We start from the raw sequence: 72,089 nt of genomic DNA on the forward strand, positions 1-72,089 counted from the left end.
TTATATTGCCCTACACATGTGCCCACAGTTTCGTTTAGGTGCCATATGTTATCAAATGTAGGGGGGAAGGAGGGTACCCCAAAAAAAAAAATTTGATCTTTTTCAGCCTATCACTCTGTAAAAAGGAAAAGGCGCCAGCGTTTTTTGGGACAAAATTTCAAGTAAGTCCTATCTACTCTATTGCACTTCGCCTGGTCTGAGGTGCGAAGGCAAATCTGGCGATAGAGTTAACGGTCAGTAAAATCAAAAACTTAGTGAATTTGCGTAGTAACGCTCTTTCGCCAGAGCGAAAATTCACCTGACGTTAGAGTGCGAAGTTGCGCCAGAGTCTATCTCCTTCACTAGAAAAATTACGCCAGCGACCGTTAGTAAATCAGAGAAGTGCCGAAATGATCTCAAGAATTTTCATCAGCATTAGCCACTTCACCCTTTAGTAAATTTGCCCTCTAGTGCGTAGAAACTATAAAAAGCAGAAAATAATGAACAAGAATGCTCGACCTATGAACCATCTACCCTTCTTTATACTCCTGTTTCTTTATTTTCTCCATTGGAATCTGTTAAGCATATTTTTATGCGATTGCTGCCTTGGCCTATAGAGACAACACACACTCTTCAACTAAAAACAACCTAATTTTGGCCTGCCCTTGCACATGTCCTTGTACACTGTAGAGAATTGATTTTAACGAGGCTTATGCATAAAGCATAGAGGCACTGATATTAATACAGGACTTATTGATTTAAAGGGAAACAAACTGTTTAAGTATTAGATTAGGAAGGAATCAGAGTCCTGAAATAAAATAAGTTGTTCTTTTCCTGCCTGTGATGTAAATAACAGTTGTTAAGCAACCTGCTTAGAACATTCTACCCGAATAATCTCATTAGTAAAAGTACCAAGGACAGTACAGAGAAGTGACAAACACATTTCCTTGGGATCATAGAGTTTTAAATTAATCTATTAGTTAACTCTTCATAGAGTTAACTAATAGATTATGCTTCTGAGGAAGTGGCGTTGAGGCCACGAAACGCGTTAAGCATGGACTGTGTTTGATGCACTGTTGGTGTATGTTCATGTATGTCATTTAATCTTCAATAAATAGAAACATTTTAACTTCCGACCTGGTCTGGTCTAGACCTGGTCTAGTGCTCCGTGGATCAAAGACCTTTTCAGATACTAATTGCTATGCTTAATCCGGAGGCGTGTCGGTGTTGTTAGCACGGCCTGTTTTTTGGTTGGTGCCTGACCCTGGAGTCTGGATGAGTGCTCTCCTAATTGTGCTTCCATTCCATAATGCTTACAGTATGTGGCATTGCCTCCTTAAAAACTTGGGCCGCATCCATTCCACCGCCCTTATTGGGATCTCTATATCCCCACCTACCCTCAGCAACCCGATGCTCCTCACTGGCATTCCTTTGCTATGCCGGACAGGAATATCCACTGTGGCCACGGTCCCATTACCCTCTCTTACAACTATTCTCCTCACTGTCACTATGACCCTAACTGGTAGAGTATCTACTGGAAGGCTACTTAGCTCCTGGTTGGGGCTCGAAACTGCCCTTGCTACCCCTTTTCACCTACCTTCTACACCTAGTGCACACTATTACATTACTCTCCTGACTTTGGCTGAACCTACCACCTAACTTCAGGGCTGGGCTTTTCTCCTCCAGCAGGTGTTCTTCATTGGACCACGCCCACCTACAAACTCCTCCTCCTGACTCTTCTGTTCCCTTTTTTATAGTTTTCCCATGCAAGCTCCTTCAGTTACAGTTACACCATAATAAACAGTTACCATAACTGCCCGCTAGTGGTCAAACTCCTAAAGTACAATTTTCCAAAAAATTACAAGTTGGAATATGCAAATCCCCACATACACACTTAACAGACATCCTCATATACCACACTTTCCACATTACACAATCTTCAGCCACCTTACATCATGCCCACTTTCATCCAGCACTTTATTTGGTTCTATGGGGATTGGGCAGCTTCCTAATGTTTTAAGCATTTCACAGGACAAAATCCATATCTACACCTCCAGATTCTGCTTCTGTAACCAGTGCCAAAGACGCAGCCACAAGAAAGTGCAGGTTTTATGCATTGCATTTAATTACAGAATACAGAGAACATGGTGTAAAAACATCAGTTTGATAGAATACTCATCACAGACCTCAAATGTGTGCAAATAAATTTTTTTTAAAGTGGGGTCAGTTGTTATGAACAGAATTTGCATGAGATGCATGAGATGCATGAGTATTCAGCGTTGGAGAGCCTTGGCCTAGTCTTCCGTTGCTACATATATATTTATATATATATATATTTATATATATATATATATATATATTTTTTTTTTTTTTGTAGTCGTCATTTTACTGATCTCAAAGAATTTTAACAGCTGCTTAAAATGCTACTATGTTGCAAATTGGTTTCTTTTAAGCATGCACAGCCAATAATCTCCAGCTCTTCCTCCACATCAACTCCCAGCATGCCTTGAAAATTATAAGGCTATTAAAAGAGATTCTGGGAGTTGCAATTCACACCAGAAAAGTTCATTATCATTTTGGGTGTGAGAAGCTGAACATGCAGACTGGCATATTCCATTGCTCTGAAAAACGATATTCAAAGCACTGTAGGTAAATCTCAAAATAGAGTCTCTCGCAATATTCTAAAATAACCCTATTGGTATGTATTGCTATTTGTAGGACTATACACATATATATTATGCCTTTAGAATTAAGAATATATTTTATTCCCGTGCAGTTTAGAATGTAGAAACCTGCTGATTCAGTAAATGTACATAATGTATTCAGCAATCCTTTATTTTCTCAGAATTCAATAACAGAAGTGATCAGAAGACTGGCAAAGCGAGGGTCAATCTTTCCCCATCGGTTTAGCTGTGACTTTTTCAGGAAAGCAAAAAAAAAACAAAAACTTTTTTTTTTACATACTTTTTTTGTTCAAATATACATTCTGGCTCTAAACAAAGTCCCTCTTTTTTTTGGTGTTTAGTGTAGTTACAAAAAACTGTACATTACAAACAGTATAGAAACAAACCAGAATAAAATGAGGAGTTGCGGCACACCCTGGCTAATTCTCTATAGAAAGCAAAACTAAATGATCACCCTCTATCTGCTGCTGAACTGGAAGGGGATACTATTATCCCTAAATTTCCCTTTATTAAAAAAGAAAAAAAATCCCTTTTTATGCACTTTTAGTTCCACAAGTTCTGTGATCCCTGACACGAAGGATTAAAGGTAGACTACACAATGCGATTACCTCCGTTCCTGTCGTGACCGAGGAACCGCACGCGTCACGTAGGATGCGCCGAATCTAAGCAATAGCAATGTCGCACATAGAAGCTGATTTTATCCAACACGACACAACTGTCAGATGCAAACTCTGCATGTTGCGTCTTCATTCTGACAGTCGCGTCGTGTTGGATGAAATCAGCTTACATTCGATTCGGCGCATTCGATGTGATGCCTGCACTTCCTCGCTTTGCGTCAGAATGGTGGTAATCACATTGTGTAGTTCAACCCTTAAACCATGGTTTTTTCACCATAGTTTTTAATTCCCCCCCCAATATTGCTGATGGTAATCAGGTGAAGATCGCAGCGTCATTCACATGGGCAGCAATCGGTGACAATGATACTACAAGGGCTCAGTTATAAACACAAAATTTGCACCTGAGCAGGAACCCACAGCAACCAATCAGTGATCAGCTTTTTTTTAGCCAGCTGCAGGTACTGTAGAAAGATGCAAGCAAGCATCTGATTGGTCGCCATGGGTTAATGCCCAGGTGCAAATTTGACCAGTGTTTATAAATGACCATGAACCCCAAGATCTGCAGTATTGTAAAAAATGATTTGAGATGAGGGGGGGGCTTCATTTACAAAGCAGGTGCAAAATGTCATTTTTTTAAAAAAAACCAGCATGATAGCAGGTTCTGCCCGCCGTTTGGTAAATGATTTTCTCTGTATTCGTGTTGGAATGGCATCACTTCCGGTAGAGTCCTGCACGGAACCAATTTATTAAACCCGCAAACCGGACCCGCAACCCTCGTACTTACCCATTTGGACCCGCTACCCGACCCGCAAGTACCTTATCTGCCACCCGATCTGCGACCTGCTAACCATCAAGAAACAGGAAGTGCTGTCATTGTAAACCGGAAGTGACATCATTGGAAGTTGGCGTGATCAGAAAAAAAGGACTAAAACTCGATATTGAGAAGACTCGTGACCGACCCACGATCCACAAACCCAGAGAGCGTCCGTCCCGCGTCTATACCCGCTCCCGAAACTTCTACCTGCAACCTGCAGGGTAACGCAGGTTTTTGCGAGTAACCCGAGGATACCCGACCCGCTCCAGGACTCTAACTACCAGCCATTTATTGACTCTGATTTGCAACCCGATAAGCGTTATTCTGGAATTACTGCCACTAGGAATGAGCAAAATAAAAAAAAAAAAAAATTTAAAAATTGTCACACAAAAAAATGTCTAGTGACTTCAATTTTTTGGTGTTTTTTAGATTTTTGGCGAAGCGAAATGGGTCATATTTGCCCATCACTACCTCCCACTTTCAGGCTGCCAGTAGATTCCCTGGTGTCCATGTGTTTATTTGTATGCAGGCAAGTGTCTTTTTGTCAATAGCTTTGATTTTCGTTCAATTTTGCATCTTGTTTTAAATGAGCCCTAAGATCTAAGAATGTGGTCATATTAAAAGTAACTAGAATCTGAGCCATAAAGCAGGACAGAACTGTTGTTTGGTATCAGTAAGGAGGCTATGCTTTGGTTACACTGATTTATTTTACTAGCATGACACATTTTATCCAGGCACAAATATAAATGGTATTTCTGATGATAGTGTCCCTTTAACTCCCAGTTAGTTATGGGTAATAGTTGTTGGGTGGTATAGTTCAGCAGCAGCAGAGTAGCTGGTTGACTATCATTGCTCAATGTGCAGTTAGATTTAAAAAAAAAGAAACTAAGTTAGAGCCTATTATGTTCATAGTGCACAGTATATCAGTTTGTTGGGTGTAGGGAGGGTCCCGAGCTGTTAGTTTTCATCCGCACAAAGTACCAGCGCCAGTTCCGTCCGGTAAAGCTTTCCTCCGTCTGACAAGGCCATGATACTCTTCTTGTATGTTGAAAGGCTTTTAATGTCCAAGTCCTATTTTGGGTACAGATAATACTGGGTAATCCACTTTCCCATCACACAATCTGCACTACACAATGCACTGAACATTTTATTTTTACAACGATATCACTATATGCTGTATATATATATATATATATATATATATATATATATATATATATATATAATGCCTATGACATAAACTGAGGGCCCCTTAATGTGCTCCAGAAAGCATCTCCACCAGTCATTAATGGAATAATCAGGGCAGGATTTTCAGCATTACTCAGGCTAAGGTGATTTAATGCCTTTCAGCCATAATGGCGTCCCCGTCCTTTTATCCTTCTTTACAAATTAGGAAGATTTCATTTTTCAGATCTAATTTAAAACCAAATTATCCTTTCCAAAAATAAAGTCGGTGATTACCTTTTTATTCTTCTCGCAGAGATCTTTCAGCAAGTCGTCCAGTTCATTTTCATCCATATGGCCGTTGCCGTCCTGTGTGATAATGAGAAAGTGTCCCCACATCAAAGCCTTTCATTTCGATGCGCTGTCAGGCTGCTGCTTTACATTCCCACACAAGGACTCAGCCTTGGTTAAAGCATATTATGTCTGCAATATCTTTATTCACCTAAATTAGCTTTGCTGTAGGGCAGTGGGGCAACATTGTGCCTTTAAAGGAACAGTTCAGTATAAAAATAAAAACTGGGTAAATAGATAGGCTGTGCAAAATAAACAATGTTCTAATATAATTAGTTATCCAAAAATGTAATGTATAAAGGTTGGAGTGACTGAATGTCTAACATAATAGCCAGAACACTACTTCCTGCTTTTAAGCTCTAACTCTGTGACTTTAACGGGGGCCACATGGGACATAACTGTTCAGTGAGTTTGCAATTGATCCTCAGCATTCAGCTCAGATTCAAAAGCAACAGTTATGACCCATGTGGCCCTCCCTCAAGTCTCTGATTGGTTACTGTCTGGTAACCAATTAGTGGAAACCAAGAGAACTGAAAAGCAGGAAATAGTGTTCTGGCTATTACACACCCAGTCACTTTAGCCTTTATAAATGATATTTTTCGCTAACGGACTATATAAGATACATTATTTATTTTGCACAGCCTATCTATTTACCCGGGTTTTATTTTTATACTGAGCAATTCCATTAAGGGGATATTAGTCCCAATATATTTTATTTAGTATTTTCGTATGTATATTTAGCAAATAAAACAGGAAAGGTAGGCTCCATGCACAAATAAGGACAATTATACTGGAAAAATGATGGTACCCTATTAAACCACAGTATGGATTCTAGGCAGGGTCGGACGGAGACATCCGGGGCCCATTGGGGCTAACCTTAAGAGCCTGGTTCCCACCACTTCCCACAATGAGTGCCCCTTATATTTGACCTCCCTCCTTTCCTCCCATGATCAGGGACAGGGGATGGTCCAGGCAGGAATAGGGGACAATCTGGGCAGAAAATGGGGACGGTTTGGGCGGGAAGAGGGGATGGTCCAGGTGCACTAGTGAGTTATGGTGAGACCTGGACACTTCTGTTTTTCTTAGGACTGTTTGGGTCATAACTGCCTGTTTGGGTTTCACCCTTGTGAAACCCGAACAATAATCTTGTCAATAACCACCTCCGATGTCAAAACCTCTGGTCACTCTAGGCACAAAAACGCCCCAAATGTCACTGCTTCACCACTGATGTCATCATCCAACCCCCCTTGTTCCTTTTTTTTTTTGCAGAAATCAAAGGTGGCAACACTACCCACCAGCCTAATATGACACTGATTCTAGTCACCTGCTTTTCAATTCAATTAGCAGGGCAGGATTGGAAATTGCACAAATGGAATAGTAACAAGGCCATATGTTCTATATGAACATCTAAGAGCCAGAGCTTAGGGCAGCGGCAGCCTATATAGAAAGCCCTAAGCCCACCTCCAGATACTTTGCTGTGAAATCCAGCCACTAGTTTTAGTTTCAATGAGGCATAAACCAGTTAGTTGCACAAGTGATAAAATAAAAATGCTCTGTGAACAGCAGATTCTGCATTTATACGTGACACGTACCTTATCATATAACTCAAACACTTTATTGAATTCTTTTGCACACATTTTGACACCCTGAGGGATAAAACACATTGGATTAATACAAAGTCTTATTAAAGCAAATGTGTATAAATGTGTTTACTGTGCTGGACACCACTGCTTACCTGGAATTTTAGAAGGAAATTCTCTTGCACCGGAAGTAACCTTTGGAGGAAGAAAAGGTTTCAGGTTGGTGTTGTGTTACATGGATTTCAATGCAAGTTGCAAAATACAAATGTCTAAGGCTTATGTTTCTATAAAATACAGTATCAGACACATTAACATTCCCCTCACCACGAGGCTATAATAAATAATAATGAATAATAATAATAATATCATAATATCAATAATATATTATTATTAGTAATTGGAGCTGGGGGATTCATTTACACACACTTCTCGTCTGCTTTATTCTGATTCATTTTATATCAGATTGGGCATTTTCCATCTCCCCTCCCCCTGTAATTGCACACGGTACATTCATATTTAGTACGTGCACCAGTGATTTCTATAACCGCCAAAGCACCCATGTTCCCCAACATCAGCAGTTGGCAGATTACAACCTAGGCGGTACCATTACATGTATGGAACCTGTGATACAGAATGCTCGGGGCCTGGGGCTTTTTCGGATAAGGGACCATAATTTGGATCTTCATACTTAAAGGGATACTGTCATGGGAAAAAAAAAATGTTTTCAAAATGAATCAGTTAATAGTGCTGCTCCAGCAGAATTCTGCACGGAAATCCATTTCTCAGATTTTTTTATATTCAATTTTTAAATCTGACATGGGGCTAGACATATTGTCAATTTCCCAGCATCCCCAAGTCATGTGACTTGTGCTCTGATAAACTTCAATCACTCTTTACTGCTGTACTGCAAGTTGGAGTGATATCACTCCCCTCCCTTTTTCCCCCCAGGAGCCAAACAAAAGAACAATGGGAAGGTAACCAGATAACAGCTCCCTAACACAAGATAACAGCTGCCTGGTAGATCTAAGAACAACACTCAATAGTAAAAACCCATGTCCCACTGAGACACATTCAGTTACATTGAGAAGGAAAAACAGCAGCCTGCCAGAAAGCATTTCTCTCCTAAAGTGCAGGCACAAGTCACATGACCAGGGGCAGCTGGGAAATTGACAAAATGTCTAGCCCCATGTCAGATTTCAAAATTGAATATAAAAAAATCTGTTTATTCTTTTGAGAAATGGATTTCAGTGCAGAATTCTGCTGGAGCAGCACTATTAACTGATTCATTTTGAATAAAAATATTTTTCCCATGACAGTATCCCTTTAAAGTCTAGTAGGAAATCATGTAAAGATTAAATAAACCCAAAAGACTGCTGCTACTTCCAAAAGGATTAATCAGTATGTTTTAAGAACAAGGTACTGTTTTATTATTAAAGAGAAAAAGGAAATATTTTTAAAAAATTTGGATTATTTTGATATCATGGAGTCTATGGGAGATGTCCTTTCCATAATTTGGAGCTTTCCAGATAATGGGTTTCCAAATACCAGATCTCATACCTGTAACATACATAAGCTAGGGTGCTACCCTCTCTGCTTTGCTCAAGTACACTTCTCCTCTACTAGTGGCCTTATCAATATAATGCTGCTCTGCTTCAGCTGGCCCAGGTTTGCCATGTCTGGAAGGTAATGGGTCTGACAATTGCATCATGTTATGCCCCTCCCAAAACTACTGGCAAAATATGCAAAATATATTCATTAGTCATGGCCCCACTGGGCCCTATACACTCCTGGTCCCCTGAATCTGCAGTGTCCTTGATAAGCAACTGCCTGCTCCTAAAAGTGTCAGGGGCCCACTGGAAAACCTTAGACCACAGGCCCACTCTCCAAGTAATAGTTCCTTTTCTCTTTACTAACTTTCTTTATTCTCTTTTATTCTCCTTAAATACTATTTTTAATCATTCCCTCCATCCCCCTCCTTCTCTTTGGGTAATGGGGAATGACCATGGTATAGCCATTGTATAGGCACACAAGGTAAATGCTTGGGTCAGCCCAGTGCCACCAGGGCCCACCAGTAGTTTTCCTGGTATCCTAGTGGACCTGTCTGACTGCACAACAAGTTCTCCCCACAGGACTTTTCACCAGCGTTGCCACCCACAGCGACATCGCCAATTCACTAACAGGTGCAGTCGTAGCATTCATTTGCACTCCAGGCGACTTTTCGCTCTGGCGAACGATCGTTACTCCGCAAATTCACTAAAGTGCTAAAAAGAAGCTAGATCTTCCTCAATCTTCTGTCACTTACATCATATCATGTGAGCCGAAAATGCATTAAAGTTAAAAAAAAATGCTGGCGACTTTTCCTTTTTTTTTTAAGCGGAATTGCCTGCAAAAGTCCTAAAAAAAACTTTTTTTAGGGAACCTGTTTTCTCCAGACATTTCATAACATATGGAACATTAATTTTACAGTGACTCATGTGTAGGGCATTATATTATGTTTCTTGTCTTAATTAAGGTTCCCTGGACATTTTTAACAACTTCGCCTGTTAGTGAATATGCGTAGTGGTAGCGAATTTGCGCCTGGTGAAGTGGTGCGATAAGTGTGAAGCGGTCGCTGGCAACAATTCGCCCTTTAGTGAATCTGCCCCCTGGTCTGGGCAAACCAAGGACAGTGATGAGATGAGGCCTGGAGTCACTGCCAGTTATATTGGTGCCAATAAATTGTGAACTTCACCACAAGCCTTACCACTCTCTCATTCTCAATCCTAAATGCATCCAACCTTTATTTAGACATTTAGCTCAGATGGCTCAGATATGAGCACTGTAATGTCCATACCAGTCCTGCTCCATCTGTAGTATAGTGATGTTAATTCACTTGCAAAAATGTTTACCTGCATTCTCAATAAAACTATGCCTTCAAGAAGGGCTGAATATATAGCCTATATACAGTAAGTGTCTTAGGGACATGAAATATGTAATTAAAGATTTTTTCTACTTTTTAAACCGTTTTTTTGGTCTGATCTATACAGTATGTGGCTTCCTGGAGTGCCTTACACATTTCTTACATTGTATATAGCAGGAGTGACTGCCACAGACTCGCACTAGTGGGATAACTGCTCGAGATTAGCTTTACTCTTCACTAGGCTTCTCTTGTGCTCCGAACACGGCACGGCCAATTATCAGTGCTGAACCGTAGGATGAATGCGACGCCGCATTTTTAATTATTTCGACAATAATAGAAAATGTCAAGAAGAACATTTCTGCACAAACAAATGTGATTCTCTGTTTACTAGATTAATACAAAGTCCCGGAGTTTATTAAATCACTTCTGTGCCGTTTGATTTGATTTATGAGAAAGAAAAAATGCTCCATCAGAACCGCACAAAGGCTTCATTAGGAATATTTATCTGAATGTAAGGGGGGAAAAAAAGTAAAATAAATTCCATCAATTACAAGGGCCTGCTTTTCATGGGTTTTCATGAATACTGTATTAACCGCTCAGAACAAATTTACTTACAAATCAGCAAGTCATCATAAACAAGACAACTGAAAACAAAAACAGTTTGACTTTCTTTAGTTTAAATAAGAATTTGTGAAAGGATTCAAGTCAAATCAAAATATCCTCCTCAGGGGGGACAAAATGCATGAGTGCAATCTGCTGGGATCAAAGGATGAAGCTGCTTAACTGCTTAATAAACTCATGGACCTGTGCTGGATTTACTTTGTTCTCTCAACTCTAACTCAAATGTGTATGCAGTTAAGTACTGTATCTATATATATATATATATATATATATATATATATATATATATATATATATATATATATACTGCTCCAGGGCTCAAAATGGTATGCACCAGGCAAGGATCCCCGAAATGCCCCTGCTGGCATTATCATTTAATAATCAGCCCTGTAGCATCAGCTTATATTACAGACAACCTCATTTTCTGCTTGATAAATGACCCCTAAGCTTAGCTTCTCAACAGCTGCTCAGAGCCCACTGAGCATGTGAGTGTCACAGACACTTTCCAAGATGGTGACCCCTGTAACAAGTTTGAAGTCCTGGATCATTGCTGCTATTGACAAGCTGAAACTTTAGGCTGGTGCAATAAGTTCTGTATATAAAATATGGCATTTCTAGCCGTATTCATTTTTAGGGTTTAGTTCTCCTTTAACTAACACAATTAACCATTGAATTCACCTATGTCATTATGACAACATGTGCGAGTACAAAATACAATGACATTCTTGACAATTCCATGCAACAGTGATAAAAGTTTGTAGAAGGTTCTCTCTTGTTTCAGCAGGTTAACAACCCTGCGTACAAACTAAGATCCATACACTGAGGTGGGAGTGGAATAATTTGACCTCAACCCAACAGAACACCTGTGCGATAAACATAAAGGAACACTTCAGTATAAAAATAAAAAACAAGGTAAATAGACAGGCTGTGCAAAATAAAAAATGTTTCTAATATAGTTAGTTAGGCAAAAATGTAATATATAAAGGCTGGAGTGACTGGATGTGTAACATAATAGCCAGAACACTACTTCCTGCTTTGCAGCTCACTTAGTTTCCACCGATTGGTTACCAGGCAGTAACCAATCAGTGACTTGAGGGGGGGCACATAACTGTTGCTTTGGAATCTGAGCTGAATGCTGAGGATCATTGCAAACTCACTGAACAGTTATGTCCCACGTGGCCTAAAGTCACTGACTAACTCAGAGTTAGAGAGCTGAAAAGCAGGAAGTAGTGTTCTGGCTATTATGTTACACATCCAGTCACTCCAGTCTTTATACATTACATTTTTGGCTAACTTACTATATTAGAAACATTGTTTACTTTGCACAGCCTATCTATTTACCCAGTTTTTATTTTTATAATGAACAATTCCTTTAAGCAATGATACAGGCCAGGCCTGATTGTCCAATGTCAGTTCCCAAATTCCTCTACAAATGAATGGAAGCAAAGTCCACCAGCAATGCTTCAACATTTAGCATTAAGAAATCCTTTCCATTAGAGTAGAGGCTGTGATAGCAGCCAAACTAGGACCAACTACTTATTAACACCCTTGGTTTTGGGAGTAAGATGCTGGCCAGGCAGCTGTCCATATACTTTTGGCCTTATAGTTAGTGATGGGCGAATAAATTCGCCACGTGCGAATTTGCAGCGAATTTCAGAGTTTTGGTGCCTGCGAATAAATTAGCATAAGCGGCGTGAAAATTGTGGCGCGTCAAAAAAAAAATTGCCACGCATCAGATTAGCCACGTGCCAAAAAATTTCTGCACGTCAAAATTATTCAGGCGCCCATTGACTTTTATGCATTTGGACAAAATAGGTGCGTGTCAAATAGTTGTCGCGTCCGTCAAAATTGATGCACGTCAAAATAATTTTGTGTTTCGCTAATTTTTCACCATTTTGCGAAACGGGACAAATTCGCCTATCACTATCTATAGTGTATATAACTTAATATAAAAGTATATATTTTAATGTGCCCTCAGAAAACACCTTTTCCATAACTCTAACCACTCATACAGGGGCACTGAGCCAATGAGGCGAGTTGAGAAATACATTATTAATAAATTATTATATTACATTAAATAATACATTATTGTATTATGACACTCAGGTCCAGTGGGGAACATTTGCTGTACCTACAATATGTTAGTGGTTCAGTGATTACCTTTAACCTTACAGGCTGCTGGGGAATAATGGGACTGGGAGCTGTTGTTTGAAAGTAGTTGAAGGCACAGTTTTTAGCCTCTGTTTGAAGCCTATTAGAACCAGCAGACATGAAACAGATATAGGCAAGGAACATTGTGCAGAATATTTAGAACTGTGATTGATGAGACTTACATGGACATTTCTGTAAGGCCCAGTTTTCCGTCGTTATTGGTATCAAACATCAGGAGCTGCAAAAACAAAAGTCATTTCCACAATGAATATGCTGGAAAGCATTTCTTACTGACCATGTTAAATGGGTGGTTCCCCTTTAAATAAACTTTTGGTACGTTATAGCAACAAATTCTGAGCAACTTTTCAATTAGTCTTCATTATTTCTTTTTTTTGTAGTTTTTAAAAATGATTTGGCTTTTTCTTCTGACTCTTTCCAGCTTTCGAATGGGAGTCACTGACCCCATTTTTAAAAAAAATGCTTTTTAAGGCTACAAATGTATTGTTATTGCTACTTTATATTACTCATCTTTCTGTTCAGGTCATATTCCAGTCTCTTATTCAAATCAATGCATGGTTGCTAGGGGAATTTGGACCCTAGCTGGCAAATTGCTGAAAGTGCAAACTGGAGAGCTGCTGAATTAAAAGCTAAATAATAAAAAAAACATAAATAATAAAACATGAAAACCAATTGCAAACTGTCTCAGAATATCACTCTCTATATCATACTGAAAGTTAAGTAAAAGGTGCATAACCCCATATAATAATAAGTTATTGCTGCAGCAGGCATGCTTAGTCATCTGTATGATTGGCAACCTAGGGCACTGCCCACTAAGAATTCCCCAAATTCTATTGCTGGGAGTTTTTAGCTAAGGTAACAAAGAACATCTTATTTATCTATGAAATTATATGATGTTGTTAAAAAGGTTGGGGAACAGATTCCAGTCCAGCCATAAATGTAAATGAAACAGGGCTGCATAAAATACCCACAGCTTAGCAATCCTCTCATTTTGTTCTGTGATAATGGAGATGGAGGAAAGGTGGGGAGTATTATATTTATTACTTGCACCTTTTGGGTATATGGAGTAAGTTTGCAATTGCTTTTGTCCATTACTTGTTTTTAATTACCTATACCGAATAAATACGTGAGAAATATTTACCAAGATTTGATTCACATCCCCAAGTGTAACTTCTGTATATCCAGGTCATGGTATATCTGTAGAAATAAGTCAATTCAACTGGACTTGCAGAATTCTGAATTGAGAAAAAGCCAGTTGGATGACTGGTGAAACGTCTTCAAGAAAAACACAGCAAGTTCAGTTGATTTGACTTATTTCTATAGATATACCATGACCTGGATGAATGAGAATCTTCACAAACATCCAGTATGATACAGATTCTTTTGTTTACTGGGCAGCATTATAATAGCCATATGCTGGCCGATCCTGTGCAGTATCTGACTGACAGCATATGATGTGCCAAACACTGAATAACCACTTATCTATTGTCATTTGGGCCAACAGCCCTTAGGACTGGCTCAGCAGGGAGTGAATAGGAGCTGCGGTTGCCCTGGCCAATTTGGAGCACCAGCTGACGGCATTTTCAAACCTGCCTGAAACAAGGCAAGTAACAAAAGAAAATCCTGGGTGTACATAGCAAAGCTCCAGTAATATTGTTCTGTTCCAGGTCATTTACTTATCGAAAACCCCTAATTCATCTGTAAGGTTGACATACCACAGATCTCCTATAAGGAGCTGTTATAGATCAGGTCTTCATCCTTATTATGGGACAGACTAGAGCTTCCCGGAGCATGGGGCCCGATTCTGAATCTCTTATGCTGAGCCGATTCCTGGATCTCCTTCTATGTTTCCATCCTTCCCTCTTCCCTAGCATGTTGTAATGGCATAGACTGAGCCGACATTATTCAGACATCTAGCTTAGACGGCTCATCATCAGGTCCCACCTTGCTACTCCATTTAATCAGATGATTATCAAACCCTTTTCCCAATTAAATAAACGAATGGATCTATACCCATAGCACTGAACTTTCCTACATGAAGACCTAGGGGCAAATTCCCTAACTGGCGAATATTCACCAGCGACGGCTTCGCAGCCACCGTAACACTTCGCCGGGCGTAAATTCGCTAGGACAATTCCAATTCACTAAAATGCAAAGTTGCGTCCAGGGCGCTGAACACTGGCGAATTTTCTCTAGTGTTACTTCGGCAATCAAAGCGAAGATTCGATAGCGTTGGCTAATTTGCCTATGGCAGGAAATGATAAAGTTGAATGGACGTATATGTTGCAGCAAATACATTACATTACACAAGCCCAGGAAACCTTAATAAAGAAAATAGAGTTGTTATAATGCCCTACACATAAGCCCAGTGTATAGTTTATGTATCATATGTTAGAAAATGGAAGGGGAGGAACCCGGTTACACAAAAAATTTTTTACAGACCTTTGAAAAAAGGAAAAGACACCAGCGTTTTATGGGACTTAAAAAAAATTTGGACTAAAAATAGAGGAAGTCCTATGCACTCCATTGCACTTCGCCTGGTCTGAGCTGGCGAAGGCAAATCAGGCGAATGAGGTAACGTTCAGTAAAATCCGCATCTTAGTGAATTTGCAGAATTACATTTGTTTGCCAGAGCAAAAATTCGGCTGGCGTTAGAGTGCAAAGCAACGTTAGCGTCCATCTCCTTCACTAGCGAAGTGAGGCCTGTGCTCGTTAGGAAATCTGCGAAATTCCTAAGTGATATCACGCTGGCGAATTATCGCTAGCGCTGGTCACTTCGCCCTTTAGGGAATCTGCCCCCTAGTTGGTGATATATTCACAACTGTCAGTTTTCATAGATTATGAAGAGCAAACCACCTTCCTACTATTCTGCATGACAGCATGTGCCCCTATTTTATACTACAAGCAGGATATACTAAGTCTGGATTCCATGTAGACCTCTCTTTTATTTGCTTTCATAAACAATGATATCTGTCTGCTACGAGTGCCGAGCAGCAGAGTCATCTGGCCTTTCTATAAAATAAAACACCTTCCCAATAAATCTGCTAATGATTTTCTGAACACGCACACTATCAAAATCTAATTAGCCAATAATGAATCCTGACATGAAGTTAATGTTGCACAGTGTGAGAATCCACGGAATAATTACATTTGCTGCCAAAGACTATTATTTACAATAAATAATAACAAAAGTGTCGTATTTATAAAATTTGCATGTGCAATAGGTGCCTCTGAAGTACTGACTTCTCTAAAGGGCAAGTAAAGAACTCACTTCACTTAGCCTGTTAGTCGTATAGTATAGGGCTGCTATGCTACTTGAGTTAGACTAGTCCTTTCTTGTGAGCCCCGGATAGCAGCAGCAGGCTTGGAGGAGGGGCGGCCATGACGCTGCGCAACTGGAAGGGAAGGTTTGGTCACAGCTGAGCAACAGCTATCTAATTGGTGGTGGCTCCGGAGTGGGCGGAGCCAAGTGACGCCATTTCGGATGAGTCTGAAGAGAGTGCAGCCATTTTAAAGAAGACAGCGGAGGGAGCAGTTGAGTTGTCGGCATGGCAGATCTTGAGGCGTTGATCGAGAAACTGAGGGCTGAGGCACAGAAGAGGGGCGGTGAGTGGCTGCGGAGGCTCATACCTGAGGGGGAACCCGAAGCAGCACAGGCAGTTCCCAGGAGGTCGAGGAGAGCCCAGGCCCCAACCAGGAGAAGTCCGTCGCCGGTGGGAAGGAAGAGGGGTGCAGCAGCCACGAGTCCGAGCGCTGGTAATTCTAGTGGGCACAGTTCCATGGAGGTGGACCGGAGCAGCGGCGGTGAAGGCAGACGGCGTCGCTCAGCATCCCCGCAGCCCAGCACTTCGGCGGCATCGACACAGAGCAGGGCGGGAAGGAGCCGGCGCGAGTTCGCATTGAGGAGCGGAGTTCAGTCAGATGGCGGCAGCACAGCAAGCCAGTCGGGCGCGGCACTTCGGCAGCAGGGGGATGAAGCAGGCGGCCTAAGCAGAGGGCAGCGACAGGCCCAGGCAAGTGCAAGGGATTTTATGGCAGGGCCCAGCGCCATGGGGGGAATTACAGCGGGCCCAAACAGGGGGGGCAGCGCTCCAGGGGCAATGGGGAATATGCGCCCAAGGGAAAGCGACATATGGCAGGGCACGGCTGACCAAGCGTTTGGGCCAGGTACCCCTGTAGGGGGTAACACTGGGGGGGAGGGCAAGAGGGGATCCTCCTGAGAGGGGTATGGTCGGCAACAGGCTGGTGACGGGCCCACAGCAGGGGCAAGTCATGACGAGCGGGTCGGCAGTGGGCGGGGAAATGGCTGCTGATCAAAGCGGCATGGCGCTCCCTCCACTTTTATCGTTGCAGGTCCCCGAGAGCAGTGGATGCCAATCAGGAGCCGGTCCAGTCCAGGACAGCGGGATGTCCAGAAGTCAAGGGCCAGGTACTGACCACATAGTTCAATGTAATATTCCTTTAAACATGCAAATAGGGCAACCAGCTACGGGTGGGGTGAATCAGCAGAGGGATCAGTCAACAGAATCATTTATGGAGGCATTGAGGCTATTATTCTCACAGTGGCAAAAAGGTCAAGGGAGTCAGTTCTCATGTAGGACAGAGGCTAATACACCGGGGGATGCGGGGGTAGCTTCCACAGCTGTTCCACTGGCTGCTGCAAATAGAGAGGTAGGTAATGCCCCAGGGGTGGGGAATGGGGGTTCAACGGCGGGTTCCGTATCGGCAACACAGGGGGAATCCAATAGTGGGGATAATACGAAAGACAAAAAACTGCCTTTGTCTGATTCGGCAAAGAGCAACACTTATGTTTGTTTCGAAGGCCCCTTAGGAGCTCACTTAAAACCTGAGGTAAGGGAGAAGATATGGAAGCGGGAGTATGTAGACATATTTACATTGCTGCCGCTGGAGCGTTTTGGGATAGATAGATACGAGAAAGGGAAGGAGCATAGAAAGGAGGAGGATGAGGAGAGGCGCAGGTTTCGCTTGATTCCCAGAACTTTTGGTAATTGGTTACAGGCTTTTTCCATACTGGCGAGTGTGGTGGGGGAAAGACATTCGGAGCTATGCTCCGCATTATTCTGTTATTTGGACGGAATATGGGAAGCACACAGGGTTTATGGGGGACTTGCATGGCTGCGTTACGACGAGCAATTTCGTCAGCGTATGGCTGTTCGGACGGATCTGAATTGGGACCACAGGGATATTGGGCTTTGGATGCGGCTGATGAATACTAAGGGCTATCAGGGGTATGGGGGGTCTAGCACTACCACAAACCAGCCCTTTCAGGGAGGTGCCGGCGGACCCAGTGTGGGTTCAGCCGGGGGACACAAAAAGGGAGTGTGCTGGCTGTTTAACGACAGCCAGTGTAAGTGGGGTTCATCATGTCGATTTCGGCATGAATGTTCGTGGTGCGCCGGGACCCACCCGGGCAGTAGGTGTTTCAAAAAACCAAAAGGGGCTGCACCTAGAACAAGGGAAGGTTTTGGAAAAGGGAGTGACGCCAGTGATTCTCGAAGTGATGGTCCCATGGCTAAATAGATATCCCAAGAAGGATAAGGCTCAATTGTTGAGGGAAGGATTTCAATTCGGATCCCAGGGAGAGAGGGGAGGACAAGGGGGGTTTTGCATAGGAACTTGCGATCAGCGGTTGCTGACCCAAAATTGGTTAAAGAAAAATTACACAAGGAAGTGGGGTTGGGTAGGATGGCTGGCCCGTTTTCTGAGCCACCCCTACCAGGTTTGAGAGTTTCTCCACTGGGACTGGTGCCTAAGAAAGAGCCGGGAAAGTTCAGGTTGATCCACCATTTATCCCACCCCAAAGGGGATTCCGTGAATGACGAGATTGATAGGGAGCTGGTCAGGGTATGTTACACATCATTTGATGAGGCAGTAAGATTGGTTTGGGAAGCGGGAAGAGGTGCCTTGATGGCGAAGGCTGATGTTGAGTCTGCCTTTAGACTGTTGCCGGTGCATCAAGAGTCACTTCATTTATTGGGATGTTTCTTTGGTGGGGGATATTACGTGGATAGGAGCTTACCGATGGGTTGTTCCATATCATGCTCTTATTTTGAGGCCTTCAGTACTTTTCTGGAATGGGTGGTGCGGCAGAAGGCGGGAGTGAATATAATCATACATTATTTGGATGATTTCTTTTGCGTGGGCCCCAGCAATTCTGCTCTTTGCGGAATACTTTTGCAGACGTTGTGCATCGGGTTCACGGCCAGTCTTGGGGCTTTTGAGGCATTTGGTTTTACGCTGTCTGCAATTAAATATCGTGTTCAGAGCTAAACATGTCCCTGGTTGTGTCAATAACATTGCTGATGCACTCTCTCGTTTTCAGTGGGACAAGTTTCGCAAGCTGGTGCCAGGAGCGGACATCCAAGGGACACTTTGCCCGGATCTGGTCTGGAAACTCGTGTAAGAGGTATGCTGGACTGGGTGGAACGGTCAGTGGTCCCGTCTACATGGGCGAGATATAAAAAATATTGGGAGGAATGGTTCAGTCTGGATGTAGAATTTGGGATAGCGGGGGACGATTCTGAGAGAATTGGGCGGCTAGTGTGGGTATTAGCTAATGCCTTTGAGGGAAGGACCTCGGGGGCGGGGGTTGACAAAAAAATGGCAGCACTAGCATTTTTGTTTAAGTTAATGGGTTGGAGGGACGTCACTAAAGAGTTCATAGTGTGCCAAGCCATAAAGGGTTACAAAAGGGGGAAAGGCACGGTGGACCAGAGACGCCCTATAACTCTCCATATTTTAGAGGGATTGTTGGGGGTTTTGCCTCAAGTGGTCAGGTCTTCCTTCGAGTCGGTTTTGTTTCGGGTGGCTTTTTCGTGGGCATTTTTTGGGGCGTTCAGAATAGGGGAGCTGGTTAGTTCAAATACAGCGGCAGACGGAGGGGGTGAGACTTGGGGACGTGTGGACACACACCCATGGGTTAACAATTCTAGTTCGGGATTCGAAAACAGACAAGTCCGGGGGGAAGGGTTTGAAAGTGCAGCTGTTTGAAGCACAGGGTTGTAATACCTGCCCGATACGGTGTTACAGGGAATATATAGCAGTGAGACCACAAAAAATGGGGTCATTTTTGATACACAATGACGGGTCGTGTTTATCCCGTTTTCAATTTGTGGCGGTGTTTAAGAAGGCTATGACAGTCTTGGGCTTGGCGGTAAAAGATTATGGGAGCCATTCATTTAGAATTGGAGCGGCAACCGAGGCGGCCCGATGGGGGCTAGGAGAGGAGATGATACGTAGAATAGGGAGATGGGAATCGAACAGGTTCAAGTCTTACGTTAGGCCTGGGAGAATCGAAATTTAGATGAATCAATAGAGAAAAAGGGGGGGCTAAGTCATTAATGTTTCCTTTGTTTTCAGGTAACGTTCGCTGTATAATTTGGATGGTAGGACATTCATTCATTTCGCGAGCGCAGGAGCGGTCAAAGGTGTGACCCAATGGGCAACAATTAGGCTTCCTGGAGGAGCAGGCAACGGTGAGGTGGCTGGGGGTTGGGGGACTTTGCTGGGAGGAGGTAGTCCCGATGATAATACAGGAAGCAAAACGAGTAGGGCCGCCCAATATAATATTAGTGCATTCCGGGGGCAACGACTTGGCAAGATGCCCCATGAAACAGCTCACAAAGAATATTAAGAGAGATTTTGTCAGGCTGTGGACAATATTTCCGGGGGTTTGTTTGTTATGGTCAGAGATTTTGCCGAGGAAAAAGTGGCGGGGGGCACGGTCACATGGGGCGGTTGATAATGTGCGAATAAAAATAAACAAGGCTGTCTCTAAGTTTGTCCAGGGACAGGGAGGAGTAGCGATTAGGCACAGGGAATTCGACAACCCTGGTGAATTCTGTAGTGTAGACGGAGTTCACTTGAATGAACTGGGCATGGATCTATTTAATTTTAACCTGCGCGATTCCCTGGGGTTTGCTTGGAGGGTGTGGAGGGGCATGCAGCATTGAAGGCATACAACACTGCATGCGGTGGCGGGGCCCCTTGTCAGTCTGCCAGGGGGGGTGAGAGCGGGTGCCACCAGGAGTTAGAGTTTTTTGGATAATGGTTTAACCCCTAAAGGTGGGTGGCCAGAGCTGGTGGAGTGGTGGCAACCTATTACAGGAGACAAATTGGGGATTTTGGGGGAGTTAGCGATCAAGAGCATTTGAAGTCAAAGAGTTAATGGGCGGCTGCTTTTTCTCTGAGCCAATGGGTTGCAGCTAGAGGACGTCAAGGGCCAGTGTGCTGAAGGGCAGGCTGACTGGGGGGCTCTATTTCCACTATATAGGAAGTTGTTAAAGGAGTTATGTAACGTTATTAAATGTTACATGGTCATGCTTACATATGGAGTTAGTTATATATGTATATGCGGAGATTGTTGGTTATGAACATGGTTATAGAATTAATTGTAATCAATAAAGCTGTGGCCAGTATTATTCCAAAAGTTTCTGTGTCGAGTGTTTTTTATTGTAGTCAACAGGAGGGTAAGGTAGGTGATGCAAGGGTCATGTGAGCCCCGGATAGCAGCAGCAGGCTTGGAGGAGGGGCGGCCATGACGCTGCGCAACTGGAAGGGAAGGTTTGGTCACAGCTGAGCAACAGCTATCTAATTGGTGGTGGCTCCGGAGTGGGCGGAGCCAAGTGACGCCATTTCGGAGGAGTCTGAAGAGAGTGCAGCCATTTTAAAGAAGACAGCGGAGGGAGCAGTTCCCACCCACCCGCCCTACGAATGGCTAATTGGAGGACGGACAATTTGCTAGTTGTCACTTCGGTGGCCAAAGTAGTGAGTTGTCAGGTTTCGGTGTTGGAACAGTCAATGGGTATGGACTTACGGGAGCTATCGTCACAGCTGGGGGGGGGGGCGGGGCCCCTTGTCAGTCTGCCAGGGGGGGTGAGAGCGGGTGCCACCAGGAGTTAGAGTTTTTTGGATAATGGTTTAACCCCTAAAGGTGGGTGGCCAGAGCTGGTGGAGTGGTGGCAACCTATTACAGGAGACAAATTGGGGATTTTGGGGGAGTTAGCGATCAAGAGCATTTGAAGTCAAAGAGTTAATGGGAGGCTGCTTTTTCTCTGAGCCAATGGGTTGCGGCTAGAGGACGTCAAGGGCCAGTGTGCTGAAGGGCAGGCTGACTGGGGGGCTCTATTTCCACTATATAGGAAGTTGTTAAAGGAGTTATGTAACGTTATTAAATGTTACATGGTCATGCTTACATATGGAGTTAGTTATATATGTATATGCGGAGATTGTTGGTTATGAACATGGTTGTAGAATTAATTGTAATCAATAAAGCTGTGGCCAGTATTATTCCAAAAGTTTCTGTGTCGAGTGTTTTTTATTGTAGTCAACAGGAGGGTAAGGTAGGTGATGCAAGGGTCAAGGTTTTTCCAGCAGTAGGAGCCTGTACTGGGGCACAGTACGTTTATTTTGTTGGGCAAACTGAAAAACTCTTACAAACACCCTCTGCCCTGGCTAGAACACTGTGCATGAGCTATAGGTAATACCAATATGGAGGAGAAGGTTTGGAGAGGGTGACCAAGAGACTAAAGCTGACCATACAAGCAGATATTAGCACAATTTTGGGACCAGATGTTTGATATCACATCATAATGTTGTTGAGAGCATATTGGAATCCAAATATTTGCATCAGTTTGGACCAGTTTTCAATTTTAATGCTTATTCTTTTATTCTGTGGGTCACTTGAGCATAGTTGTTCCTTGGTTCTTATTTTTTTATCACACATTCAGGGTCCCATTGCTACAAGCTACATTATTTTCTTTGCCCTGCTCAAGGTTTAGTCCTTGGCCAGCTCCCATTCCTTAACTCCTTCTTTTCTTCTGGGAATTTACTTTACATCACTTGGATTTCAATTCCACCTATATAATGAGTATATCCAAATCTTCCCCATTACCGTTATGCACCAGATGCCACCAAGACGGTTATGAAAATTTGTAGCATGCCAGGTCTTAACAACTGAAAACCCCTTTCACCAGTTGTTGACTTCTTCTCCAGTCCCTTGGCTGGATCAATGATAATAATAACCTTCAGCACCCTCCCCACCCCAGGTCTGATGTTCCATAAATCCCTGTCCTGATCTTCCATAAATCCTTCATTCCACTCATGATCTTCACCCTTAAAATCACAATGTGTCCATCCTAAGAGATTCGCTTTCATTTCTGTATAAAAAAGGCAGTGTCCACCTTGTGAAACCTGTCTCATTTCTGTAAAAATAAACCCATGTCCGAGGCACTGGGCATCGCTTAGATATTAAACAAAGAAGTGTTTTGTTCTAAGTGGTACAGCTCCTGTGAAGGCACATACCTTGATTGATCCTCCTGTGAGCCTTATTTTTTTTCATTTCAAATTACATGTATTTCTACTCATTATGAATTAGGGCACTTAATAATAGCAGAGTGCTTTCCAGAACAGGATAACAGCTGATAATGACTTAGCCTTCTGAGCATACTGAATAAATATAAAAGACATCTCTCGCAGCACCTATTAACTATTCACGCTGCCTAGCATTCTCCTTACAGTTCTAGGAATGGGGCCCTATCATTAAAATCATCTGTGTGTGATAAATAATTTTTTTTTTAGAGGATGAAGTTCACTTTATGAACAGATGAAATGAAGGTGTCAGCTCACATTTGTAATGTATCATCCCTGTACCACCAGGTTTTTAGTCCTCCGCCCTTACAGTCATATGTAAAGATGAGATGGGCATGGGAAAGGTTTCACTAATGAGGACATCTATCAGCTGGTATCAGTATGAGTCACAAAGTTTTTTAGGTTTTAGAAATGTCATGTCTTTGCTAAAGAGGAGCCTGAATACGTAATCACTCTACTTCTTTAATTAAATCTGTATAGAGCTCAAAGACATTTAAATTTGTACCATATACAGTAGTATCAATTTTCTAATTCACCTTTAGCCACAGAGAGCTTTCTTGTGCCCATGCACAACACTTAGGGGCCGATTCACTAACTTCGAGTGAAGGATTCGAAGTAAAAAAACTTCGAATTTCGAAGTTTTTTTTGGGCTACTTCGACCATCGAATGGGCTACTTCGACTACGACTTCGAATCGAAGGATTCGAAGTAAAAATCGTTCGACTATTCGACCATTCGATAGTCGAAGTACTGTCTCTTTAAAAAAAAACTTCGACCCCCTAGTTCGCCATCTAAAAGCTACCGAAGTCAATGTTAGCCTATGGGGAAGGTCCCCATAGGCTTGCCTAACTTTTTTTGATTGAAGGATATTCCTTCGATCGTTGGATTTAAATCCTTCGAATCATTCGATTCAAAGGATTTTATCGTTCGATCGAAGGAATAATCCTTCGATCGTTCGATCGTACTATCTGCGCTAAATCCTTCGACTTCGATATTCAAAGTCGAAGGATTTCAATTCCCAGTCGAATATCGAGGGTTAATTAACCCTCAATATTCGACCCTTAGTGAATCAGCCCCTTAGGGCTTGGACTCTCAGTCCTGCCAAAAAGTGCTTGGATTCTCCTGGACTGCTAATTTATTCTTGAAATCAGCCAGGGCTCATTTCTATGTAGGCACTCATGGGTCCATGCTTAGGCCAGCAGCTTTAAAGGGGCGGATCACCTTTAATTTAACTTTTATGTTATAAAATAGCTTATGCTAAGCAATGTTTCAACTGATCTTAATTTTTATAGTTTTGAATTATTTGCATTCATCTTTCAGATGGGGGGTCACTAAAAAGCAAGTAAGGCTATAAATGTATTTTTATTGTTACTTTTTATTACTGATCCTTCTATTCAGGCCCTCTTCTATTCATATTCCAGTCTCTTATTCAATTCAATGAATGATTGCTAGGGTCATTTGTAAAGTAAACGCTTAAATAAAAATCCCCCCCCCCCTGCTTGCTGGTGGACACTTGCAGTTAAATCCAGCAGTGGAGTTGAGGGAGGGTAGCTCTTCCAATGGTGCAATCTAATCTGGTGCTTATGAATCTACTACCTCCCTTATTTTCAGTAAGCAACTGGTTGACAATCCGGAGTACTTGGGCTTTTAGTTAATTGTCAATTAACTCCACTGGAGTGGGCAAGAGCAATATCAAGCCAACGTCAACCAAAAAAAATCCAAAATCTGCCCATTCTGCCACAGGCACAAGATTCTGTTTACAATGATGTTGACATTTCTAAGCTTGATTAGAACCCATGGTACAACAGGAATTTCTGCCATCTCAGTGCTCTCAAGAAAAACCAAATAACCTTCCTTGCCTGACATTTCTTCCCATTCTATTCATTAAAAAACAGGGTGACTACAGCAAGCACTGATGATGTTAGATGGAGATTGCTTAGGAATGCTTGCTTTGGAATTTCCAAACATCTGGCATAAGTAATTGTTCCTATATTATTTTGTCTAGGAACCAATGACAGGTGGGGAATAGCATATTGACCGCAAAGGTTCACCGTGAGAGAAAGGTGGTCTTCAAAACTCTAATGTGGCTCTAATTATACATCCTCAGAGACAGTTTTTAAAAAGACATGTTTTGTAGAAATGATTCTGGCCCTTTAATTAAAGGTTAAATAGGATGAATGCCTTAAGGAGCAATTCAGCTGATCGGATACAAGGGAGTTACTGGAAGCATAAGAAATTTGCCATTAAAGTAAAAAGGTGTTAATTAAAGTCAGACTAGTTAATTCCAAGCGCCAGTACCAGAGGCCTTATGGAGCACATCAGTCATCCAGCTGAAACCTAACTCCCGAGATCATTCCCAGACTGCACCTCTCAGACACACATAATTATCATTTAAACTAAAGTGCCGCTGATGTCTCGTTATCCTCACTCTTTTATATAACGTCAGCAAGTAACACTGCATCATTATAACAAACATGGGTTGCAAAATGAAACCCCTTCTCCCAACAGGTTCCAGACTAAATGTATTACACTATATAACTAAGTTTCTGATGAAACCATGGTTCGTGCAGAGCTCTGGGAGTTAATGAACACACACAGTTCTGTTAAATCTATTAAAAGGAATTCAGCACCTGAGCCAATGTGTCATCTGTCGCCATTTGCTGGTTGGAAATAACTTATTAAATTCAAATGCAACTAAACCTATAGAACTAAAATGGACTTTTAATAAAGCCTCTGTGTGTATACCATGCCTGAACCCTACTTTAAAGGAAAAGGAAAGGAATGTTATACCTGGGGGTGCCAAAAGTTAGACACCCCCCAAGTGATTGTATTTACTTACCTGACAACCCGAGCAGGAGGTCCTATCAGCAGAAAACTGCACCGGTTCAGGAGGTTATTCCAGCGAGCACCACGGAGCAATCCTCTTCCGGTTTCTTCTTTTTCTCGTTGCTGCGCATGTGCAGTAGAGTGAAAAGCTGAACTTTAGCAAAAATCTGGCTATTTCATTCTACTGCGCATGCGTTTGCCCCGGGAAATTTGAAGAAAGAAGAAGCAAGAAGATGATCGATCAATGAAATAACCCGGGGCAGTGCAGTTTTCTGCTGATAGGAGCACCGGTCCGGGGTGTCAGGTAATTAAATACAATCACCTGGGGGTGCCTAACTTTTGGCACCCCCTTCTCCTTTAATTTAATCTTAGGATGCCATATTCAAAGCTTCATGGCTGTTTTCTATATGTGTTAACACAGATTATGACCAATATTTAAACCTCTATGCCATTTCTGTTAGCACTGGGGTCCAATTTCTAAAACCCATGAATGGCCCTGATACAGAGCTCACATATAAACTGGTGGGCATTAGAGCCGTTCTCTTACTAAATGCTCGCTTTACCACCAATTTATGCTAAATGATTCTTTCAGCTCCATGAGTCGCAGACTCGCAGCATTAAGGGTCAGAACTGACTGTAAAGAGACCTGGGATATAACAAGTTTCTAGAGTAACCCAAGCAGGGCTGTATTTAGGTTCAATGCTGCCCTAGGCATCAGATCTAAACACGCCTCTACCTCGTGCACGCTGACGTCACACTACGTATTCAGTGGAAGTGACATCAGAGTGCCATGCTTGTGACGTCACTTCCGCATTCTTCCTTGGCCCCCCTACCCCTCAGCTCCGTCACCAGATTTCCTTTGGAAATCCATTGCGGAGGGTGTGGAAAAAACAAAACAAAAGAAAACTGAAAAAAATAGGCACCCCGTGCCACCCTAGGCACAGGCCCTCGGGGGCCTATATATAAATACGGCCCTGAACCCAAGGCAGATATATATCGGATCACTTTACAACAACCCAGTAAATGGCTGTAATAATTATTTCCCTTAAATAGTATAAAGAGCCTTCTGTCCATAAGTCTGTTTTGGTGCAAATTAGTGACAATACAGACAGACTCTAAGGATCTGTGAAAGCCATTCCATTAAGGCTCTCTCTTCCACTCACTTTAAACCTATATCACTCTAAAATCATATACACCCAAAATACTGTGCACTATAACATTCACAGCTAAACAAGGTACAAAACCAGCGCAAAAGAATGGGAATTCTTACCATGGTATGTGTGTATTCTTCTAATTTTGACTCTTCACAGGGTTTGTTGGCTTTCTTTAGCAAGTCTTTAAGGAAGTTCTATGGAAATATTATTATTGTATTAAATTTTATATATATATATATATATATATATATATATATATATAACATGCTATTTATAAAGTGCCAACATATTCTGCAGTGCTGTACAATAAATGGGAGTATACACTGAAAATACACACTACTTACAAAAAAAATAAAAATAACGGATACAAATAGTAAAGAGGCCTTATAGAGTTAGAGTTAGATAGAGTTAAAGGAATAGTAACACCAAAAAATTAAAGTCTTTTAAAGTAATGCAAATACAATGTAGTGTTGTGCTACACTGTTAAACGTTGTGTGTTTGTTTTAGAAACTCTACAATAGTTTATATAAACAAGCTGCTTTGTAGCCATGGGGGCAGCCATTCAAAGCTGAAAAAGGAGAAAAGGCACAGGATACACAGCAGATAACAGATAAGCTCTGTAGTATACAATGGGATTCTTCAGAACTTATCTATTGTCTACTGTGTATCCTGTGCTTGGATAGCTGCCTCCATGGCTACATAGAATCTTGATTATGTAAATATAAAATAGATATATAGTAGTGTTTCTGAAGCAAACAAACCAATTTTACAAGTGCAGGGAAACCGTACGTTATATTGTCATTCCTTTAAGACACTTTCAGTTTTTGGTGTTCCTGTTCCTTTGAAGCAATGGAACATATTAGAAAGCTGTATAGCAGTGACAAATGCAGGTATAATTTATAAGTGAATACTTTGTCATAAGCCCGAGGTTTCCTCGTGGGGCAACTTCGGGCTACTTTGGAATACGAAGCGCCGCGTGTGCCTTGTCGCAGGCAACTTTTCATTATAGCTGGCGCAAGACAGAGGCAAGGTGTTCAGGGACATTGGTTCAGGCCTGGACTGGGAGTCAAAATAGGCCCTGCCATTCCAATTACACAGAGGCCCAAACAGCCCCCTACCAGCCCACTATATGGTATCTTTCTATTGAACCACACAGCAGCCCCTCTGGCATTTGCCAGAACCCCCAGTCCGGGCCTGCATTGGTTGCCGCAAAGAGGAGACTATTAATCTCCAGGCGACTAAATCTCCCCAAATCGCTCCAGTGTGCAGTGTGCCGAATTAAACATTCAAATTTTTTAATTTTTTTATGGTCAAAACTGTAAAATTCAACTAGGGAAATTATCCAAACTTGATTTGAGTTAATTCAAAAAAAATTTATTTGATTTTTGAGATTTATCATACTCTGGCCCTTCTAATTTGACTATTCGCCACCTAAAACCTGCCGAATTCCTGTGAACGTCAATGGGAGAGGTGCAGTGACCAATTTGGAGTTGTTTGCAGCCTTCCTGACATTCAAGTTTTTTTTCAGAGAAAAAACTCAAATCGAGTTTGGTCAAATTTGATTCCAGTTTCCGTGTTGGTAAAATTCGAGTTTAAGATATTCTATTTTTTTCTTAAATAACCCCCCAGTCGAATTTTGGGGCAGCTGGGAAATTGACAAAATGTCTAGCCCCATGTCAGATTTCAAAATTGAATATAAAAAAATCAGTTTGCTCTTTTGAGAAATGGATTCAGTGCAGAATTCTGCTGGAGCAGCACTATTAACTGATTCATTTTGAAAAAATTTTTTTTTCCCATGACAGTATCCCTTTATAGATCGAAAGGTTTTTGAAACGGCAACTAAACTCTATTTCTCTAAAATCATCAATGCCAGTAAAGTTATATATAAAAAATCCGAACAGGCGTTTAAAAACGAACGTTCAGATTTCCAAAAACCTCTAAAACCACAAATGAAGGCAGATCTTTGCAAGAAAAGAAGTGCAACCTCCATTGACTTATAACAGCTTTTACTTGGCGTACTTTTGTATTTGTGGATATTTTTGTTAATTGTACACTTGATGAATAACAAAAAAAATCAAGAATTAAGGAACTATTAGAAAAATACTCTTGTTTGTGCTAAAAAGCTGGAATCAGAGAAACAATAGTTCCCTGAAGATTCTTAAATCGGCCCCTTTGTGTCTCTGCACAATTCCAAATATTTGGCATGCAAAATCTGCTCACACAATATTCTATAAATCAACTGTACTCCAGGAGGGGCCATATTATATTTTACTGTAGCATGCAGATTTGCCAAAGGAAGATTTGTGTTGTATGCATGTGTGTGTTTGCTGTTTCTTACCTTAAGTTCATCCGTTTCTATAAAGCCACTGTGATCAGTATCATATCTTCTCCATGACTGTGAACAGGAAGCAGAAAAGGTGAAAAATGTTGAATCGGAAGGAAATGTTGTTGCATCAGAATTACTGTACACATTGGTTATGAAGGTCAATGAACAGGGAGCATTCCCTTCTGTGTTCTAAAGCATTTTGGAGGTTTGGATCCCAATTCAATGCGAAAAGTTATGCCTTTGTGCGAACAAATTTTGCTTTGCATGAATTTAATATTGGTATGGGACCTGTTATCCAGAATGCTCGGGACCGTGGGCTTTTCGGATAACAGATCTTTCCGTAATTTGGATCTTCATGCCTTAAGTCTACTAGAAAATCATGTAAACATTAAATAAACCCAACGGGCTGGTTTTGCTTCCAATAAGGATTAATTATATCTTAGTTGGGATCAAGTACAAGCTACTGTTTTATTGTTACAGAAAAAAAGGAAATAATTTAAAAAAAATTGGATTATTTGGATATAATGGAGTCTATATGGGAGACGGCCTTTCCATAATTTGGAACTTTCTGGATAATAGTTTTCCAGATAACGGATCCCATACCTGTATAGCTTTTGTGAACCCGGTAACTGTTTAGCGACCACTTCCGACAGTGGAAGACCGTTTGCGAATTTTATAGTTTGCGCCAATGCGCAGTGAAATGTAATAAAACTTCTTACTGAAAAAGTCGTTGTGTTTGCTCCAAAAGATTACGACGCCTTCAAGCACTTCTTAAGAGTGCGCAGTTAAAATTCGCAATGTAATAACAGTTTAAGGAACAACATTACATTGCGAGATGTGGATTTTTATTCTTATTGGTGCGAATTGTTTTGCTCTTTGCGACTTTTATTACATTCCCATGTCGTGTGCTACCACTGCTGTAATAAACTCACGTTGCAGTTTAAATCACTGCCTTCATGTTGTTTGATGATTATGATATGATCATTGGTGGGACACAGACACCACAATCAACAGCTGGAACTTGGGAGTCAATGCTTTACTTTTTATACAAATTGAATTGCTAGATTTCAAAACCAACTGTACGGGCTAAAATAATTGTAGCACATTTCACATTTCTATACTCCGCTGCTTACATGTAACTCAAATATATTAAGGCATTTTATTGGCTTAAATAACAATATATTATTATAAAGAGAAAAACTGAATGGGAAAAGACGAATCACTAAGTCCCTTTTTCTAGCGGGATTCCTTGAGAAGGATAATTCTTTAAGCTGTTCTAAATGATTATGTAATGCGTAAATGTGCTGGACCAGGTTCTTGAGGGCATATATACCACCTGCCAGTTACCCTTAAAGGAACAGTTACACCAAAAAATGAAAGTGTTTTAAAGGAATGAAAATATAATGCACTGTTCCACGCTGGCAAATCGAGTGTGTTTGCCTTAGAAATACAACTATAGTTTATATAAACAAGCTGCTGTGTAGCCATGGGGGCAGCCATTCAAGCACAGGATACACAGTAGATAACAGATAAGTTTCTATAAGCTTTTTTCTATAAGCTATAGTAGTTTTCCTGAAGCAAAAATGCCAGTTTTACTCAGTACCATGCAATGCATAGTTACATAGTTACATAGTTAAATTGGGTTGAAAAATGACAAAGTCCATCAAGTTCAACCCCTCCAAATGAAAACCCAGCATCCATACACACACCCCTCTCTACTTTTAATTAAATTCTATATTCCTATATCTATACTAACTATAGAGTTTAGTATCACAATAGCCTTTGATACTATGTCTGTCCAAAAAATCATCCAAGTAATTCTTATAGTCATTAACTGAATCAGCATCACAACATCACCCGGCAGTGCATTCCACAACCTCACTGTCCTGACTGTGAAGAACCCCCTACGTTGCTTCAAATGAAAGTTCTTTTCTTCTAGTCTAAAGGGGTGGCCTCTGGTACGGTGATCCACTTTATGGGTTAAAAGGTCCCCTGCTATTTGTCTATAATGTCCTCTAATGAACTTGTAAAGTGTAATCATGTCCCCTCGCAAGCGCCTTTTTTCCAGAGAAAACAACCCCAACCTTGACAGTCTCCCCTCATAATTTAAGTCTTCCGTCCCTCTAACCAATTTAGTTGCACTTAGTCTCTGCACTCTCTCCAGCTCATTTATATCCCTCTTAAGGACTGGAGTCCAAAACTGCACTGCATACTCCAGATGAGGCCTCACCAGGGACCTATAAAGAGGCATAATTATGTTTTCATCCCTTGATATACTATACTACATGATATTTTCATTACTTTAAAACACTTTCTTTTTTTGGTGTTACTGTTCATTTAAGCAAGGAGTGGAAATCTGATGTGTTTCGCTGGCTCTGATTGCAAAGCAGGAGCATGAGCATAAACACCGCAAGGTGGACTGGACACAGCTTGGATCGCCCTGAATGATAAAATGCTAATCATTTACTACCCTCAATAAAATGATTCTTGCACCAAATAAAAGCATCATTCTGTTGAAAAAGTGATGGCATTAAATACACTCTATTTCATTCATATTGTGTTCCATGAACATCACAGGGAACTATTTCTGGTCTATATGACTTAACTTGATGTGTAAGGACCCTGCCTAACTTCTATCACTTGCGCAGTCCTGAGCTTCAGTAGGAATTATTACTTTGATCCAGACAAAAAAGATCCCGGCTTATCCTTCACTTAAAATATAACGATAGCATTTTCAAAGAGATTGATTTGATGAAATACCTGCATGAACTCCTCGCTTGACTTCAGCTGCTGCCTAAAGAACAACAAGAAGTTCTCTTCGGTGGGTAAGATCTGAGCCAGCTGAAAAAGATCACAAATAATAGCAATGAAATTCATGCAGAACCAGAGGGCCTCGCTCCGCTGGACTCTTTCCAAAAGCACAAGTTCCTTTGAGCTTTGTTTGTGGGTGAGATCTTTCCGCACTTGTTCCTTTTCAACACTGTCAGTTGTGAAGAGCCTTTGTGACTAATAAGAGTGAAAGGAAACTTTCAAGTTCTGGGCAATAAATTCAACTAAGGAATAAATGCCTGCTCTCAATTTGAATGTATAGCCAATCCTCATATAAATACATACAGAAAAGGTGAAAAAAGGAGAATGTTACCGTTGCTTCTTTTGAGAAAAATAATAACAGTTAAGACAATTGCCTGTAAGTGCCGGGTTATGAACCTAGAGCTCTGTCCATGGTACTGTAACATAACTAGGGTAATGCGCTTAAAGTAGTAGATTCAGCTTTAGGAATTGATTTGAGTCTGGTAGTTCACCTTTAAGTTAACTTTTTGTATGTTATAGAATGACCTATTCCTACCTACTTTGCAATTAGTCTTTATCATTGTTTATATAGAGTTTCAGTTATTTGCCTTTCTCTTCTATATCTTTCCAGCTTTTAAATAGGGGGTTACTGACCCTGGCAACCTAAAACCTTTTGCACTGTGAGCTTACAGTTTTATTATTATTGTTACTATAGTATCCCTATCTTTTGATTTATTCTGTCTCCTGTTTATATTTCAGTCTCTCGTTCAATACACTGCCTGGTTGCTAAGGTAAACAAGACCCTAGCAGCCAAACAGCTGCTGAAATTCCAAAAAAGAGAACTGCTGAAAGAAAATCTAAATAACTGAAAAACTATACAAAATAAAATCCCTATTGCAAAACATCTCAGAATATCAATGTTTATGTCATACTAAAGTTAATTTTAAAGGCGAACAACTACTTTAATTGGGTTGGTGGCATTAATAAAGCCTTGTTTTATATTTGGCTGTGCTTTACTGGAGTATATTGGAAATGCCTCAGTTAAAGGAAAACTATACCCCCAAAATGAATACTTAAGCAACAGATAGTTTATATCAAATTGAATGACATATTAAAGAATCTTACCAAACTGGAATATATATTTACATAAATATTGCCCTTTTACATCTCTTGCCTTGAACCACCATTTCGTGACTCTATCTGTGCTGCCTCAGAGATCACATGACCAGAAATACTACAACACTAACTGTAACAGGAAGAAGTGAGGAAGCAAAAGGCAGAACTCTGTCTGTTAATTGGCTCATGTGACCTTACATGTGGTTTGTATGTGGCACAGTGAATCTTACGATCTCAGGGGGCGGCCCTTATTTTTTTAAATGTCAATTTTCTATTTATGATTACCCAATGGCACATACTACTAAAAAAGTATATTATTATGATAATGGTTCATTTACATGAAGCAGGGTTTTACACATGAGCTGTTTTACTCAGTATCTTTTAATAGAGACCTACATTGTTTGGGGGGTAGTTTTCTTTTAAGGCAGGCAATAATCCATCCAACTTGCACACAAATGCTTAAACTCTCTGTATACAATAAGTTTGCCACACATTCATAAAGATACGCGTTAAACATAAATACTATGATTAAATTTCCTCTTTAAAAATGTCCCGATTCCTTTAACATGAAATCACTGGTCAATTTAGTTTAAAAAGCCGACTGCTGTCTATCTGTTTTATCAGGGGTGTTCTTTGAACATGACTGCTTGGCGGCTTGAGGAATGGTGTTAATATAACCACAGTAAACAGACGGGTTCGTTTATTTTTATAGTGACACAATAAAACTGAAGGTCAGTGGATCTCCTGGGAAAAGTGGATTAATAGCTCGAAGTAACAGCACTAATGTGTGCTTAATGTTGTAGTTTTCCCCTTATACACGCTACATGATTAGCCAGTAAGCATAAAGAATATGCAGAATATTATAATAAATTGGATTGGAGCCCAGCCCAGAGTTTCTGACCAGCATTAATCTGAGAGGTGGCGTAGGCAACAAAAGGAAATGATGTAGTTATTTAGATTATACAGGAATCTGCACCCTAGGAAAAAACCCCATACAAGGCTTCAGTGTACTTTCTGATTGAGAAATCAGACCTTTTCCAACTGGACTCCAATTGCCTTGCAGGTTATCCCTTGGGTACCTGCTAGGGATTCACCAGATACAGTATTAGGTTCTGAATGCACCACAATCACTTTTTGCAGGGTGATGATTGAGCGGAATCTTAAGGTTTTTAATTTGGTTTGGGTGAACAATTAAAGGGGCCGATTCACTAACTTCGAGTGAAGTATTCGAAGTAAAAAAACTTCGAATTTCGAAGGTTGTTTTGGGCTACTTCGACCATCGAATGGGCTACTTTGACCTTCGACTACGACTTCGAATCGAAGGATTCGTAGTAAAAATCGTTCGACTATTCGACCATTCGATAGTCGAAGTACTGTCTCTTTAAAAAAAACTTTGACCCCCTAGTTCGCCATCTAAAAGCTACTGAAGTCAATGTTAGCCTATGGGGAAGGTCCCCATAGGCTTGGCTAACTTTTTTTTGATCAAACGATATTCCTTCGATCGTTGGATTTAAATCCTTCGAATCGTTCGATTCGAAGGATTTAATCGTTCGATCGAAGGAATAATCCTTCAATCGTTCGATCGAACTATCTGCGCTAAATCCTTCGACTTCGATATTCGGAATTGAAGGATTTCAATTCCTAGTCGAATATCGAGGGTTAATTAACCCTCGATATTCGACCCTTAGTGAATCAGCCCCTTATAGTTACGTGACTCTAAAGCTGAAGGTGACATTTGTTGCTGACAAATGTGAGTTTTTAAATATAGCCCAGATTTGCAAATCAGGGTTTATATTCATTTCAGAATATTTTGTTTAGGACTCAGCAATGCAAATCAGCCACTGGTTTAGGCTTCAGAAATTTCACACTTTTCACCTGCACCATAAACTTTGGAAGATGTAATGCAATAAAAGAATTTATAATATGTATGGGACCCTGCAACAAAAGTGACTTCCATTAACCTCCATCCATCTCTCTTTGGTCTCTTCCTCTTTAGCTGTGTAAATACTCATTGACGACCAAAGCAGCATGACTATTACCAACACCAGCATACTCACTCAGCAGTGGGGCAATAACTACAAATGAGCAGGTATCGGCATCATTGCGCAGCATAGTGTAAGGCTTATTTTAATGTTTTCACTTTTAATGGAAAAGTGCGGCCAATTTGTCAAAACAGTTTGCTTCCACTCTATTTTCCTATACCGTGTGCAGTTATTGGGTAAAGGTCAGTTGGGGAAGACTTAGTAATCAGCATTCTTGTATTTACTGATGAAACGGGAAGCTGTATTAAGTTTTAGCTCTCATTAGACCATTGGAGAATATATCTTGATGACTTGAGACAAAAAGTAACAAAAGTATAATACTATGTGCACATGCAAGGGGTGCACAATGGCTGCCAATTAGGCTTCTGTTGGATGAAATAACAACTAATACTCTAATGTATGGAACCAAAATGATCATCTTTCTGATTTATATTAGGGTTGGTACTAGCCAGTATTCGAGGGGGAATGGTTTGGATCAGCCAATCGTTTTCCATACAAATACATCTTATAGGTTTGTGCTATCGTAACAACATCCCTGTCATTAAAGCTGAAAAGTAAAAAATATACAGAAAAATATGGCTATGTGAACTGCTGGCTCTATAAGTATCTGATACTATATTACATATCTAGCAGTCCATTTAATAACTCTGATATGGAATCACCATGGCTATGATCTCAATGAAAACATAACACTTTCCTCCTACAAATATTGACAACATAAAACAACTTGCACACTGTTACTTTTTTTTTTTTTATAAAACTTCACGTCAGCACTTAGCCCCTCCTCCATGCTCAAATTAGAAGGGTCCTCCCCAAAATTTTAAAAGACTGTCCACAGTATTTGCAAAAATACTGGAGAAGAAATGGAAAATGGAATAACTTTATTCTGCAATAATCATGCAGAAACCACAACATGATGCAGGAAACTCTTAGGGGTCAATTTATCAAAGAGTGAAGTTCCGCCACTAGAGTGAAATGCTGCAGCTCTCAATTAATTTCTATGGGATTTTGAAAGGCGTATTTATCAATGGGTGAAAGTGAAAGTTCACCCTTTGATAAATACGCCTTTAAAAATCCCACAGAAATGAATGGGGAGTGACGGAATTTCACTCTAGTAGGGATGTCGCGGACTGTTCTGCGGCGAACTTGTTCGCGCGAACATCGGCTGTTCGCGTCCGCCGCAAGTTCGCGAACGTCGCGCGACGTTCGCCAATAGGCGTTCGCGTCAAAATCGTTCGACCATTCGGTCGCTAAAATCGAACGATTTTCGTTCGATTCGAACGAAAATCGTTCGATCGAACGATTAAAATCCTTCGATCGTTCGAATCGAACGATTTTCGGATGTTCGAAGTTCGCGAACTGTTCGCGAACTGTTCGCATTTTTTGCCGGTGTTCGCGAACGGCGTTCGCGAACACATTATCGGCGGTTCGTTACATCCCTACACTCTAGTGGCGGAACTTCACTCTTTGATACATATACCCCTTAAAGAGAGGACACAATCTGGGATATAGTGAAGAACAGATAAAATGGGATATACTGTATGTTGCTAGAGGCAAAACACAAACAGAAGTTTAATACCAACCTGACACTCTCTCACAGTGAGAGACATTCAACAAAACTTGTAAGAGGGAGAGAAATGGGCAGAGAACAAAAATTGTGAGAGTCTTATTCCAATCACACCATAGAAAGCATCCATTAAATACATGTCCAGAGAAAGAGACGTGAGAATAATGTGCAGATAGAGAAATACTTATCAGGAGAGACAACACTCCAAGACCTGAATAAACCCATGGCAAAGAGTAAGGGCCAAACACCAAAGCAACCAACTAAACATACTGGAGAAAATTTGAAAGGCATTCAGATATATACCACTAGAGGGGCACCCAGGGGGCCCAGGAGGTGTTGGGGCCCCATGAGGCCTTAGTTATGAACAATTTCAACATATATTGGTAAAATGAGACAAACTCTGGACATTTTGAGGACCTAAAATTAATTTGACATGGGGCCCAGTAACATCTGGTTACACCACTTAATGCAAATGTATACCACACTTAATAAATATACTGTTGCAGCTGATGGTGGCTTTTTCCAAAGCCAATATGGCAGCCAAAACTGAGCACAATGCCATGAGTACAGAAAAATGGGAGATACACAAACAATTTTGTTTCACAATTTTCTTACATTATTTCTCATGTTTTTTTGCCATTTTTTTCTAGGCTGTGGTCCACTTTCCAAGCTTCATTCCTATCTTCCCATCCTAACTAAATGGAAATGGGCCAATTCCAAAGCGCACTTGTTTCAAGGCTTCCACAATTTCCTGGAGAATAAATCAGTTCATATCTCATAAATGCTAGCTGTGATTTATCATTGCAGTTTGCAGTTTGGTGGCTTGTCATCTGAACCGATGATTCCATATTTAATTGTAGCACTAAAATTTTATCTGGTCCATTAATTGTCCTCTGCATTCTTCTGTGCGCAGCAGCTTTATGGAGCGTATTTCATGTAGTTCTTCCTTTACTGCCCTCAGTGGCCAATCATTACTGGTCAGTATGGGCTGTTTAATAGCATCTTGGAAGTTCCTGGATGTTATATTTACCATGCCCTGGGGACTCAAAAGGAATCACCAAAGGCTTTTTTTTAAATATTCTTGTAGGTGAAACTGCCTGAAGTTTAGATTTAGTCTTATTGTTTTTAAATTCTTCTTGGCTGTTATGGATAGAATCCAATACATTTAATTTAACTATGAATATATTATAGATAAAAGTAATATACAGGTATGGGATCTTTTATCCAGAATGCTCAGGACCTGGGGTGTTCCAGATAACGGATCTTTCGGTAATTTAGATCTTGCTAGAAAATCACGTAAACATTGAAATAAACCCAAGAGGATGGGTTTGCTTCCAATAAGGATTAATTATATCTTAGTTTTGATCAAGTGAAACGTATGGCTTTATAATTACAAAAAAAAAAAGGAAATCATTTTAAAAAAATGTGGATTATTTGGATAAAATGGAGTCTATGGGAGACCGCCATTCTGTAATTTGGAGCTTTCTGATTAACAGGGTTCTGGATCCCATACCTGTATATGTAGATTCGCACAACTGATCCTCACATTTACATGTTCTGTCATCTGAGCAACCATTCAACAATGTAAAAGGCAACTTGGAGCGATGCAGAAAACTAATGTTGCTTTATGATTTCAAAAGGTCTCTAATAGCATCGTCTAAGTCAAACAATAAAGAATGTGTAAAATCCATTGCCTCCAGCCCAGATTAAAGTCATTTCTGAAAAATGACACCCAATCAGATAATCTCAGATTTAAAATAAATTCCGACCTCTATGGAACAGAAGCTTCCTAGCAGCAATGGGATGGAAAACGAGAAACTATTTTGTGAACCCAGTGCAATGATTAATGGAGTCCTATGTGTTTTGTGCAGCTGGTCACAATGAAACATTCAAAGATTCTTTTTGAATTTTCCTGCTGAAAATTTGACTCATTTTTTATTAAGTTGATTTGTTAAACTGGCACACATGCTTATTGGCCTTTTGGTCTTCTTTGAATAAATTCCTGACTCAACTCCCACACAATTGGTTGTCATTTTCTGTTCCATCTCTTTTGCCATGTCTTTTAATATTCCTTGGACTCACTGGGAACATATTCACCCGTAGCAACCAATAATCAATCAACTTTATACAACTGGCTGCTCAATGAATAATGAAAGTCATTGGTTGCCTTGAGTTACTCAAACAGTTTATATTGCCCCCCCCCCCCATTGTATTCACATCACCATATATATTGTAAATATATAGTCAATACTATTAATAAGAGAATATTCCTGATATATTTATCAGGTCCTATCAGTCTTGCCAACCTAGAATACAGCAGCCATGTATCTTTACATCTATAAAACCAAGAGACTGCAGGTTGAGAGCTTTGATACTCCATGGTGACATTGATAATCCATTTATACAGAGATTTTAATGACATGTGACTTCACTAAGCTTCACCAAGTCAAAACCAGACCCGTAGAACCCCTGCCCTACCTCTACCTGCATGTTAGATCCACAGATAAAGCTGTGTAATTTCAGTAGCCAGGGCTAGTCTTAATCATATACAGTTTGGTTATGTGCTGCCATTCAAGCTATATTGATTATATGAATTATAGATGGTTCTGAACCAATATAAAATATTCATTGCTTTGGTGCATTTTATTTAAATTGTATGGGAGGCCAAACTGAACTGGTTATAATATTCGTGTGTTATTGAAGAATCCCCAGAGTGCAAGGGGAGTACATCTGACTGAGCCATCAGCATTTGGGATAATTGTACAGAAACTTTCATTTATGTGATTTATTAGAAGGAAGCACGTCTGAATAAATGCAGTTCTGCTTTGAAATAATCATAAATAAATGTAACACCATCCAGCAGTTCAAGATTCTATAACTCCCAGATTTGACAGCACAAACTACACGTCATACAAACAAATTGTAGGCAAATCTGTAATAACCTATAAACTATCTGATGTTTTCCAGTAGTATTATATATCAGTAGTAGTATTACCTAATATAGTGTATGTACAGCTTCACTATATGACACCAGCATAGAAAAATGTTTTAATTACCAGTATGTATTTTAGAACATTTTTTTATAGACACTGAAAGTATAAACCAAGTTATATATATAATAGATTGTAAGCTCTGAGGGACCTAATTCCATTTGTTTATTGAAACCCTTACCATTTAAAGGAGAAACAAACCCCTTGTTAAAAAAAAAAACCCTACACCACATAGACCCCCCCCCAGCCTAGCTGCTACCCCGGGCAAATGCACCTAACTTTCTTACTTACCCCTTTGGGGAAAAAGATTCAGGGATCGGAGTTCTGGGTCTTTGGTAATCTGACAATGAGACCGGTGTGGAGGCTCATGCGCACTTTTTTTTGTGGAAATTGCTGAAGCTCCGGAAGAAGACACGAAGACCCCAAAGATGGCTGCCATGAACTGCGATCCCTGAATCTGCACCGAGGGTAGAGTTTTTTTTAAATAAGGGGTTTGTTTCTAATTTAAGTTTATTCTCACTGTCCGGTACTTGGTGCAAAGCGCAAACAATGACAGGCACAAGGCCTATTCTTACCAGGCAGGAGGTATGCACTGAATGAAGCCATAATTAATGGATAATTTTAACATATGTTGGTAGAACAGGACAACCTCTGGAGAGTTTGGGGGCCCCTCAAATTATTTTGCTGTGGGGCCCGGAGTAACATCTAGTTATGCCACTGGTAAGGGTAGGGGGCGGGGGGGGGACACCTGGGTTCCTTCCTGCTCCTCATGAATACAGAGCTGACAAACAGGCAGTGATGTATTCAAAGGGGTATTGCTCATATGTTACACCCTGCCCTGCACATAATAGATTACCTTTATAGTATAACAGCCACACCTCCAGGTATACATTATTGTTGTTTTTAGAATTGGGTACACTGGGATTCAGTCATTGTGGATACATTTAATTATTTGGAGCTAAATTTCCTGGACATCTAACCGCTGTCATCATTAACCAGTTTAGCAGAATACAAGAAGTCCCATACACACAGCCAAAAACTTTACCCCCCTTTCTCATGATAACAGTGAAAACAATAGCACACATAAAGATCCATTAGTCTAAAATGACTTTCATTTCATTTTGTTTCATTGTCTTCATGCCATAGAGAGGACTGACTCCCCTGAAACTTTTATTGTTGGTTTGCAGTTTAGCACCAGAAGGCTGCTCCCCAGACCCCACTATTTTATACTTTTTACATCTTTATGTTACAGCTGGTCAGACCCCACTGTTTTATACTTTTTAGAGGTGAATACAAAAATGAAGTAATATCACTGCGGTAATAAGTATAATAAAACATAATCATCTAATGGGTTTTATTAATTGAAGTGAATGTTCAATTAGAAGTCCATGGGGAAATCTGAAAACCAAATTAAGAGTTTTCCATATCAAATTGAATCTGACCCAATAATATTTCATAGTATATTTTAGTATAGTTTTGCAATTGTGATGCTGTAGGAGTCCCCAACCTTTTTTGGCCCGGGGACCAAAGGACTGGGGGGGGGGTCGTGGAGGGGGGGTAGGAGTGGTCAGTGGGGGTCGGGAGCGGTCGGACAGGGGCCGGGGAGGGGTCGGCGTGGGATGGGGGGGTCGGAGGGGTCGGCATTCAATTTGGGCATGCTGGTGTCCAATTCAGCACCGGTATCAAATTTCGGCGCACTGGCGTCCAATTCGCTAGCCGCGTTAATTGTTCGGTGGCCCAGTTCAGGACTGTCCGTGGCCATGTTCTGGGCCGCGGCCCGGCGGTTGGGGACCCTTGCTGTAGCTAATCACATCCACACTGTTACATGACATCACAGTGTCAGAAAATGTTGTTGGTTGTGGGTTTTCAGTGCCACGGGCCCTTGGTCTATCCCATGCTGTAGTATTGACAAGCTGATATATATATATATATACAGTCCCTGTTCTACAAATGCTGTTATAAATTATATTCATCTGTGATCTATGTAAATGTCCTTTGGTTGCAGCTTTGTGAACAGTCTAAATGACTTCTATTCTTTTATTATTAATTAATGATACCAAATCTTACCTCTGCTATTCCAATCTTCCCATCGCTACTGTGTCCATACTGATCCACAAAGGCTTTCATTTGCTCTGATAAATCCTGTAAAACAAAGACATTTTAATGAATGTAACAGCAATATATGAAAGCTGGGATACAACTTTGTAGCTGGGATATACTTCTGTAGGCATCAGATGCAACTGCCATCAGACCAACTCTTTTAAGGTGGAAATTATTTCCCTGAGGGCAATTATATCTAATCCACCAACTGAACTAAAATGTAAATATTCTGCAGTAATGGACAACTAGTAATGATGTGAGTGTCTAAAACCTCACCCACTTACTGCGCCACTATATATATCTGCCCAGACCCTTTTCTGACATCATTGGAGTGGGCGGGGTAAGCGTATGTATATAAAAAAGTGCTACCCTGCCACCAGTGGGGCTTTGAGCGACCTGCCTATGCTTAATGCTAATGTCCCATTTGTTTGGTACAAATAATTCGAGCCTATTAACACAACTCACTACAGGAACCCTGAACTACCGTCGTGTCCACGCTGTGATCATTCCAGGGTTCTATTGCATCACTACTGTGTAAAGTCAAGAAAAAGGTTTGCATAGAGCTGATTTGTAAGATGAGTATTGCTTGAAAAATTAATTAATCAGCAATGGGGCAGGTATGTAAATGATCTATTACAATTAGAATGATGAAAACAGACCTCTAACTGCTTGCTATAAGTAACATTACAGGAAAAACACCCATTCAATGATCACAGTATCATGCAGTCACATCTCATTCAATTAATATGGAAGGTATTGAAATTGAGTTAAACTGTAATAGGGCTGAGAAACTTGACAACCCTGCTGAGCTTTACTTGCAATATGATGAGCTTTCTCTGTATTTCATGTAGTAATATATTAGTAACACAATACATACAGTATAATCTTCTCTTCGCTGAAGGGAAAAATGCATACATTTTACCCATGTGACCCAATAGCTGAGACATTGCAACAACTGCATCCCAATCTCTAGCTGCCAGTGTGGACCAATCCAAGATCATCATGGCATTACAAAGATAAAAAAAAACAAAAAACAAAAAAGGAGGGAGTGGTTGATACACAAGTTCAGTGCCAACTATGTTTTTAGGCTTGAGTTGCCCTTTAAAGGATCATAACATGAGAAGAGGCCTACCAGTGTAGTTCTAATCTACAATATTCTTCTTATGATAAAGGATTCTGGGAGTTGTAGTTTAAAACTTGAGCGCTGTTTCCTACAATACTCGTGACCATGTTATTAAGTTGGGGTGATTTTTTTGATTTTTTTTAGAACTTTCAGTAATTTAAGACTCAAGGGCATTTGTCTTACCAAACATATTGCTGGTTTCATGTACTATTACATTCTGTTTGCATCACTGGCTCAGTTCCCTTAGATCAAAATGAACACTTAAATCGCTCAGTAAACTCATCTAAAATTTATATCATCTAATAAACAGTGACTTTGGAAAGTAACTGATGCACAACTATCAGGACTCCTTTCCCACTGACTGGCGAAGAGATACAGTGACACAAAGTCTAAGTGGAATTGCATTCGGGATGGATGACTGTTTGCCAACCCAAAGCAAAATGGACTGCATAGCTCCTCCTTAAGATCTGGTTATTTTGTGACTGGTGAATAAACAGAGCTATGCATCCACTTGCTAAAATAACCACCACAAATTAATCAACCATCTACATGTTGGACCACTGTATTAAAACCAGCAGATGTTCCTGCATTTCCAACCTAAGAAAGCCAGGAACTATTTACAGTATGAGCATATATGTGTTGGCATCTCGGGTGCAAATTCCATTTTGTTATCTGAAATTGTGGCAGCCAATCACATTGTCTAAAAATATGGTCAACCAACAACCTCCTACTCCACTTTTTGGATTTAACAGCAACTACCAGGAGATCACTTTCCTTCTTGAACCAATTGCGTTTTCTGCTCTCCGCATTACTGGATCATTTCAATTCATCCATCCATGTGTAGTAAATCCTACCTGGTCCAATCAGCACTGCTCTTTAGCCAGCTTTTTGCATCACAGCTTATTTAACCATTGAATTTGTCCTGTTTGAATGCACATTATGGCATTAGTCTGGTGGAGAATACAATTTATACTTTTAAGAACACCACATAAGCTCTTTCTGACAGTTTTATAAGGAGGAAGTAGCCGGTAGCCACAAAACGAGTAAAGTTGGCAGCCTACAATATGTTCTGGGCATGCCTTTACCATTTTTAATGATTCTTCAATAAATTTCTATTTTTTAACGGACAAATAATCGGCACCTTTTTATAAACCCCAGTTTTATAAACCCCATTAATTTTATGATGCTTTCACCATTGTTCAGAAGTAATTAATTTTACATACATCAAAGGGGAAGACAAAGTTCATCATTGCAGTTGGCCTAAAGGGAAAACCACACCTCTCTATTCATGTAGGATATTTAGAAGCATAATTATCATACTATCATAGTTGCTAAATTGCATCACCAGTGGTGTAAATATAGAGGGGAAGACTATACAGCCGTGAGAACGGGGGGCCTGTGAGGTTGATGGGTCACAGGTGACCCAAGACACATCCAAAACTGAGGGTGAGCCATGATTTGGCATGTGGGCATCATTTCACGCATTGGGGTGGCCCAAAAATGTTTGCAGTAGGCCTGCGCCTCCAAAATTACATCACTGACAGTTTCCCATAGTTTTGACCAGTCTAATAAGTGTTAAAAAAAAACTAAAGCTCCTTCTCATTCTGTACTGCACAGAAAATAGATGCAAGACAAATCCTTTGATGCTGTAATATTTAGTGCAGAGAGCAGTTTGATATGGTAAAAATAAATACACTACTATAGAAACATTTCTAATTCTCATTTTCTGGCTAGGATGTCCTCTTTCCCCTATTGCTTGGATTTTCTGGTTACAATTTGGTGATATATATTCAAACGTCATTGATTTGATATGTTTTTGATGTACACTAAGGGTAGGGGCGCTTCACCAATGAGCCTGAGGCCGCAGCGCCAGCCTAGGTACCAGGGGCGGCAAAAATGCCGCTCCTGGTACTTTAAGAGCCAAATTTCCGGTTTTCAAATCGGAAAATCGGCTCTTCTACCGCATAGAGCACAATTAGGCTCTCTGCTGCCCTAGTGGAACCCCTGGACCCCGTCAGGTACAAAAAGGTAAAAGCACGGTGGAGGGCGGCAGCAACAACTGCTTCCTCAGCCAGCGGAGGGGCCAGGATCGCCCCTGACTAAGGGGCATATTAATATCAAGGGTCAAATTTTGAATTGAAAAAAATTCAAAATTCATAAAGACCAACCGAAATTAAGCCGAAGTTTTTTTTTGGTCAAATAGGTTTTTGAATATATAGGTCAGTATTCGGCCGAATCGTACGAATCGAAGGAATATCGCATTCGATCAAATTTGATTCAAAGTTTTTCCCCTCAAAAAAACTTCAATTGACTCAAATATAGGCTAAAACAGCAATTCGGCAGGTTTTAGACGGCAAATGGTCCAAGTCGATTTCAATATTAAAATTTTTTAATTTTCTTTCAAATTCAAATCGAATTTGGACTATTCCTTAGTCGAAGTACACAAAAAATAGCTTGCAATTCGAATTTTTTTCATTCGAAAATTCACCTCGACCTTTGATAAATCTGCCCCTAACTGTATAGAGCACTTTGTTTGTATTCGTAATGAATTATCTATAAAGAGACTTCTTTTACAATACCACCGGAGTCTGTACATCATTTTTGAGTGTGCAAGCCCACAACAGTAAAAATGGCCCCAACCTTTCTGTCCTACCCTAAAAATGTCCATGGAAAATTATAGAGAATAAAACAAACACATTACTAGAAAGTAATCATTACCTGCAAGCTAGCACTTACTGGAAGTCTGCCACTAACTTGTGATTATTATGATAACATGAAAACCAGACAGTCTGATTCTCGTATTCTCTTACAGATTATCATTTTGTAAGGAAAGTAGGTCCAAAAATCCCCATGCAGCAACCAGTTATTCACCATATGGTCAGTCCTAGCTGTTGTGTGTAATTAAAAGTCACAAGAACAAACCCTACCTATCCCTCTACGAGATCAGATTATAGGATTACTCTGCAAATTTAGCTCTTATGTTTGCTATAAAACTATTGGTTCTGGCATGAAAATGGGGTAGGAAAATGTGGTACAACCATAAATATTCTGTCTATGGCACGCAATTAGAATACTGATAGATCTTTAAGTACCAGTGTGTTGATAGTTTGCTTATTCTCAAACCATGAAAAGCACATATGGGCTACGCTGCTACTGATACTTGTCAAAAATATCTTAGAGACACCCAAGGGCAAAACGATTATGGCCATTTGCATCCATTAAAACTGCTGCTGTCCAAATAAAGACTTTAACATCCATTTGCTCTTAAACCGATAAAGCAGGGACATCTAGCTACAGATAATTTTACATAATGTCATTGATTATAGACCTGGACTGACCACCTAACACCCTGGGGGGGGATTAGATTAGGGTTATCCACTTATATTTCAGTAGTGGGAAGCCAGGCACACTATGGGATCTACCATTAAAGGTCAAATGTAAGGCATATGCTGTAAATGGTATAGATGTTTTACTCAAGTTAACCGAAGGCAAAAGGATTTACCTATGACATTGGTGCAAGGTATAGCCACTAATCCACTCAATATTGGTTTAAACAAATATATATTAAAATAGTACAGGAATACTTTAATATGTTGCTAGAGACTCTTTGCAGATTATTTCACCCAATCAAAATATCTCATCTAAGTGAAAACTATGCCTGCCTGCAGCAGTCCAGCTTTATTTTTTTAGAGATGCACCGAATGCACTATTTTGGAATACCGAACCGAATTTGCATATGCAAATTAGGGGTTGGAAGGGGAAAAACGTTTTACTTCCTTGTTTTGTGACAAAAAGTCATGCGATTTCCCCCAACCCTAATTTGCATATGCAAATTAGGATTCAGTTCGTCCGGGCAGAAGGATTCGGCCGAATCCGAATCCTGCTGAAAAAGGCAGAATCCCGAACCAAATCCTGAATTCGGTGCATCCCTAATTTTTTTTACACTACAACTTCCAGCAACCCCATTGGACAGCAGACGGGGGCCTTCAGTTTGCAATCCCTGCTCTGCTCCAAAGCCTGGAGTAACAAAGGTGCAAAAGTGCACACGTTTAGAAACACTAGTCACCATGACAATGAAAAAAAGCAAAATGCTGCTCACTGTTTGCTGTGGTTTACTGTATCAATTCACCTTTGCACTTACGGTTTTCCAGTGATGTAAAGTGATAACTAGGCTGCAGTTAAATCTATCTGTGCTCCTGGCTGCTTAAAGGAGAACTAAACCCTAAACATGAATCTGGTTAAGATGGCATATTTTATATACTGAACTTATTGCACCAGCCTAAAGTTTTAGCTCCTCAATAGCAGTGATGATCCAGGACTAGTGATGGGTGAATTTGTCCAGTTTTTGCTTCGCCGCGAAATTGCGAATTTCCCGCGAAATTTGTGAAACGGGCGAAAAATTTGAGAAGCGCTCATTTTGAGGGCGGCATCAATTAGTGGGCGTGAAAATTGACCCCAGTGACAATTCCCATGCCGGCGACGTGCATTTAAGTCAATTGGGTCCGTTTTAATTGACGTCGGTGTCCAAAAACCTTTGATGCTGGCGAATTTTTGCAGCAATTTCGTGAAATGTATTCACTGGTGGCTTAAGGCGGAAATTCCCTGCAAATTCGTGCCTAGTGAATAAAGTCGTCCATCATTATCCAGGACTTCAAACTTGTCACAGGGGGTCGCCATCTTGGAAAGTGTCTGTGACACTCACTCAGCTGTTGAGAAGCTAAGCTTAGGGGTCGTCACTAATTATCAAGCAGAAAACGAGGTTGGCCTGTAAAGAAGCTGATGCTACAGGGCTGATTATTAAATGCTGATGCTAATTGCACTGGTTTCTGTGCTGCCATGTAGTAATTATCAGCCTTATATTGTGCCATTTATACGCTATGTGTACTGTATATTGTGAGTGGGTCCCTAAGCTCAGTAAGTGACAGCAGCACAGAGCATGTGCAGTGAATCAGCAGAAAAGAAGATGGGGAGCTACTGGGGCATCTTTGAAGACACAGATCTTTACTGCTAAAGGACTGTGGTTGCCTTGGGATGATACAGAAGCCCAAAACATAATGTACAGCATTTCTAGCTACTGCTTTAGTTAAGCTTTAGTTCTCCTTTAAGTAAATGATTCTTATTTTGCTTCTGTGATTAGTTTCTAGTTCTTGTGGACTGGCATGAATAATGATTGTTAGGCCAAGTGAAACCGATGCTGCCTTTTTATAAAGCAAGACGAGTTCCTGCAACAGCAGCACTGCCTGTATTACACATACACCTGCAGCAGAAGGGTTTTATAGGAGTAAATTGTTCACCTACCAGCCCTGCCTTCTTCCTTTCTTGCTGGAGCTCCAGTATAAAGTCCTGCAGTTCTTTGCCTTCAATGAAGCCATTCCCTGCAAACAGACAAAATAAAACTATAGGAGATCCGCTGGTGGGCAGTGAGCACAGGCAGCACAGAAGACAAGGGCAGCTGAAGCCAAAGGCAGTGGAACAAGTGCAGTTGGATGGACGCACAAGAAAGAGTGGAGTTTGTATCCTAACGACACAAGAAGTTGCAGAACACAATGAATTAGAGGGATGGGGGCACAGGAGTCCCTTTAACTCTTTCAGTGTCAGAGGGAAGGCATGGGCTGTAGCCAGCTGGCAGTGAAAGGGTTAGAAGCCCCTTTGACAATGTGAATATGGAGAAATAGTCTATAATCACCGTCTGTATCGTAATGACGCCAGATTTCCAGAAACTGAGAAGCTGAGATCTCCACTCCCTGCAGGTGAGTCTGAGCCATAGCGGGAGACGCTGCGCCGCCTGTGCGATTGTTGCTGCTGCCGCTGTCCCCGGTGCTGATCGGCTGGAGATTCTCACTGGGTAACACTGCCGCCTTTATATACAGGAGTCGCTCCGCCTGGGCCCTGGGCCCCGCCCACTCCCCGCCCTTTGCTGCTTTGCCTACATTTACTCACCTTGAACTTAGCGCCTATGTAGATTTATTCAGCGCCACTTGCACCCACAGGACATTCAAGGAAGGGACGAATAAAATAATAAAACAAAACTTTATAAAATATAAAGAGTTATCTTCAACACAGAGCAAAGATAGTCCTGACCCACAGAGCCTGCACTCTATGTCCTATCCCTTTCCTTTCACTTTATTCTTACAAGGATCTTGCAAAGATTTATCCAGTCCAGTTGCCCCTTTCTGTCAGCAGAGCTGGAGGTAGAGATGAAGGGTCCCAGGCAATGCAGGAATGCTGCTGGGATCTCAGGAAAGGGAAGAACTACACAAATGGGGAGGGTGGGTCCAGCAGAGCCTGCAGCAGCTGAGACTTATACTGAAAATATAACTGACAAAAAGTAAAGTATCCTAGAAACATTTTAGTTACAAACCAGTAGGAGCTGTGTCAGGTTTCTAAGGCTCAGGATAAGCACTAAATATTGAACTATATATGTGGTTTTATAGTCAGGCCTAGATTTGTGGAAAGGCCGTTAGGGCCCAGGTCTAGGGCAGCAGGATTTTAGAGGCAGAATGCTGCCCAACCACACCCAGGGGCATTTCTGCTATGAGGCAAGGTGAGCATCTTGCCCAGGGCCGGGCCAGACTGGCTAGACACCCCAGGCAACCTGAGCGATTGCTTCGTCCCCTCCACCGTACGCACGGCCAAGCGTACACACACACACACAGTATAGTACAGTACCACATCTATAGTACAGTATCACATTTATAGTACAGTACCACATCTATAGTACAGTATCACATTTATAGTACAGTCCCACATCTATAGTACAGTATCACATCTATAGTACAGTATCACATCTATAGTACAGTATCACATCTATAGTACAGTATCACATTTATAATACAATATCACATTTATAGTACAGTATCACATGTATAGTACAGTATCACATTTATAGTACAGTATCACATTTATAGTACAGTATCACATCTATAGTACAGTATCACATTTATAGTACAGTACACCCTTTATAGTATAGTATCACATCTATAGTACAATATCACATTTATAGTACAGTATCACATTTACAGTACAGTATTACATCTTTAGTACAGTATCACATTTATAGTACAGTACACCCTTTATAGTATAGTATCACATTTATAGTATAGTATCACATCTATAGTACAGTATCACATCTATAGTACAGTATCACATTTATAGTACAGTATTACATCTTTAGTACAGTATCACATTTATAGTACAGTATCACATTTACAGTACAGTATTACATCTTTAGTACAGTATCACATTTATAGTACAGTATCACATTTATAGTACAGTATCACATTTACAGTACAGTATTACATCTTTAGTACAGTATCACATTTATAGTACAGTACACCCTTTATAGTATAGTATCACATTTATAGTATAGTATCACATCTATAGTACAGTATCACATTTATAGTACAGTATTACATCTATAGTACAGTATCACATCTATAGTACAGTATCACATTTATAGTAAAGTATCACATTTATAGTACAGTATCACATCTATAGTACAGTATCACATTTATAGTACAGTATCACATTTATAGTACAGTATCACATCTATAGTACAGTATCACATTTATAGTAAAGTATCACATTTATAGTACAGTATCACATCTATAGTACAGTATCACATTTATAGTACAGTATTACATCTATAGTACAGTATCACATCTATAGTACAGTATCACATTTATAGTAAAGTATCACATTTATAGTACAGTATCACATCTATAGTACAGTATCACATTTATAGTACAGTATCACATTTATAGTACAGTATCACATCTATAGTACAGTATCACATTTATAGTACAGTATCACATTTATAGTACAGTATCACATCTATAGTACAGTATCACATTTATAGTACAGTACAGCATATATAGTACAGTACACCCTTTATAGTATAGTATCACATTTATAATATAGTATTCCATTTATAGTAGAGTATCCCATGTCCCAGAATGAGACTAGTAACATCAATTGTCTCCAGATTGCAACAAATCAATGAACTTCAGTCTGTTTCCTTACAGCAGTTACTACAAGCTGAATGCTGTCAGAACATGCTGGGAGTTATAGACAACCGAATAATGCATCTGCTCAACAGTCCACATGACTGCTTGTACTACATTGTGACGGCCATATTGACCACTCTGATTCTTACCATGTGGCCTGAATGAGTTCATTAGAACAGCTGCCTCTACCTTCAGGTAAGTAGATGACCCCTATAGGAAATACTGATGGCCATTATGCATCTAGATTTACCACTGTGATGATCCAATCACACTGGATCTTAATTTAAAAAAAATAACTAAATTGTCCAAGAAGCTGTGCATCCACATTTAGGCTTATAGGTGTGGTTCGCCTTTAAATAAGCTTTTAGTATGTTATAGAATTGTCAGTTTTAAGCGACTTTTTAATTTGTCTTCATTATTTTTTATTATTTTAACTTCTTCTTCTGACTCTTTCCAGTTTTAAAATGGGGGTCACTGACCCATCAAAAAACAATTTCTCTGCAAGGCTACAAATTTATTGTTATTGCTACTTTTTATTGCTCATATTTCTATTCAGGCCTCTCCTATTCATATTCCAGTCTCTTATTCAAATCAGTCCATGGTTGCTTGGGGAATTTTGACCCTAGCAGCCCGATAGCTGGAACTGCAAACTGAGGAGCTGCCGAATAAAAAGCAAAATAACTAAAGAATGAAAAACAATTGGAAATTGTCTCATAAAATAACTCTCAACATTATACTAAAAGTTAACTTAAAGGGGAACAAACCCTTCAAGCAGGAGTTGGTGTTGCTTAATCATAAAGATACAGCAGCTAATTTGATACTTACGTCATTTTCAGAATATAACATTTGTGCAGAGCAAACTATTAATGACAAAAGATAAAAATGTCCCCACGCATTTACACTAATGCACAAATCCTCTGCATTTCTGCATTTCCAAAAAATCCTTTTACTTTGTAGGGCTCTCAAGCCATGATTGGGCAATTACCTCAAGGACCTATGGAAACAATTACTCAGAGATGGAGTGGGTTTACATGTATAACGGCACATTTCTTTCTGCATTTAGAGACCAAACTGTAGAAACACTGCAATCAATATTCTGGATTTTGGGGAAAAAAAAAAGAAGAAAACCCTGATAAAACGTGGGTATACAAACGTACATTATCATGTGAATTTGTTTTTAGCCCATAAAAGTTTGCATGCTTATGCCATTTCTCTTTTAAATCTGAGTACATTTGTACAGATGTTTGCTTACAAGCAGTGGGTTATGGACACTAGTATGTCAATATAGGAATGTAGGCACATTGGATCTGAAACCTGAATTAGTGTTTGTGTTCCTGGGGGTTTGATGCTTCACAAATGTAACCTAAACACCAGGAACTGCAACCTAGTCCTGCATTGTGGGAGGGGGGCATGGATTCAAGAAAGCTTCATCATCCTAACATGAGTTCAATAAACAGGGCTTGACCTAAACATACTTTTACCCTATTGTGTTAAACAAACAAAAAACAGTGTTTTTTGTAATTTCTTGAGCTAAACAGGCAAAGAGAGTAACTGAAGCTAATAGCGCCACAGCTTTTCCCACACTAGCCCCAAGGTGGCTTAGTCCCACCCTACCTAAGGGGCAAAGCAGTAACAACAACAATAAGGTTTAGTCCAAAAATTACCTTGAAGCCTTGTTTGCATTCATTTCGGCTAAATGCTTAAAGGGCATGTAAAGGCAAAAAAATAAAATCCCATTTTTACTTTCTTTAATGAAAAAGAAACCTATGTCCAATATACTTTAATTAAAAAATGTGTACCGTTTTTATAAGAAACCTGACTGTGTAATTCTCCCTTCATTTACTGCTGTGGATAGGAATTGTCAGATGGTCCCTAACTGCTCAGCAGGGAAACAATCATACTTATGAACAGCAGGGGGAGCCCCCGCCTTACTTCCCAGCCATGCAGAACTCAAGCAGCTTTGTTTATGACGATCCCTAAGCAGCCCAGACCACACTGAGCATGTGCACAGTCTTGGTCTTGCAAAGATGTTTAACAAAGTTACAAGATGGTGACCCCCTGTAGCCAACTTTGAAAGCATAAATTATTTGTTTGATTAGGCTTGTGGTGCAGTAAGTTCATGTTTATATTTAGTATACAAAATACAGAATTTCTAGCCTTATTCTATTTTAGACTTTACATGCCCTTTAAGGACTATAAGGCTCATTTTGCAATTACAAGTGGAATTATTGGCATCCTAAACATAGTGGCAATTCCACTACTCAACACAATTGGGTTGTGCCCATGGATGCAACTGATTTACACCAACTGAATAGGATACTAAGCGTATTAATAATGGAGCACGCTGGAATTTATGCAATTCTATTGCTTGAAAGGCCCCTCAGCACCAAGTGATACAAATTGCAGTGAATGCAACCTAGCTGATGCATGCAATTATGCAAAATATTTAGCCAATTGCATCTGAGAAAGGCACTGAACTCTGCGTTTATAAATGAGCCCTTATGTTTTATATCAATTAAAGTGCAAATTTACCCATCAATCAATATAACCTTAATGGTTTTTTTTCTTTTCTGTTTTTTTGAAGTATAAAGCCTCCCATTCTGCCGACTTTCACCTTGTAAATAAAATTTACTGGCTGCCAGGACTTCAATTTTACAGTTATTGTTGTTTATTTATTTATTTTGTCTCTTATCTTTCTGTTTGGGCTTGCTGCTATTCATTGTGCATTTTGACTTCAACGCTACAGTGTAGATGCTCTGCTAATAATACAAAAAAAAAAGGAAACTGCAGGACTGCAGACTGATGGCCTCAGGATAAAAAAACACACTTTGCTTGTGCTTAGCTAATTTATTTGCTAATATTTGATTATGTTCAGTAAATCAGTATGTCAATACTTTTAGTGCATCTTCATTCCCTTTGTGTAACTTGCCCTTTAATTTGAATCCAACTCCCAGAGCAAGTTTTAGCAGTCTCTAGCCCAAGCAGGAAGATCTTGCTTTCCATACATTGCCTTTGATCCTATGTGAATTTCCTGACCTTGACTTGTTATGTATTCCTATCCTGCACTACTTACCCTGACCTTTGCCTTTTTATCCTTATTGATCTGTAGTGAGCAGCCTGGCCCTTGCCTGGTTATCCCCGCTTACGCTAACCCATTTCCTGATCATCTCACTCCTTAGATTCTTCATTCAGTTTGTTTCTATGAGACTAGTTAAACCACGAGCCCTTTAAAGGAAAACTTTACCCTCAAAATTAATATTTAGGCAACAAATCATATTAAGTTACATATTAAAGAATATAATCAAACTGGAATATAAATTTAAGTAAATATTGCCCTTTTACATCTCTTTTCTTAAACCCCTTATTTCAGTATGGTCTGTGTGCTGCCTCAGAGATCACCTGACCAGAAATACTGCAGCTCTAACTGTAACAGGAAGAAGTGTGGTGGCAGAAGACACAACTCTGTCTGTTAATTGGCTCATGTGACCTAACATGTATGGTTTGTTTGTGTGCACCATGAATCCTAGGATCCCAGGGGGCGGCCCTTATTTTTTTTTAAAAAATGGCAATTTTCTATTTAGGATTACCCAATAGCACATACTACTAAAAAGTATATTATTATCAAAATGGTTTACTTACATGAAGCACGGTTTTACATATGAGCTGTTTTATGCAATATCTTTTTATCTAGACCTACATTGTTTGGGGGGTATAGTTTTCCTTTAAAAACTCATCGTACTTTCTGTATGTGACTGGTCTGCCCCAAGATCTTCACATTCTCTTTGGTAAACCTATGCAATAATGAATGTGAATAATAACATAGGCCCTTTTACTAATGCAGTGGTGTGAAGTGCTCTTTTTGGATGCACTTTTCCATGATTTATTTCCCAGACTGTAGCTTTTTTTAGAATTCCAGTGCCATTGCATGTACCTGCTAAGCTGTGATTGCTGCAACTTGCACCACTCGGTGCAACTTTTGAGGAATAGGATACAAACTGCAGCGGGAATGGTGTAATTTCCAGTATGCGCCATTATAAATGCCATCCTTTTCACTGAGCTCAAGTCAAGGTGTAGACAGTCCAAAAGTGGAAGCCTGGAAACTCTTGATGCTTCTTCAATACTTCTATTTTATAGATATGAGTCTAAAGATACTACAAAACAGATTTCTTCTACTCCAGCTCTTAATGGCTGCTAAAGCTTTGATACCTATGAACTGGAGAAAAGAAAAACCCAAACGTGGAAGCCTGGAATAACCACAATCTAATTCCACAGTATAGCTAGCTTCCCGCATGCAATTGCATACAATTTGTTAGTGCCAAATTGCTGTAGCTACAAGGAGGGAGCAGTTATGGGTGCAGTTACCATTTTAACAATAGTGCACTTACATTTGCAACTGTAAATATAACTTCTTGCAGAAGGATCCTCTATACAGAATCTGAAGATGCTATAAATGCATTTCCAGATAATTTACACCACCCTACACCGAAAATGTTTTTTAATGTCAAAAACTTGCCAGTGCTTGCCAGATGTGAAAGCCTATATGAGCCTATATGAGTACTCTTATATAATTAGGTATAAGTAGGTAACACTAACCATAGTTTATGGGAATGTGCTAGGGATCTTAAAGCAGATTAAAGATGCCGATATCAGTCCTTTAAGACCGATTCAGCAGCTTATCTGTCCATATGTGGGGGTTCCCGACGGGTCCTGCCGATTGATATCAGACCAAAAATCGGCCAGATATAGATCGGTCAAGTTTGATTTTTTTGTACGATCCAGGACCGCATCGGCTAGCTGATGCGGTCCTGCGACCCGTTGGAGCCCATTCGTAGTATTGTAATCCGATCGTTTGGCCCCATGGCCGAATGTTCAGATTCATCCGATAATGCCCAGCCGTTAGTGGGCATATCAGGTCAAGATCCGCTCGTTTGGCGACCTTGCACAAATGAGCGGATCTTATCAGGTCCGAACTGAAAATTAAAAAAGGCTCTGGCATTTCAGGTACACAGAGGTCCACTCAGCCCACATACAGGCCCAAACAGCCCACTAAATACTGATTTTCTATGGGACCTTATAGCAGCCCCCCTGGCATTTGCCAGAACCCACATATTGCCAGTCCAGGCCTGGATCTTATAGTGTATGGCCACCTAAAGATTGTAACCCCCTGGGGCAGGGACTAATATGATTGATGTATAATAAATTATATCTAAATCCTAACCTAAAAATGTAATACACTCTCTGGGCATAAAGGGTTATGGCACACTAGCCTTTTTGAATGCCATTATCAGAATGCACAGGATCCTTTCCCCTGGGGAAACTAGGAATCACTTGAGTAACTTGTAATTGTAATTGTCACCCTAAGGGGCAGATTCACTAAGCTCGAGTGAAGGATTCGAATGAAAAATACTTTGAATTTCGAAGTATTTTTTGGGTACTTCGACCATCGAATGGGCTACTTCGACCTTCGACTACGACCTTCGACTTCGATTCGAACGTTTCGAACGAAAAATCGTTCGACTATTCGACCATTCGATAGTCAAAGTACTTTCCCTTTAAAAAAAACTTCGACCCCCTACTTATGCAGATAAAACCTACCGAAGTCAATGTTAGCCTATGGGGAAGGTCCCCATAGGTTTGCTAACCTTTTTTTGATCGAAGGATTTTCCTTCGATCGTTGGATTAAAATCCTTCGAATCGATCGAACGAACGTTTAGCGCTAAATCCTTCGACTTCGATATTCGAAGTCGAAGGATTTCAATTCGAGGGTCGAATTTCGAAGTATTTTTAACTTCGAAATTCGACCCTTAGTGAATCTGCCCCTTAATGTGGATCTGTGCAGCTTCTCATTTTCAGTCCATTGTAAAGATTGGATTGTGCTCTGATTGTGTTTTTACAACAATGCTAAAGAGATTAGTTCAGCTGTATAGTGCTGGGGAGGATTAAATGCTATGCAGCAATGTCAAGGGTATGTGTATGTGTGTTTATGGGGTTATATTCCTTTTGTTAGGCGCTACACACTGGAGATAAGGTTATTAACAGGTTCTACTTTCCCATCAAGTAAAATTATACCCTAAATATCTTTTGTTGGTGTTTTGCTTAGATAGGGAATTAAAAATAAAAATGCATTGTGTGCCAAAAATAGTATATTTGCATCTGTACGTATGAATGGGATCTGCCATTGTGTGTCATATTCCTTTGCAAGCAACCGAAAATAAGGAAAACGTATATAATTCAAGAACAGCAAAAGAGTTTTGTTAAGCCTTATGTGTTTTTATTTGCATGCTTTTCCATGGTTATAGCAGGGTAAAGATAATATCATTGAAGCACTTTTCAGAAGCAAATGTTATCGCATTAAAGATTTCTTTGTTGTCGGAAAGAATTTAATGTTAATAACCTGTCATTTCCATACAGTAACGTCTTTGCCTAGGTAACATATAACTAGTCTCACATTAAATATGGAGCAAGCATCCACTAATTATTGTCTGGGAAGATATTCATCTGGGGTTGTTTATGGGGCAAGAGTATAATTTAACAGCCGGTTCCTGTTGTTAAGGAGTGGTGAAACTTGGCTGAGCTCATTCTCAGGGCATTTATATTGCCTTCAGGATATAATATGTAATTTGAAAAGCAACAAAATAACATGATTGAAGCAACAATAAACCGTAATAACGGAAAAAAGGAATATATGCCAAACAAAAAGAAAAACAAGGTAAAGGGTTCATGACCTAAGCTGTGGAACATAATGTGGCTCACGCCAATTGCAGTGGAACTGGTTTGGCTGTAACTAGAGAATGACAATGTGCTTGAGGATGATATACGAGCTTTCTGACTATTGGTGGTAGAGTATTTGCTGCAAACCTTGATGAAGAGAAACATAAATGGAAAATATACTGTGTATAGGCAATAGGTTACAGGGCACCAAAGGCCTCATTTATTACATGCTGAGTAAAAAATACAAAAAATGGGCAGAAATTGACAAGATTGTTTGCATCTTGTACCTTGCCCTGTGCTTAGTGCCCATTGGAAAAAAAGGTATACAATTTTCATGAATACAGTGATGCTTTGTATTCATGAGGAACTGTCTCCAGGTGTCATGTGAGTGTCCATTTGGAATTCCCTAGCTTGTCTGTCATTCAAACATGCAGTCCTTTCAAGCGTCAACAGTAGTGTTGGACTGTGGTATTTTGTTTTATTACATATAGATTTAATATCAGCCTATACAGTGAAAGAATTCCTGCTAAATTTGGTTTACTACATGGAAATATCGATGCTAATATTACTTTAATCCAGGGTTCGAAAAAACTCTGGGGAGTGTCCCACTGAATATAATCATAGCCATACGCACCCTTTAAGGGTGGTTACTCTATAAGTTCACTTTTAGTATGTTGCAGAATAGTTAATTCTAAGCAACTTTTTACATTGCCTTCATTTATTTTATTTTTTTATAGTTTTCGAATTATTTGACTCTTCTAAGTCTTTCCAGTTTTCAAATGGGGGTCACTGACCCCATCTAAAAACAAATCCTCTGTACGGCTACTTTATTACTACTTTTTAGTCCTTACATTTCTATTCAGGCCCTCTCCTATTCATATTCTTATAAATTGCTGAAATTACAAACTGCAGAGCTGCTGAATAAAAAGCCAAATAACTCAAAAACCATAAATTATAATAAATGAAAACCAATTGCGAATCGACACAGAATATCACTCTCAATATCATACTAAAAGTTAAATTAAACATCAACATCCCCTTTAAATGGGCCATACCTAGAGCACAATAGGTGGGCTGCTTTTAGGTTTTGGGCTTATTATAAAGCTTTTTATAAGGGACCTTAGCGTGCTAAAACTGCAAACGTATTCAGTGGAATTGTAAAAGAATTGGCAGTCGCAAATGCAAAAGGCAGTATACTACTAATACTAATACTAACATTAGCATATTACATACTGAACATTAAATAACAGATTTAATGTTCTTATAGATCAGCTGATAAGATAAGTTTCTGTTTGCTTCAAATCAATTGTGTAGTCCTCAATAAACTCGATGTCACAAGATAGCTCCTCTGGATACAAGCCCAAGTATAATGTTGGACAATTCATTCAACCAATAAGTATCCATAAGTACATGAATGGAAAGAAGTTAGCAAGGTCATACTTAATTGGTAACTGTTTAAACAATAGCTCTTCAGTTTTATCTATTTATCACTGGCAGTAATACTGACATACCTCATGCTGGCCAGGGGAAGTCATCAAATCTGATTATAGGGTTGGGAGATTATCCTACTCATTTAATCAATGAGCAGCTTAAGTACAAAATAATAATACTGGATTCACCTTCAGGATCGTAGTGGGGAGCATATGTCATCCACTTGGCTCTAACAATGTTTAGAAAAGGAACATATACAGATATAAGACCTGTTATCCAGAATGCTTGGGAGCTGGGGTATTCCGGATAACAGATCTTTGTGTAATTTGGATCTTCATACTTTAAGTCTACTAGAAAATCCTTAAATAAAACCAATAGGCTGGTTTTGTTTCCAATAAGGATTAATTATATCTTAGTTGGGATCAAGTACAAGCTACTGTTTTGTTATAACAGTGATAAAAGAAATCATTTTTAAAAATCCGGATTATTTGGATAAAATGGAATCTATAGGCGATTGCCTTTCTGTTATTCGGAGCTTTCTGAATAACAGGTTTCTGGATAACGGATCCCATGCGTTTCTGATGCACATTTAAGCAGTGTTATGCAACCAGGATGTGATTTGTGTTGCAGCTGAATATCAAATAAATGTTTGAAAAAACCAGCGCTCACTTGCACGAGGTCGGGCAAACAAGGAAACAAAAGAGATAATTCCAATATAGTGTGTATTTATCAATAATATCGGTACACCGCTTAGTGAGGTTCAAATATTATTAATTAGGTGCCCTCTTAGATTCCGCTTATTTCATCTGTGTGCGACTTATTACACTACTTTGATCCGTGCAGTGTAGTGAATTATATAGTGGGGTACTCACAAACGTTTAGGAAGAAGTGAGCATTTAGGAAATATTTAGCAGTAGCTTCTCCATGTAGCTCCAAACTCCACCGCTCTATAAGAACGCAGTGACGTAGAAAAATATGTGAAATAATTTTGACGCGCAACAGTTTTTATGCGCTCGACAAATTTTTATATGAGCGACTTTTTTGTCCAAATGCGTTAAAGTCAATGGACGTCAACATTTTTTTTTTTACACAAGCGACTTTTTTGTAGCAGCAAATTTTCTCGCGGGCAAATTTTCACAGCAGTTTCGAGAAACATTTTTGCAGGTAGCAAAATGTGTAAATTTACCGCTAATCCATGCCTGGCAAATAAGTTCACCCATCACCAATATATATTAGTGATGGGCAAATAAATTCACCCAATGCAAATTAATTCACCCGGCGCAAAGAAATTTCCAAAACTCCCGCAAAAATTCACAGCCGCAAGCGACTTTTCGGACGCAGGCATCAATTTTGAAGTTTCCACATTTTCCGCCATTTTGCCAATTCTGCAGGAAATTTGCAACTTTTTCTATGAAGCAAAACAGGAGAAATTCACCCATCACTAATATATATCAGTAAGAGATTTAACCAGTAGGAGTCAGTACCTGGAACTAGCTCTTGCTTACGGATATGACTAATATATTTAAATACCTCAGATCCAGGCTTTTAGTTGTCACAGGTGTTTCCCATCTTCAGTTGTGTCTGTGACACTCACATGCTCAGTGGGCTCTGAGCAGCTGTTGAGAAGCTAAGCTTAGGGGTCGTCACTAATTATAAAGCAGAAATGAGGTTGGCCTGTCATATAAACTGATGCTACAACTATTAAATTCTGGTGCTAATTGCACTGGTTTCTGTGCTGCTTTGTAGTAATTATTTGTATTAATTACTAATTAGCCTTATATTGTGACATTTCTATTCTATGTGTACTGTATATTGTGAGCGGGTCCCTAAGCTCAGTAAGTGACAGCAGCACAGAGCAAGTGCAGTGAATCAGCAGAAAAGAAGATGGGGAGCTACTGGGGCATCTTTGGAGACACAGATCTTTACTGTTAAAGGACTCTGGTTGCCTTGGGCTGGTACAGAAACCCAAAACGTAATGTAGAACATTTCTAGCTAGTTTTTAAGGTAAACTTTTGTTCTGCTTTTAGTCAATAGTGCATTTTACTTCTGCATTTTTATTTATTTTTCCCCTTTATTTTTTTAATACCGTGGGATGAAAAATAAATATTCTACAGGTTGACCTATTTGAGTCACCACATAGAGAGGTACAGTAGGAAACATCACTCACTCCCAGCATCTGCTTTTCCACTGACTGTGGAATAAGGAATCCCAAGCCTTCAGCACCACATGTAGTCTAGGAGAGAAATCAGGGGAAGCAAATTATGATGATAGATATAACAGCTTATTTGCTACAAGTAAGAGCTTAGCCAGTTTCATATTATACACTCAGAGACTGTGGTGACTGGATAGATATATACAAATATAGTAGATCATACCTCCCAACGTTTGGAAAATAGAAAGAAGGACAAAAACATTTGTGAAAAAATTTGGAAAACGCCCATTTTACGGCCACACTCCCTAAATGCCACATCATTTTTACAAACTTTATGGAAAGTTTGAACACATTTCTGGGGGTTTTAGGGTTCAGGTTTTATGTGTTATTACAGTTTTGCTAATGAAGGGGAATTGCCCTTTAAGATGCAATTGTTATAATTGTTTCTTTGCTTGTCTTAAATTGTTACAAATGTATCAAATGTATGTAAGTGCAGGTGCTGGACTCTCTGCCAAAAGCCTCCATTTTAGAAACGTTGTATCTTTTTCTAGCTGTTCAGTGTAGGAGATCAAAGACAAAGTCAGGACATTTCAGTAACAATCCTGGACTGCGGGTTGAGATGTCAAAATTGGGACTGTCCAGCAAAAAACTGGACTGTTGGGAGGTATGTATTAGATTGACAGATAGAGATTGATCAATAGATAAATATGGCTAGACAAAAAGAGATAGATACTGTAAATATTTAGAGAGAGAGAGAGTGAGAGAGAGAGTGAGAAAAGCGGGACTGTTGGGAGGTATGTATTAGATAGATAGATAGATAGATAGATAGATAGAGATTGATCAATAGATAAATATGGCTACACAAAAAGAGATAGATACTATAAATAGGGAGAGAGAGAGAGAGAGAGAGAGAGAAAGAGAGAGAGAGAGAGAGAGAGAGAGAGAGAGAGAGAGAGAGAGAGAGAGAGAGAGAGAGAGAAAGTCTGGACATTTCAGTAACAATCTGGGACTGTGGGTTGAGATGTTAAAACTGGAACTGTTGGAAAGGTATGTGTTAGATAAATAGAGAGAGAGAGAGAGAGAGAGAGAGAGAGAGAGAGAGAGAGAGAGAGAGAGAGAGAGAGAGAGAGAGAGAGAGAGAGAGAGAGATTCAGACCCTGGAAAAAAGTGAAGAGAGAGAGCTGTTCAGACCCTGGAAAAAAGTGAAACCTCAATTCAGGTTCAGATCACATGGGTAATGTCATACGTTGCATTGTTACATCCGTCCATTATAAAATATTAGATGACTAATTTTCCTGCAGTTTTTTTGTAAAGTCAGGTGCTATTCTGATGCAATGAGAATCAGTGACATTTGGAATAAGACCAGCAATCAGCGCATGGCAGCAATAAAAGCACTTTAACAGAGAATGAATGCTAAAGATAGCCCTGCCTGAACTCCCTCCCCACAGACTACTCGGATATATGACAGAACCCAACTCATTCATCCGTATACAGAATCCTCAGTATAAAAAGCCATGCACACCAACCTCTGGTTTTAAAATATATAACTGGTGAAATGCCATTATAAATGATACTGTGATGTGCTTTGGTGTTATTCTAAACAAAGGCACGAGCCACAAGTTACTGGTTATGACATCACTGAGAAATATTTGCCCTCTAGAGTGGCTTCCCATTTTTTAGCCTAAAAATCCATTTGATTGGTGACAGAAGGGTTCCATTCAGAGACTCATGACAGGGGTTTTTACCCTGAAAAATGCATTTGAGCAGAGGGATCCATTCATGACAAGCATGGGATATAGGGGTATCATTCTTTTCCCCATTGGCTGAATTACTCAAGAGAAACCCAAAATATGATATGACTTTACTAATATCTGCTGTGCAAATGTGAGCCCTTACCCTACTGCCCCAACTGAACCTGAATGGCTGTCCTCTATATTAGAGCTTCTGTAGAAAAATCACGTTTATTACCTTTACAGGGTATGAGTATATTTTATTACTTAACACATACAAAATCCTTTCATTTTTTTTAATGTTATTTGTCCTTTGATATTACGATAAGGGAAAAGAAAGTCTCTGCCCCTTAGAGCTGACAGTCTAAGTGATTTGGTATTTCACTGCAGCTTTAAACACAAGCTTTCACAGTTTGCCCTTCACAATCATTAATGACCCCTTTGATTTATTTAAAGTTTGTATTGATCAAGATAAAAGCAACTAGAAATATAAAGCAGAGCACATGTGAGTGATGTTTGACAAACATGATATTCTTTTCAGGCTTGATGTCTTTCCCTATGAGAGTCTAGTTGCTCCAGATAATTTGCACATACATGTTTTGACTATTGTCCTCTAATTTGCATTATCTTTATCTTTTATGTATTATCTTTATGTTTGCAGATATGTTAGTAAAGCCATATAATGGATCATTATTGTCATGGGGTCGGGAACTGATTGGTGTTGGTTAGGGCATCCCTTACATGGAGCTAAGGCAGAGGCAACACAAATTCCCTTTATTTGTTGCTGAAGACCCCTATGGGCATGAACCTGGAACACCTTTAGAGATTGGTGGAGAAATGAGGCAAGAAGATGAAAAGTCATATGCTAACGGCAGGTAATGTTTGTAGGACAAGTCAACTGAGTTGCCCAATCCATAATATATTCCCATCCCAAAATACCCAACATATTGTATATAAAACTAAACCATCTAAGGGCTCTTACACGCAGGGCTTTTTTTGTGTTTTTGACATGAGTTTGAGGTGCAGGTGTGAGAGCAGAGAAATGGATGAGCTAATTGAATCCATGTATTTCTGACTGGTTGTTCCCTAGCAGCATCCAAATCTATTTACATTACAATGCATTACATTTTTTAAATGCAAAGAGCTACATTTTACATTCATAATACAATAGAAACTGAGACACTGTACAGGGCACATTTACTAAGGGTCGAATATCGAGGGTTAAGAAACCCTCGAATTCGAACCTCAAAGTAAAATCCTTTGAATTTGAATATCGAATTCGAAGGATCTGGCGCAAATGCTACAATCGAAAAAAAAAACCAAAATGCTAAGTTTTTTTCATTCGAATCCTTCACTCGAGTTTAGTAAATGTGCCCTGTTACATGTTGTGCAAAATATGTCTATAAATGCAATACAGGTATAGGATCTGTTAGCCAGAAAGCTCTGAATTACGGAAAGGTCATCTCCCATAGACTGCATTTCAATCAAACAATTCAAATCTGTACAATTTTTTCCTTCTTTTTTTTCTCTATGATAATAAAAGAGTACCTTGTACTTGGTACAACTAAGATATACCGTATATACTCGAGTATAAGCCGAGTTTTTCAGCACCCAAAATTTGCTGAAAAACTCTACCTCGGCTTATACTCGAGTCAGTACGGGAAAGGCTGCGCTTCAGGAGCTCCGTGACCCCGCATCTGTGGGGTTGGCAAGACTGCCCTGATCCTGCACTTCCTAAATGACAGTTTCGAGGAGAGATACCGGCGCACAGTAGAGGAGATGCACTGCCTGAACCTGAGCCCTGGGAGCTCCAGTTGCGCATCCAGATCCTGATCCAGATCCTGCCAGTGGCAGCTACTCCTTCCCAAACCTCAGCCCATCAATGAATAACTCACTCTGCTCACCGTCCTGTAATTGCCGGGTTCTCTCTGTATGCGGCAATCTCTATGACTCCACGCAGCAGCTAGCAATGGGTGCAATATACAATAGCACCGACCGGAAACACTGACACGTATGATAAGGTTCCTTCAGGCACAAGATCAGCCACGCAGCTCCTGCAGCCCCTGCAGCCCCTGGAATATGGTATGTCTAGTGAATATGTAGCGGTGTTACACAACAACCTCTAGCCATCTCCAGCTAGTCTTAAGCTGCTTTCACGGCAATCTCTATGACTCCACGCAGCAGCTAGCAATGGGTGCAATATACAATAGCACCGACCGGAAACAGTGACACGTGTGATAAGGTTCCTACAGGCACAAGATCAGCCACGCCGCTCCTGCAGCCCCTGGAATATGGTATGTCTAGTGAATATGTAGCGGTGTTACACAACAACCTCTAGCCATCTCCAGCTAGTCTAAAGCTGCTGTCACTTCTCTATATAATACATGGGAGGCCGTCGATTTGTAACATCAGCGTGTTTTTTCCAACCACTGATGTCTCCTTGAATACTGTAACAAAAAGTAAGAATTCCTCAATTTTTATGCAATTAATAAGATAAAATGTCCCAAAATCCTTTGAAATTTTTTTTCCAGTTTGACAGCTCCTGTTGACTTCCACATGACCTCAACTTTGGCTCCCGCACACCCTCCGATAATTATCAAAACGATACCTGGTGCACAAAGGTAGAGGTTTGGCCTTGCGTGTTTATTGCGAAATGCAATGTTTCAAGGTCACGCCCCTTTCTCAAGCATGCTTGAGAAAGGGGCGTGACCCCGAAATGTTGCATTTCGCAATAAACACGCAAGGCAACTTGCTTGCATTTGACCCTGTGTGCCTTGGGATTCTTTCTGTTCCACATGACCTCACCAGCTTTTAGATTGCAAAGTTTTGTATTAGAGTCTTACATACTTTTTTGCACTTAATATATATTTTTCTGGTTCAGAGTAATTATTCTAATACCTGTTATCCGGAAACCTATCTATTGGTAATTCAAATGTTTTATGCACATGTAAGGAAATTCGTGAGTTAATACTTGAAACGCATGATATGTGAAATGTAGCTTCTTTTACCAATAACATGTCCTTGTGATAATTGTAGCTTCTTTAACAATAACAAGTCTTTGTGATAATTTGAAACAGTGCATTTGTACACAGCTAACTGTCCCCTGAATAAATGACATGAACGTGGGGCCAGATCAGCTGCAGAAAGATTGTAACATTTTACAGTATCTATAAAAGCCAGCTACTTTCTGTATTAGCTGGTCAACCTGCAGCTTACTTCTGTATTGCTTGTCCCCTCGCAGCGAGTATAAAACTTATCACATTCCTCTGAACCCTGAATGGTCATTGGCAGATTTTTCTAACAGCACATTATGGTTGGTTAACATTTCCTCAACATTTTCCCCAACTATCAATAAAGTCTCGGCAATAACAGAGCCAGATAAAGGCTGATGATTCATTGATTCCCATTCAGAAATCTGCCCTAGTACAGTATGCTGAATCAGTTCACTTTTACTTCTTACACTTTTTTTTAGGCAACTGTTTTGGCACCTGAGTAAATGAACTATAACAGAAGCCAATGTATGCAGCACAGCTAATATGCAATGAAACGATACACTGAATGCAGCAAGGATCACAGTTTAACCTGATGAATCAGCCAGAATGTAAAGTATAGAGAGTCCCCTCCAACCTCAAAGGATAGTCAATGGAGTGTTGGTGCTGTGCTAGGATTGTCTGGAGATCAAAGATAAAAAATGAAGAGTGCTAAAATGCTTAAAAATATTATACTAATATCTGGAAGCTCAGACTGTTCTCTTAAATTTCTCTTTCCAACAGATTTGCAGTAAAGTTTATAGGCCCAGCTGCACCTGCTGTGTATTATAAAGACTGAGGTTTTACAGGAGTTCTCCACAACAGTTGTGGGCCTCATTGAATAACTAGAAATTAAAGCTCTACTCACGAAGCGTTAATGGCGGAGCTCACCCGGACCAATGTGCCGTCCTGCTCGATCGCTGCTCTCACGATATGCCGGTCACTCCTCGCCGGTTACTACATCAAAGCCACAAACTGCTACAGAAGTGCAGATCAAGAATACCAGGAATCCGGCACAGTTAACATCAACGTTCGGCTTTATTCACGCATAGGAAGGATAACAGTGGAGGGTGTACAATTCTAACGCGTTTCATGCCCCATAGCTGGGCACTTCATCAGAGTGATGAAGTTAGAATTGTACACCCTCCACTGTCATCCTTCCTATGCGTGAATAAAGCCGAACGTTGATGTTAACTGTGCCGAATTCCTGGTATTCTTGATCTGCGCCTCTGTAGCGGTTTGTGGCTTTCGAATAACTACATATTGACAGTATACTGCTAGGTCTAAACATTGCAGAAAACATGGTGGAAAAGAATGCTGGTATTTAAATGAATGTCAATATGTAAATCCAATGAATGTCAAAATGTAAATCCTTTAACTTGTTCAATACCCCGGATCAGGCTTCTGTTAGCAGAAAACTGCACTGGCTCAAGGTACTTCTATATGTACGACTCTCCTATTCCGCTTTATTATACTTTGATGGCCCTGGGCCGACGCAGCTTTTAGCTTAAAATTCAGCTTTTCCCTTTATACCCAGTGCCATGAAGGAAAATGTGGAAGAGGCTCACTCTATGGTGCTTGCACAGAAGTACCCTGGGCTGGTTCCATTTTCAGCCTGGGGGATCAGGTAAGCAATTATAATCACTGGCACCCCACAGTAATTATAACTGTATTTTCCTTTTTTTTTACTTTTACTTACGATGGTTTCTTTGTATCAATTGTTGTCTGTGTTGGCAATCAAAAATGTCGGCAATCACACTGCCCATTACCGCACTGCCCATATAGGATTAGTTATAGTTCTTTCAATACCCGTCTACTGTACTTGATTCTTTGGAATACTTGTCATTGTCATTGTTCCTCACTGCCTTAGGAAAACCCAAATCTGGGATCTCTGACTGGCAAGTAACTTACTAATAATATAGGAGAAGGTTTCTATGTTCTCTACATGCTGTCAGTAGGTCAATTTGTCTGCGATGCTGTGATTCATATTCATTAGCAGAGATGCTGTAAACATTTAAAATGTTTTTTGCCCAGCACATCAGGAGTACAGCACGCAGGTATACTGAACAACAAACACTTAAATAGGCCTCTGTAAAGATGAAGAGGCAAACAAGAAGATCACATGCTCATGCTCTTATAGATAACTTGGGCACCAGGAATCCTTGAAACTGCAACCGGTGCTTTATTCAGCAAATTATAGATAATAACACCTATTGTTCTCAGCAGTACATTGACCAGAAAAGCAATGACGTTAGCAGGCAGAAAGCCCTACTTGTTTTCAGTAGTGAAACTTATTCAGGCCTACTCACTGTACACCAAGCAGCCTCAACACTCTTGAATGGTGGCACTGCATTATTGTTCTTTGACAACTACTCCACTAGGCTTATTTATTTTTATATTTAATATTATTTATTTTTATTTATATTAGGCTGTTTATTTGTAGAGCTTGAGGCTGCCCAATCTAGACCTAAGTATTCAGCAACTACCTACAACTAAATATTTGACTGTATAGTAGTCTCCTTCTATGCTCTACTTTAGCTCTGTGTAATTAAGGACCCGCTAGACCTCTCTCCATGCAGCGATTGGTTGCTACAGTACGTAAAGTAAACAATCTTAGTCTTGAGCTGGTGGGTAATATCTAGCTAATATAATTGTTTGACACCAAGCTAATGCTTGAATCATACTAGAGACTTATGCTTATGTTAGGAGAGGACTAAATAATGGCCTAAACTAAATTAAAAAGCTTTTTAAACCTGTCTCTAGTATAACCATCAGTGAAACAATACTAGTATTACAATGTCTGCCCACATATCTATATATATATATACACACCCATACAAAGAAGATCAGCACTCTCAGGGCTTGAAATTTGAAAAAGGTTTTATTGAAAATAACACAGCATAGGACTAATGTTTCGGCCCTGTCCAGGGCCTTTCTCTTTTTTCTCTTTTGAGAAACGTTAGTCCTATGCTGTGTTATTTTCAATAAAACCTTTTTCAAATTTCAAGCCCTGAGAGTGCTGATCTTCTTTGGATGGATGGAGATATTATATTGGTCGTGCACCCAGGCAAACAAACATTTTATTCGAGAGTGCTGGCTCTTTACTGGTTATATATATATATATATTGTGAGAGAAATGCTGGATTAGAGGTGGAAGGTGTTTATATTTCTCCCAGATTTCTCTCTTATATATACTAAGCTCCAGGGAAAGTATGTCAGCAGTGAAAGAGTGTTCTTTCACTGCATTTGGCTTTTGGAAAAGCCGGTAAAAAGGGCCCTGGAGTGAATGGAAGTGAGCGGGTGGGACTTCCATTCACCAGGCTATCCAGGTTTTGGTGAAGCCTGGCTAATTTGTGGCCTCGTTAGACTTCAGGGGAAACCCCTTTAAACAGTGTGTCTCAGAGTTACTCTCTCTCTCTCTCTTCCTGGGGAACTGCCTGCATGCAGTAAGTGAGAGCCGGACACAGTGAGTAACCAAACAAACAACTGTTTTTTGTAGAGTTGGATGCTAGATCCTCTCTATTGTATAGAGAGGGAGCGACTGTATGTTACTTAGAGCCGGACAGGCTAGGATTTCTTTTTATGTTTTGTTTTCCAATATGCTCCTGTGTGCCGGTTATATGTGAATAAAGCTGATTGCGGTCAGCCTAAAACTCAATGCTGAGTGTGAACTGTGGTTTTCTGAGACCAATCCGATCCCTGCAATCTACCTAAACCCCCCGAGACGGCACCGTTTGGACGAGTGACGTTACAATATATATATATATATATATATATATGTATGTTAATTATACTACGCAGCAATTTAAAGAACTGGAAAATCAGTATACTATATATTAGTAAATTGCCTTTAAGATTGTTGTAAACTGTTTTGTTATAAGGTGTAAGAGGCAATATTTCCATGACATAAGATGGGCAGGGAAAGTTCAGCCTTGCTGACAGCTTAGTGGAAGTGCTCCTGGAGACCAAGAACTGTATCAGAGCCACAAATGAAATGGTAAAGTTCACAGTTCATGTTTGAGTTTGGTACATACTGCAGTTAAAATAAAATAAAGAAGAAGTACTGATTCCCTAAAGTAAAATTAGGCAAGCATAGTAACATTTTCAAGATATTATTTTTTTTACAGTTTTCCATTACTTTTAGAGGTCAACACTTTCAGCTGCAGCATTTTCAATTATATATTTTGTCCCCAATATAAACTGTACCTGTTTGTCTAGTGCCTCAGAAGAAAATGCAGTGATACAATAAACTGGGTATCTCTGCTATAGTCGGCCCTTGTTGGTGTTTTTGTAGGGAAAGAAAAGTCTGCTCAGGGAAGCCTCTGTTATGGATATTGAAATATGTCTTGGGGTGTCACAGACATAATACAACACAGAGAAGACCATGTAATGTCATCACTAGTGTATATAACTTTGGGGTTTATCCCTATCTTGAGACAAACACTACTTTCAATAACAATACATATACAAATACCATAGAATATTTGTAATGAATGTATATGTGAAAGTTGCTTAGAATTGTGTTTTCTTTTATTAGGCAAAAAATTATTTTTGGGGGGTTAACTTGCCCTTTAAGGAAAAAACAGGCCCCCACTGGCAAGACCATAGTTTTTACCATTTTACTCTTTTGCCATATTGGATAAAGCACTGTAATATTTTTTGCTTATGCTCTATAGCGTGTTTCAATCAGCTTGAAAAAGAACCAATTATTTAGCCTAATTGCCTACAGATTTTTACAGAGGTTCAGTGAGAAAGAGCCGCTTAAACATTCCTGATGCAGAAAATATTGGTAGATCAGGTTTTACTCACATTTCATGATGAGTAAATCTACTGCTTAGTCTAACTCCTTCTTTGTGTCTATTGTATATGATGTTATTAGATATAAACACGTAGCTTTGTATGTATTCCTATACAGGTATGGGACCTGTTATCCAGAATGCTCGGACCTGGGGTTTTCCGGATAACGGATCTTTCCGTAGTTTGGGTCTTCATGCCTTAAGTCTACTAGAAATAAATTTAAATATTAAATAAACCCAATAGGCTGGTTTTGCTTCCAATAAGGATTAATTATATCTTAGTTTGGATCAAGTACAAGCTACTGTTTTATTATTACAGAGAAAAAGGAAATTATTTTTAAAAATTTGGATAAAATGGAGTCTATGGGAGACATCCATTCTGTAATTCGGAGCTTTCTGGATATCGGGTTTCCGGATAAGGGATCCTATACCTGTACTATAAGCATCAATTGTCAGGTAACCTCCGGGTTGTATGCACTGAAGTCAAGTGTATGAATAATTGAATAACAAATATCTATGAATAATGTCTTTTATCCAACAATTAACAGCGCACAAACCTACCTACTTTCTATTTCAATAATGGAATCACTTACCATTGTTTTCCCTTCACTTGCATAGAGACAGTCTTTCAAACTACCGACATGCACATTCAGTAACAATGCTCATTGACGCTACATCTTCGGGATTGAGATGGCCACTCAACTGCTGTATTCCTCAATGCATGTATGCAGTTTTTATTGTTGTGTTGTAATGGTAAATGGAACATTTTCTAATAATGGAGTACCACAGGGCTCTGTACTTGGTCTTTTGCTTTTCGACCTGTTTATTAATGACCTGGAGGTGGGCATTGAAACATCTAAGATTACATACAAAATCAACTAATAACTGATGCTAGAGTGCCCTGTCCAAAAGAGCTTGCAATCTAAAAGACAAA

General features: G+C 40.0%; 1 protein-coding gene across 1 annotated transcript; it reads right to left on the reverse strand.

Moving 5' to 3' along the window:
* Positions 1-2,338: 2,338 nt before the first annotated feature.
* calb1.S (calbindin 1 S homeolog) lies at positions 2,339-49,126 on the reverse strand. The gene is given in 11 exon segments (NM_001094348.1): positions 2,339-5,165; positions 5,556-5,627; positions 7,202-7,255; positions 7,345-7,384; positions 13,043-13,098; positions 27,363-27,440; positions 29,585-29,641; positions 32,333-32,413; positions 42,145-42,219; positions 48,599-48,675; positions 48,987-49,126. Coding segments are annotated over 11 exon segments (783 nt in total). The 5' UTR covers positions 49,066-49,126; the 3' UTR covers positions 2,339-5,051.
* Between the last annotated feature and the right edge of the window lie 22,963 nt (positions 49,127-72,089).

Source organism: Xenopus laevis, chromosome 6S (genome assembly GCF_017654675.1).
Source record: "Xenopus laevis strain J_2021 chromosome 6S, Xenopus_laevis_v10.1, whole genome shotgun sequence".
NCBI classification, from domain to species: Eukaryota; Metazoa; Chordata; class Amphibia; order Anura; family Pipidae; genus Xenopus; species Xenopus laevis.